Here is a 72,089-nt window from a genome sequence, read left to right as displayed (position 1 = left end):
TTGTAAGGATCCGCAGATGCCTGGTGTGATGTTATAGGTCAACTGGAAAAGCTATGCATTAATCCGGGACGCACACAGCGTATGGCCAATAGTTGCATTAGAGAGTGTACATGGACACTGGGACTTCCCATGTAGGTGTGAAAATACAAAAAACTAATTATTTAAGAAATCAGACTAATTTAGTGCATGTAAACGTAGTGATTGACTGATCAAACATAACCCCAAGGTTTCTGGGGCTGTTTTTAACAGATGTACCTATAGCACCAAGCGAGTTCTTGATCAGGGGGATCTTTATACCGGGAGCAATGGTCAAAGTTTTTGTTTTGTTAGAATTTATTTAAAGGAAATTCGAAGACAACTAGTTTTAGATGCAGGATACACATTCCAAAAACTTGTGTTTGTAACGACGTGGTCGCATGGTTATGCACGGCTCGTTCTCCCAAGATGCAGCAGGAAACTCCGGAGGCAATGTGCAGGTGAGACAATAATTTATTTGCATAAATCATGCAGGAAATGCAAAAAACAAAACTAGCCTGCCGATAGCACGAGAGGCAAAGCTAAGGAAGAGGCTAGTCCAGAAGCTAGCATACAAACAGGAATCAAGAATCAAAAATATAGACGTCGTTAACTGTTGCATTGTGCAAACAAGGAAGCCAGACTGATTGTGGCGAGAAACGGGAATAAGTAGCTCTCTGATTAGTGCCCAGGAGCAGATGAGCGTCCCGAACACTAATCAGAGGCAGGTGAACCTAATCTGCAGTCATGGCAACTAAAACACAAACCCAGGGGTGCTGAAAACAGAACAAAACATGATCCGGGCAACGGATCATAACAGTGTTGACATTATTAATTATAGACCAGCAAAAGTACATAGTGAATTGCAATAAACAAATTAGGTTGAACAGTTCTTACTTAAAAAGCAACACAACAATTCCATTGCAATTTAATTTCAATAAACACCCAGAAAAGCTGCAGTAGTCTTCCAACGCCTCCGGAACATCTGGTCATCAAAATCAGTACGTCCACAAAGCTGCGCCTCTATATGTCAGTGGTCATCCCTACAGTGACCTATGCCTGTGAGACGTGGATGAAGACATCAAGCATCACTAACAAGCTGGATGTCTTACATCGATGGTGCCTCAGATACATCTTGAGGATCTCATGGAGAGACCGCATCACCAATGAAGAGGTGATGAGAAGGGCAGGGGTAGCACCATTGTCTGACATAGTCTCTGACATGAGAAGGAGAATGGCTGGACACGTACTCCGACTGCCAAGAGAGAGAGCGGCAAGTGTGGCAATGGACTGGGTGCCAGAAGGGGGAAAGAGGAAGAGAGGGCGGCCAAAGAAGACGTGGAGACAAACAGCCAAGGAAGACCTGAGAGAGATGGGAGTCAGCTGGCATGGAGCAAGAAGGGTCGCCAGTGACCGGAACAAATGGAGGGGACTCGTCGCCCAATGTTTCAACAGGAATGGGAGGAACTAAGTCTAAGTAAGTAAACACCCAGAGAACAAGCTAGAAGGAAAGATTTCAGTGGAAGGGGCTTACAGTCAAGCACCTGGGGGTAAGGAACACTGGCGGAGCCCAGCCTAAAAAATTGGTTCTAGGGACATGGAATCTCTCTGGTAGGGAACCAGCTTTTTTAAATCAGGGGGCTGGACCTTGTCCTATTCGAGTTGCTCCAGGGGAAAAGTGGCAAGCTAGCGTGGGCTTATTATTTTCCCCCCAGCTCTGTACACATGTTTAAGTCCTCCCTAGTGGATAAGAAGGAAATTTCGCCTTCGGGTAGAAGTGGTTTTAAATATGGGCCACATGGGAAATTGCCCATGACGGCATTCTCTAGAGGGTGCCGCATGGAATTAGGGGGGAAAAACGAGTTCATACGGTAACGCCTGCCTATCTAAATGTTTATGTTCAGAATTCCGATGTTTGTGAATGCAACTTGTCGTGAGTATGATTGGTGGAGAATGAGGAAGTGATATGCTGCTGGTGTGGAGAGCGACAGAAACACGTGGTTGCAGAGTGTGGTGTTGGAATCTGAACAATTTTCAAAAAGTGCCTCGGTTGGGATGCTCCAATAAGTATTTGTGCTCAGCGCCCGGTGCATACCTCCCTGATAAGGTTTTCTGGGCAAGTCCAAGGGGTATACCTGGGACACGCAGGAGGGATTATGTCTCGGAGCAGTCCTGGGGACGCCTCTGTGTTCCCCATGGAACTGGAAAAAGTGGCCATAAACCCCCCTTTTTTTTTTCAAGTGGTTACTGGTTGCAGGAGCTCTGCATTCTTGATGTTTCCCTCTTGTCTTCATGTGTTTTTCTGCCTTTTGGTTCGGGCTCTTGGGACTACGCAACAAGGCTTGGCACTATTGTGACTTCTGCTGGGCTTTGTTTGGTTTTTTGTTGGCAATACACTGTACAATTTCAGAAATGTTGTTTTGAAATTCAAACAATGGTACAGTACAGGTTCTCGCCTGGAAAAAAGGGTGGAGTGCCATCTCCGGGTTGGGGAAGGGATCGTGCCCCATGTGGAAGAGTTCAAGTACCTCGGAGTCTTGTTCACGAGGGGGGAAAGAGTGAATCGTGAGATCGACAGGCAGATCGGTGCGGCGTCTTCAGTAATGCGGATACTGTATCAATCCGTTGTGGTGAAGAAGGAGTTGAGCCGGAAGGCAAAGCTTTCAATTTACCGATCGATCTACGTTCCCACCCTCACCTATGGTCATGAGCTTTGGGTTATGATCGAAATTACAAGATCACGGGTACAAGCGGCCGAAATGAGTTTCCTCCGCTCTCCCTTAGAGATAGGGTGAGAAGTTCTGTCATCCGGGACGAGCTCAAAGTAAAGCCGCTGCTCCTCCACATCGAGAGGAGCCAGTTGAGGTGGTTCGGGCATCTGGTCAGGATGTTACCCGAACGCCTCCCTAGGGAGGTGTTTAGAGCACGTCCGACCGGTAGGAGGCCACGGGGAAGACCCAGGACACGTTGGGAAGACTATGTCTCCCGGCTGGCCTGGGAACGCCTCGGGATCCCCTGGGAGGAGCTGGACGAAGTGGCTGGGGAGAGGGAAGTCTGGGCTGCTCTGCTTAAGTGGATGGATGGTACAGTACAATTGTTAAAAGCTATTGATTTAAAGGGTTTATGTTACGCAAAACCCACTTTTCTTTTCCATTGGCAACTGTTTTTGTTGGAATCCCCATAAGTGCGGAAAAAAAATATTTCATACCATGGAGATGTTCAGGAGACATTTATAAAACAACTTGGCTTTTTTACAAACCAGCCATTTGAGATTTGCCCCTGCTTTGGACATTTAGCCATATATGACGTCAGCGGCAAACAAAAATATGCCAGCTGTTATTAGGTGTATTAACCAGTACTGGTCACTGCACAAACTTCCAGCCTTATCTGAAAAAATAGGAAGTGCCTGTTTAACTTTTGTGTGTCGTAGCGTAGCGTGATAGCCGTACATGGAGTACAGAGCCAGGCTCAAACACCCTCCACGGTCTGAGGGCAATATATACAGAAGGATTTACTCAAAACAACATTTAATCGCAGAGACAGTTCCTACAATTAATGGCAAAGGTGGATACAATGAAGCGGTGAGGCCAATAACAGGAGATATATTACAATTTGTAATGATACGTTAGCATGTAGCAACAAATTCCGGGCCCCAATACACAAGACTCTTGAAGGGGCCTCCACCCCAGGGGCGTCACTAGCTTTTAAGGACAGGGGGGGCTTAGCCCCCAGGAGTTGCACAGGATGCGAGCGAACGTAGCGCACAAGCACAAAACTTCACAAACGGCTAACAAAGACTTAAAAATTAATCATTGTTATTATTATCATTTCAGTGGGTTTATTTTCAATGTGTGTTCAGTACAACAACAAACATGGGTTTGCACAGTGACATTTTGTTTACAGCATCAACAAGAAACAATGACTTTGCATGATCCTTCAAGATACACTGAAACACAATGAAAGTCATGGCATTAGCCTCTGTTATTCATTCACAACATAGAGGCTAACGCCACCACTTTCGCTCACAATACAATAATTGTTTGTTCCCAAATATTTTGAATTTGCACAGATTACATTTTGAGCACATATGTGACTAAAATGGTTGTAAATTCAAGCCCTGGAAATATTATTTAATTACTTGAATTAAAGGTAATATCTGGATCGGGATAATTTGGCCTGTATATAATATATTTATATATATATATATTATGGCAAGCCGTTAAGGAAATTAAATATATATGGAAGTCTGAATAGAATTGACAAACTTTTATATATACTGTAAATAAGAAAGACTTAGTCCGTCTGCTGATCTGAAAAAGAGCCAAAGCTGTCAAAGAGCTAAGGGACCATCTTCAAAGTGCAATGCTGAAACAAATAATGCAAACAATAAAATGCAACTTCCAGGGCTTGAGATTAACGTAGTCCCGTCGTCCCGGGGATGGTAAAAAAAAATGCACCGAACGAAATTAAATGCTCCCCGGGACGATGGCTTTTAACCATTTTTTTCTTTTTCTTTTTATGTATTTATTCATTTTACATTTTATATTAAATGTCTTGGTTTTTCCACCCTCTGAAAATCCTATGAAATGTTTAACAAGCCATCCTATAATAATACAACAGCTATTAATGTAACAATACAATAAAACAAATATATTTAATTATGTTTTTTTCATTATTTTAACAATAGGCTAATGTATATTACTTTATATAGATTCTACAAGAAACACAAAACTTAAAAAATAAATGATTTACAATTGCAGACACAAGGTTCTTGTTCTGCAGTGCTGTGTGTTAATGTGCTTCGTACACCTGCAGGACCGCAAGCAAGGTCGCAGAGAAAATGCAGACTGGATTTTGAGTGATGTGGGCATTTTCTATATGAACAAGTCCAAGGACCGCAAGCAAGGTCGCAGAAAAAATGCGGACTGGATTTTGAGTGATGTGGGCATTTTCTATATGAACAAGTGCTCACACGCACTAAAGGGGATCTCTACCTTACACTATGAAGTGAGGTGAAACTGAGTGAATAATGACAGGTTATATGATTATTTATTTAAACTCATATTCGGGCCACTTTATAATGAATATGTCGGCATGTATTTGTAAAAAAAAAAAATATAGAGATTTTTTTTTTTTTTTTTTAACACCAAATTATTTAGGGGGGCTTAAGAACATTTTAAGGGGGCTTGAGCCCCCCTAAAATAGGCCTAACAACGCCAATGCTCCACCCTAAACCCAACATCACCGTCCAATACACGCGCACTTAGTATTTACATGCACTAAAAAATATATATATATATTGCATGAATTTGGTTGGAACCTGCTTTTTAAAACACATTAAAAACACTTGAGTTTGGTTTTTGACTTTTTGAAGATAAGATTAATATATCTGGAACATATCTATAGATAAAAAAAACCCTACATCATTTGGTATTGTTTAAAAAGAAAACATTTTCTTTCTTTTTTTTTAACAAAAAGCTCACTAAATCAATATCAAGAGGCTAAAATATGAATTTAAGTTATCATATAATCTTTACTTATCTCTGAATTTTAAGTCAAGTTTTCCTTTACTTCAGAGTGTAAAAGAAATATTTACTGAGGAACATTATCAGTGGCTCATCATAATAAAACAGCTCATTCCATAGTTCATCTCCTGGGGGTTAATCCGCCCCCTGTTTTTAAAAATTGCTGATGCCTCTGTTTCTAACTTAAATCTAGGGTCCTTGAACGCACCACAGTTATGTGAAATGAGATGCAAGAGTGAAACTTGCACATAACTTTCTCCTTTGCTGCCAAGGACAGATGTATTGTATTCTGTTTATCTTTTGCCTATCACCTTATCCTCAATCCAAATTGATAATGCTGTGTGTGAATACTTAACGGTGAGCTCTGATGATGTTTTGAGTGAAGTGTTTAGGCTATCCAGGTGGAATGAAGTAAAGAGAGTAAGTAAAGAGAGAGGATGGCCAACTCGGTTTCCAAGTTGGTAGTTCACGTGAGGGGCTTTTGACCAATCATTTAGGACAGGGGTGTCCAAACTTTTTCCACTGAGGGCCGCAGACTGAAAAATCAAAGCATGCGGGGGCCATTTTGATATTTTTTCCTTTTTTAAAACCAACACAATATATATATATATATATTTTAACCTTTATGGCTTTTCTCAAGTTTGGTCCCCGGTACCCGGGAGGGTTTCAGTCATAAAAATGTAATTTTTTAAAATTTTTTATTCAACGCTTAAATCTCGAGATCATCTTCCGGTCTGTCTGTCGTTATAAAGTTTCTAAAAATGTTGTTTTTATGTTTAAGCCCTTTATGTCAAAACCCTTATTTATATGGCAAACACACAAACTATGCAACATTTTCCCCCAAAACATTTCAAAGTGGAATATTTGATGTGAAGTAATTGGAGCCTTAGATAGGTCAATAATTCATAACAATAAAAAAAGAAAAAGAGTAAGTGTTGAAAATAAGCCAAATTTATACTTCTATTTTCTACTTTTAACGCTTAAGTCTGTAGATCTGTTGATTGTAAGATTTTATTATTTTTTTCATATTTTTTTGTTTGTTTGTTTGATGCCCTTTTTGTGAAAGAAAACTTTGTTTCGCACAAAATATGCAATATTTCCCCCAAAAAATGTTTCAAAGTGGAATTGTTCATGTGAAGTAATTGGAGCCTTCAATAGGTCAATAACAGTCCGCATGGCAGCTTTGTGTTATTAGTGTCAACATTGCAACTTTTTACTTGTTACATTTCAACTGTTTACTCTTTTCTTACAATTGTTTATGTTTTTATTTTTGATTATTGTATTTTCTGAATGTGCCGGGGGCCGTTAACAAATTAGCTGGGGGCCACAAATGGCCCTCGGGCCGCACTTTGGACACCACTGATGTAGGAAATCCTCTGGCCCTACGCTCTATGATTGGTCAAAAGCCCCTCATGTTACTATAGGGAGCCATGTTTGCTACCAATTATGAAACAGAGTTGGCCATCATTCTCTATACACGGCTCTTGAATGAACCATTTTGCATTTTTGATAGTGGGGGTAGGTAGTCTTTGACCAGGGGTGCCAAACGTACGGCCCACGGGCCAAATCAGGCACTTGTTTGCGCCCACCTTTTTTTTTTTATTTTATTTTTTTTTTTTAACCTGCTTGAGTATTACAAGTAACTATTCAAGCAGGAAATATAAACATCCCATCCGTCGGCATCCCAGTGGGAGTAGACATTGTAAAGTAAGTGATTGTTTTATTATGTTCGTATTTTGTGTTTCTTGTTTAGCACTTGACAACTAAACATATTTTATCTACACTTTTGATTTTAATTTGAATATTATAGTTTTTATGATGATTTTATTTTATGTTTTAGATTTGAATGATTTAATATTTTTGTTTTAATTTTGCCTTATTTTAATTTTCTGTAAAGCACTTTGAATTACCTTGTGTACAAATTGTGCTCTATAAATTTACTTGCTGGATCTGCTTATCACTCAGCTTCTAAAACTCTTAGTTCACCCCTCTTGAAATTCAGGCTCAAAAATATAAGGTTGTGGATCATCATTTGTACCAAAGTAGTTGTCGTTGCCTCTCAAAAAGTAGTTGTTGTTGTTGAAGGAAATGGCGGACATTGTGATGAAAGGATGAAATGACCAAAATACGTATAACATTATTAATTTGTCTGTTACTACTTTACACCGTGGTGTGCCGTCAGGGGCAGCAAGGCTTTCTCTGCTGGCCTAACATAACCAGAAACCATGATCTTAATTAAAGATACAATTATTTATTTATTTACTTTCCCTCAATATCTAAAAATATTCATATTCTCTTCATGTCATATTATGCTCCTTCCAGTTATGTGGTTTTTAGTTTAGAGTTTGTATCCAATCAGAATTCAGCTAGCTTATGTTGCCATGCTGTACGAAATCTGCCCGGGGCCTTCAGAATCAACAATGCGGGCGTCCGTGCACTGTAAGTGAACGGGCACATACAGTTGATAGATAATGGCGATAGCCAATCAGATCACGGGTTATTGTCAGTAAGGCCTTCTAGATGGTCTCACGCTGAACGTGACATTTACGCGTCTTGTGATTGGATACTCATCGGGACCATTAGCAGATTAATTTGAGAACATATACAGTTGATAGACAGTTGCGATAGATAAATAAATTAATCAATCCAACAAAACAATACACAGCAATACCATAACAATGCAATCCAATTCCAAAACCAAACCCGACCCAGCAACACTCAGAACTGCAATAAACAGAGCAATTGAGAGGAGACACAAACACGACACAGAACAAACCAAAAGTAGTGAAACAAGAATGATTATCAACAACAGTATCAATATTAGTTACAATTTCAACATAGCAGTGATTAAAAATCCCTCATTGACATTATCATTTGACATTTATAAAAAAGAAAAAAAAAAAAGAACAATAGTGTCATAGTGGCTTACACTTGCATCGCATCTCATAAGCTTGACAACACACTGTGTCCAATATTTTCACAAAGATAAAATAAGTCATATTGTTGGTTCATTTAATAGTTAAAACACATTTACATTATTGCAATCAGCTGATAAAACATTGTCCTTTACAATTATAAAAGCTTTTTACAAAAATCTACTACTCTGCTTGCATGTCAGCAGACTGGGGTAGATCCTGCTGAAATCCTATGTATTGAATGAATAGAGAATCCTTTTGAATCGGGAAAAAAATCGTTTTTGAATCGAGAGTCGTGTTGAATTGAAAAAAAAATCGATTTTGAATCAAATCGTGACCCCAAGAATCTATATTGAATCGAATCTTGGGACACCCAAAGATTCACAGCCCTACTATCTAGGTAGCCTGACGTTAATGAGACTGTGATTGGATACACACTTGTCATTCCAAAGTGAGTATCCACTCACAAGTTGCAATTTAGCAGGAAGCAGGAATTCTTGACTCACAAAGAAGGAGAACAAAACGTTGATTAGGTGGCAGATATATATTTGCAAAGCCATTTTCAAGAAGGATATTTAAAGAGAAACTCCATCTTGTGAGACGATTTTGGCAATGAAATGGGGAAATGCCCGCCATTTCCACTCGAATCAACCGACTACAAGGGGTACCACTGGCTTATACGGCGTCCAATGGGTGCTACAAATTGTGAGTAATTTTTTTTTTTTTTTTTTTTTCACGTTGAATATGAATTTTCCAATTTTTATTTCGACAGTACCACATAAGATATGTTTTAATTGCTGATGCGAGTTTATTGATTTTTAAATGCGCCACAAAATAACCTGTTTTGTACACTGTTGATGTAATTCAATGACCAGTAGGGCGTAAATGTGTTCCTCTATAGTATTTCTCCAGCAATGGTCCTGTGGTGGCATCAATTATGGTATTTTGAGAGGTAATCATTGAAGTCGGACATCACTGAAGGCCTAGGTGGGAAACGCACGGCCCGCCACTGGCTTTACATATATGCTTACAGCAGTGGTGTCCAAAGTGCGGCCCGGGGGCCATTTGCGGCCCGCAGGTAATTTTTTAACGGCCCCGCGGCACATTCTAAAAATACGATTTAAAAAAAATAAAAAACATAAAAAGTGGTATAAAAGAGCAAACAGGTGAAATGTAACAATAACATGTTGCAATGTTTACTCTAATAACACAAAGCTGCCATGCAGGCTGTTTCTTTCTTTAAAAAATAATAATGAATCAAAATCAATGTCATTATGAATTATTGACCTATTCAAAGCTCCAATTACGTCACATTAAATATTCCACTTTGGAATATTTTTGGGGGAAAATATTTTGTGTCTGCCATATAAAAAAATAAGCTGTTTTGTTTAAAGAAGGGCCTAAAACGAACAAACAAAAAACATAAACAACAACAAAAGTTATAATTGACGGAAAGATCTGAAGTTGATCTTGAGACTATTGTGTTAAAAGTTTTTTAAAAAGTATGGTTTATTTTTTAATACTTTACTGAGCAGGACCCTTTTGGATCAACAATAATTTTAGTGGGACTTTTTTTTTTTTAAGTGTCTATTTAAGTCGCTCAAAAATAATAATGAATTAATGTTGTTATGAGTTATGCTATGAACTCCAATTATTATATAATCTCAAATATTCCACTTTATAAATGTTATTGGGGGAAAATATTGCATACTTTGTGTTTTTTCCATAAAAAAACTGGGTTTTCTTTGACAAAAAGAGCATACAACTTAAATCTTGATAAAAACTTTATATTGACAGATAGACCTAATGTTGATCTGGAGATTCAGACCTTGAATAATAATAATACTAAATAATGACACCTTTTTTCTTTTTTTTTTTACCTAAATCCTTTTGGGTCCCCAGGATCAAGCCTGAGTGGAGGCCTAAATGTATATATTTTTATACATATATTGTATTGTTTTTTTAAATAAAAAATATCAAAATGGCCCCAACTTGCTTTGATATTTCAGTGTGCGGCCCTCAGTGGAAAAAGTTTGGACACCCCTGACTTACAGCGTCTATATAACACTTAATGGAGGTTTTTGGATGCTTTTTAGAGTGCTTTACAGGTGGAATAGAGCGAATACATTATCTCCATTGTTAGCTGACTTTTGGTAGTGTTTATTTACGATTTATAATGCATTAAAAAATAAAAGAAAAACATATGTGTTCTTGTCTCACAAAAGGATTGTGAATGACAGACAAAATGCCAGCTTGTGGTTGTTGCTGTTCCTCTTACGTCCTGTAGGTGTCACGAGTGTGTTCAACATTGTTGTCCTCTACTTCAAACAAATGAAGAAGTCACATTTATAGCGCCATCTGTTGAACTCAGGCATAAAAGTAATATACTCCTCATGCCTCTTAAACTGTAAGTGTTTTGTTATTATGTCTAATCTTCTCGCCATTTTCTTTCACCATGAATTGTAATTGAAAAAACTTTACATTCTGTCGAACAAACGTTCGACTGTCTGTTAAGGGGAGAGAAATAGCGCTCTCTCCTGGCCGTATGATGCTAGTGCATCGTGTAGTCGAAGCCCGTCAGGAGAGCAAATCAAAGCCTTGAGGGTTTTTTTTTAAAATAGCGTCTGCTTATTTTACTTGTAGAGTTTTATTTTATTTTGATGCCGTCACAGTGAAGACTGAGTCAAAGTAGGACGAGCCAGTCAACTGCTGCGCTCTCCTCTAAAAGAACATGGCGGGTCTGTAACATCTTGTAAAATCCTCACTTCATAAAAAGGGAGAAGAAGGACGTGAGCGGATTAAGACAGTGTGATGGTATGTGTGACAAATCATGTTTAAATATAAACATTGCCAACCACGTCTGCTAATTGGAACTGTGAATTGTTAATGTGTGACAACTTTCTAAAAAAGGATGTTTTTGCATTGATTGATTGATTGAAATTTGTATTAGTAGATTGCACAGTGAAGTACATATTCCGTACAATTGACCACTAAATGGTAACACCCCAATAAGTTTTTCAACTTGTTTAAGTCGGGGTCCACGTAACTGCATTCCGCATATGTAATCATAATGTATATATCAGGTCACTTTGGAGTTGTCTGTTCTGTTTGTGTTTAGCAGGTGGATTGATTGATTGATTGAGACTGTTATTAGTAGGTTGCACAGTGAAGTACATATTCCGTACAATTGACCACAATGGTAACACCTGAATAAGTTTTTCAACTTGTTTAAGTCGGGGTCCACTTAAATTGATTCATGATACAGATATATACTATCATATATCAATCAATCAATCAATCAATGTTTATTTATATAGCCCTAAATCACAAGTGTCTCAAAGGGCTGTACAAGCCACAACGACATCCTCGGTACAGAGCCCACATACGGGCAAGGAAAAACTCACCCCAGTGGGACGTCGGTGAATGACTATGAGAAACCTTGGAGAGGACCGCATATGTGGGTAACCCCCCCCCCTCTAGGGGAGACCGAAAGCAACGGATGTCGAGTGGGTCTGACATAACATTGTGAAAGTCCAGTCCACAGTGGATCCAACACATCAGCGGGAGTCCAGTCCACAGCGGGGCCAACAGGAAACCATCCCGAGCGGAGACGGGTCAGCAGCGCAGAGATGTCCCCAACCGATGCACAGGCTAGTGGTCCACCCGGGGTCCCGGCTCTGGACAGCCAGCACTATATATACTAATATATACTATCATCATAATACAATCATCACACAAGATAATCATCAGGGTATATACATTGAATTATTTACAATCCAGGGTGTGGGTGGGGGGTTAGGTTTGGCTGTTATCATCAGTCATCAACAATTGGGAACAGAGAAATGGACATTGAAACAGTGTAGGTCTGACTTGGTAGGATATGTACAGCAAGTAGTGGACAGAGAGAGAGAGAGAGAGAGAGAGAGAGAGAGAGAGAGAGATCAGAAGGCAAAAGAAAAAGTATCTACATTTGATTGTTTACATTTGATTATTAACAATCAGGGGAGGGTGTTAGTTTAGGGTTGAAGTTGCCTGGAGGTGTACTTTTATTGCGGTTTTGAAGGAGGATAGAGATGCCCTTTCTTTTATACCTGTTGGGAGAGCATTCCACATTGATGTGGCATAGAAAGAGAATGAGTTAAGACCTTTGTTAAGTTAAGGCCTCCTGAAACTCACTACTACCGACCACGCAGTCTGATAGTTTATATATCAATGATGAAATCTTAACATTGCAACACATGCCAATACGGCCGGGTTAACTTATAAAGTGCAATTTTAAATTTCCCGCGAAACTTCCGGTTCAAAACGTCTATGTATGATGACGTATGCGCGTGACGTCAATGGTTGAAACGGAAGTATTCGGACACATTGTATCCAATACAAAAAGCTCTGTTTTCATCGCAAAATTCCACAGTATTCTGGACATCTGTGTTGGTGAATCTTTTGCAACTTGTTTAATGAACAATGAAGACTGCAAAGAAGAAAGCTGTAGGTGGGATCGGTGTATTAGCGGCTGGCTGCAGCCACACAACCAGGAGGACTTTGACTTGGATAGCAGAAGCGCTATCCGACGCTAGCCGCCGAACGCATCGGTGATCGGGTGAAGTCCTTCGTCGCTCCGTTGATCGCTGGAACGCAGGTGAGCACGGGTGTTGATGAGCAGATGAGGGCTGGCTGGCGTAGGTGGATAGCTAATGTTTTTAGCTAAGCTCTGTGAGGTCCTGTAGCTAAGTTAGCTTCAATGGCGTCATTAGCAACAGCATTGTTAAGCTTCGCCAGGCTGGAAAGCATTAACCGTGTATTTACATGTCCACGGTTTAATAGTATTGTTGATTTTCTGTCTATCCTTCCAGTCAGGGGTTTATTTCTTTTGTTTCTATCTGCAGTTAAGGCCGATGCTATCATGTTAGCTCTGTAGCTAAAGTGCTTTGCCGATGTATTGTCGTGGAGATAAAAGTCACTGTGAATGTCCATTTCGCGTTCTCGACTCTCATTTTCAAGAGGATATAGTATCCGAGGTGGTTTAAAATACAAATCCGTGATCCACAATAGAAAAAGGAGAGAGTGTGGAATCCAATGAGCCAGCTTGTACCTAAGTTACGGTCAGAGCGAAAAAAGATACGTCCTGCACTGCACTCTCGTCCTTCACTCTCACGTTCCTCATCCACAAATCTTTCATCCTCGCTCAAATTAATGGGGTAATCGTCGCTTTCTCGGTCCGAATTGCTCTCGCTGCTGGTGTAAACAATGGGGAAATGTGAGGAGCCCTTCCTCCTGTGACGTCACGCTACTTCCGGTACAGGCAAGGCTTTTTTATCAGTGACCAAAACTTTATCGTCGATGTTCTCTACTAAATCCTTTCAGCAAAAATATGGCATTATCGCAAAATGATTAAGTATGACACATAGAATGGATCTGCTATCCCCGTTTAAATTAAAAAAAAAATCATTTCAGTAGGCCTTTAAGGAAGTAGTTTGACATGTACTTTGGTATCAGGGAGGTGTAGTGGATTTTATAGACTAGGCTCAGTGCAAGTTGTTTTACTCTGTCCTCCACCCTGAGCCAGCCCCCTTTGGAGAAGTGGGTAGGAGTGAGGTGGTATCTGGGGTGGAGGTCTATAAGTAATCTGACTAGCTTGTTCTGGGATGTTTGGAGTTTAGATTTGAGGGTTTTGGAGGTGCTAGGGTACCAGGAGGTGAAAACGTGTGATCATGCATGAGAAGAGGTACATAGTGAAATGAAATGGGCTTATTTCGGTCATATAAGCAACCATTTTGTGTGATCAATTCAACAGCACAGATTATACATATTAACAATCATACACATACAAAAAGAAAAATAATGACCGAAAAAGGAATAGGCTGAAGCCAAGGTTTAGAGTCGTGGTCAAAAGTTTACATACACTTGTAAAGAACATAATGTCATGGCTGTCTTGAGTTTCCAATCATTTCTACAACTCTTATTTTTTGGTGATGGAGTGATTGGAGCACATATTGTTGGTCACAAAAAACATTCATGAAGTTTGGTTCTTTTATGAATTTATTATGGGTCTACTGAAAATGTGACCAAATCTGTTGGGTCAAAAGTATACATACAGCAATGTTAATATTTGCTTACATGTCCCTTGGCAAGTTTCACTGCAATAAGGCGCTTTTGGTAGCCATCCACAAGCTTCTGGTGGAATTTTTGACCACTCCTCTTGACAAAATTGGTGCAGTTCAGCTAAATGTGTTGGTTTTCTGACATGGACTTGTTTCTTCAGCATTGTCCACACCTTTAAGTCAGGACTTTGGGAAGGCCACTCTAAAACCTTAATTTTAGCCTGACTTAGCCATTCCTTTACCACTTTTGACATGTGTTTGGGGTCATTGTCCTGTTGGAACACCCAAAACCTAACCTCAGGGCTGATGATTTTAGGATGTCCTGAAGAATTTGGAGGTAATCCTCCCTTTTAAGTGTCCCATTTACTCTCTGTAAAGCACCAGTTCCATTGGCAGCAAAACAGGCCCAGAGCATAATACTACCACCACCATGCTTGACGGTAGGGATGGTGTTCATGGGATTTAAGGCCTCACCTTTTCTCCAAACATATTGCTGGGTAATGTGGCCAAACAGCTCAATTTTTGTTTCATCTGACATCACATGGACAAAGATAAGACCTCCTGGAGGAAAGTTCTGTGGTCAGATGAAACAAAAATGTAGCTGTTTGTTGGCCACAATACCCAGCAATATGTTTGATTTATATATATATTTGCCTATCCTATACATTTACTGAAAATTAGATTGCCTGAAACATCAACGTTCAAAAAATCAATGGGATGAAAGTAATTGTTGCTATATTTTATAATTTTCCATTATTTCACCTTTCAAGGCTTTCTTAAACCTTAACAAAGAACTCCATGTCTTCAACTCATCACTGAGCTTGTTCCACCATTTAACTCCAAAAACTGAAATACATTTGTATTTTATGTTCGTTCTTACTTTACATATTTCAAAAATCAATATCCCCTGTAAATTATAGTTTTCTCCTCTTAATTTAAATAACCTAAGAATACAAGCTGGAAGGCTGTCGTCCTTTACTTGAATCACAATGTCCGTTGTTTTAAAAAAACACAATATCTGAAAATGTTAACACATTAGAACTTATGAATAATGGATTGGTAGGTCCATAGTAGCACGCTTTGTGTATTATTCTAATTACCCTTTTTTGAAGTTTAATTATTGGGTCTACGTTTGTTTTATAAACATTTCCCCTAACTTCAACACAATATGTTAGATATGGAAAAATAGATAATAATATAACATTTCTTATTCAGCATGTGTCTTACTTTATAAAGAATAGCAATGGATTTGGATAGTTTTCCTTTTATATATTCAATCTCAACTTAGAATTTTCTTTATTTAGTGAGTACTTTGTCAAAAAAGCAGCAAATCTTGAGACATTTTTGTGGCCTAATTGGAATATTCTGGAGACTGTCATTAAATCATGTTTTGCTCCTCTCAACAAGTGGGTGCTAAACCATCTAAATCTGCCTATCGATCTGACTTTTTTGTAACTAAAAGGTTAACTTGTAATAATTTCTAAACATATTTGCTTTACAAGTTTTTTTACTTATTGTCTCTTCCACGTTATTCCTCCCTCCTATAGTGTCTAGTCCAATTTCATACACAGGTGTCATGGCCAATTATGCGAATGGTGTGCTCACCGTCATTTAAGACCATCACCTATTTTTCGAATAGTGCACACAGGACGACTGTAGTAATTATGAGCAATGTTGTAGTGTTTGAACGTTGACGCATCTTCATTACCTCGTTATTTATCTTGTATGACCCCGAAAGGGACAAGCGGTAGAAAATGGATGGATGGATGTCTTTGATTGAAGACCCCACCAGGGAAGAATGGGAACTGCAGCTATGCAATTTGTGTTGGTAAGTTTGATTTTTCATGTTTTGATATATCCACCTTTTTTCCTATCTTAAAATTAGGAAGTAACCATGTTTGTGAAAGCTGATCCCATACTTACCGGTAGTATGCCTAACAGCATCTTTTTGCTAAGCAATTAAAAACAAAACAACACTTTTAGGAGTGTCCAACACTTTAATACAGAAATGTACATAGGGCACAATATTAGTTTGATGTCCCTAAAAAACAGCCTACTGAACACAACAAATGGAAAACATTATTACAGTTAAAACATCTATACATCAGCAAATGTACATAAATATAAAACACATATATACACTCTTTTAATATATTATTATATAAAGATTTGTTTGCTTTGTCATCTTTTCAACTGTAAGCCTGAAGAGGGAGTGTTTCACAGATGAGCCTTTATTGTACAGTGGATAGGTAGTTTTTTTTTACAAACAGTTGTTGGAGCTTGTGTATTTAGCATGAGCAGTGACAGTTGAAACGGACAAGAAGTTAACATTTGAATACACAAAACGTGCTGGAGGTGGCACCGCTAAGTGCTGTTGGTATGACTAGTGAAACTTTTGATATCAACAATACCATTTTGACATTTCCTCTTGTGTGAAATCCTTCAAATTGTAAGAGGATAAACATTGCCAAATTAGTTTTTGTCACTCTTTCCTCAAGCTGGAGGTGCCTCCACCGGTCTTTTTGAAGATTTTGAGTTACTGTACAACAATGGCCTTTTTCTTTTTTACAAAAGCAGCAAAATGATGAACAGGAGTGTGAGAACAGAAGATGGGCCGTCCTTTGATGCTGTATGTGATGCCCCTCTGTTGTAAACACGCGGTATCCTCGGGGAGTTTTGCTTTAGTTTACTGGGTGGCAGTGCCTTAAGATCCTCCAGGGCGCCATAAGCCGCCATGGAGAAGTCGGGATCTCCTGTGGTGAGCAAATCAAACACGCAGGACTGGAAGTAAACATCCTCCACCTGCAGAGTCTCTCGACATTTAGCCGTGGCTCCCTCCACCGTGTAGACCTGGTGAGGTGGTCGCAGCGAACCCGCTTGGTGCTGCTGCTGCTGCTGGCGGCCCAGCGTGTGCTCCTTGATGAGCTCGTTGCGCGGGCAGCCGTGCAGGCAGAGCTGCAGGCCGCTACCGCCGTCTTCTGAGAAGTCCAGGGTGTCTTCGGGCATGCGGATGGCGAAGGTCAGGTAGCTGCCCACGCGGCGCACGATGATGGAAGTACCAATGTAGCGCGCTTGGATCTTCACCTGGCGGCCCACTCCGGAGCCGCCACGCTCATTGATGGTCAGGCTGCCGCTCTCGCCGCCACTTCGAGTGCCGTCCTGGAAGGCCAGAGGCAGGTCATCTGTGGTTGCCTGGTAAACTTTCTGGTCTGTGCAGCCGTGGTATGACTTGAAGATTACAGTGATCTGAAAACAAAACAAAAAACTTGAAGCTTTTGCAAAAATATCTAAATCATGCTGATGCATGGCCAGTGTCGATTATGACCACAAGGTGGCAGCAGAGAACCACACATGTAGAGCACTGTGCACAGTGAAGTCATCTTTGAACAAATTAGCCCTCACTTGAAAAAAACAACCTCCAGTATGTCTTAAAACGCACTACACTTTTGCAGTGACACCAATTTATATTCCAGCTGATCTCCGAAAACTAAACAAATCTGGAAAAAGCGGCCACCGTGGCTCTGTTTACACTCTTGCAGGGATACTGTAAGTTGATGGATGATTCCCTGCCCCCAGTGTGGCAAGTTGAAAACAACTATGAGGGCGCGATGTGGGTATGCGTGTGCTGGCAGAGATACGACTATGCAGGTTCATCGAAGGCTCTAAAAAGCCACAAGATCACTTACTTTATTTCATGGGCTTGTTTCCCTGCAATGTTTTACCTTGCATTACCCTGACTTTTAGATGGCAAATACAAGAAAACAACCAAAACATGGCACAAAGAGTAAGTTTATCAATTGGGGTGGGACATTTTCATGGAGGCTGGTGGAACTTTATATTCTATTAGAGGAATTTGGTAAGAAGTATATTTTAATTTATGTTTACAGGCTGCGTTTTGTGAGCCAATTAGCCCCTAGTGCAGGGTTTATTTTGGTTTAAAACCTCAAATGGGATGTGGGTCCATTATTGTTGAGTCAAATGGTTACCATTACTTTAAATAATACATACAGTGTATGTATGGTGTTATACCAATACGCTATATTTAATAAGTTTGTGTTTTAGGGAGTAACTAACTCAAAATGAGTCATGAAAAAGTTGATTTCAGCATGAAAGACACTGTTTTGTTTTAATCAAGAAACAAACTCCTCCTTACCCAATTATTATTTTATTTTCCACGTCATCCCATATTTACACAATAAAGTGTAGGGCTAATTACTTGACCAGAAGGGTGAAAAAACATTCCAGATTGCAGCAGTGGTGGAGGAGGAGAATGTTTGACTGAGCGTTAATCACTACCATATGACCACCCATGTGTTAAAGGTAGAGCACTCAAGCATGTCAGTGATTCCACACCAGCAAAGAACTCCCTCCCTCCTTGCTTTTTTTCCCCTCGTAGATCTGAGACCGCCCCGAGACGTTAGGAATGCCGGGAGACTCGAGAGGCACCGTGGAATGACGATTAACTTCATATGTTTTGGCACTTTTGGCTTTGCTTAGTGCTCCACAATAAAGGTTCCATGCAGGCAACAAAAGGATGGAGATTCCCTTACCTTGCTGGTTGCAGTGGCGCTGGAGCCAAGGACCACCGGCACATTGGTCACCTGCACTGACAGGAAGCGGTTGTCAATCAGTGGCCACGCCCCTTCCACTTTACATGTCTGAAACTCGTCACGGAAAGTCCGTAGGTGCGGGTCTCCAAATAATCCACAATGGGCGTATTTCTTCTGCTGGCCACCCGAACCAGCAGCCAGCACCCGGTTCTCATAGTTGCACAGCTCCGATACGGCCGGCCGAGGCGTGCTGGGAACCTTTGCGGAGGACGTGGGCCCGTCGCTGGAGCAGTTGTGCAGAGAAAATAACTCCTTAATGCGGAAGACGGCCGAATGGTAGACCAGGTCGCCCCGGCAGCTTCGGGCCTGCCGACGGGTGCACAGGGCGTAGGCTCGCAGCGCGATGCAGTAGTCCACGTCGGTCACAACGTCTTCCTGTAGGCTGCTGGAGGTCGAGGTAGACGCCACATACTCCGCATTGCAGCGCTGGATGCGACACTGCTGACAGTGAGCTGGAAAACAAAACAAAACCATGAGCATCATTCGGCATTTGTTCACCAATATAGAAAGATCTAGAATGGCACTAAGTAAAATATCGGATAGTACACTAACTGTTGCAAATGTTGTCACTGAATGATCTTCACAAATGGATACTGCAACATTGGTCGGAGCAGTAGTTTTTATGGAATCCTGCTAACTAACAAACAGTCCACAGTAAAAATATAATTTTCTTGGCATCGGTCTACCTTTGGTTGGGACCCAAAATTGACCCCAGATCTGCTTTATTGGAATGCCACTTGCTGGACCAAAACTCTGGCTATTTTTTTAAATTAATGGCTATTATATTCTTTATTTAACATGTTGAGTGATTAGCACGTTCGAACCAACAATCTAAATTTGGTAGAAGCGGGTCGTCTTGCAGAATACAGTATATAGGGATCTATAAAAAGTTGGTCAGTGCCACCTTCTTCCCAAGTTAGTCAGATCTTATCCTTCTGTCACTAACAAACACCAGGGACTCAGTCCCTCAAATATAGTTGGCATACAACAGCAGAGATAAGATGCAAATTTTAAGATCATGTTGATCAATGCACCAATCAAGGAAGAACCATTGAGCTGCTAAGGAATATGATCTAAGAGACGGCGAGGCTCAAATGGTAGAGCGGCGGTGCCAGCAACTTGAGGGTTCCAGGTTCCATCCTGGTCTTGACCATTGTGTCCTTGGCAAGACACTTCACTCACCTTTCTTGGTGTATGAATGTGCATGCACGTTTGGTGGTGGTCAGAGGGGCAATAGGTGCAAATTGGCAGCCATGCTTTCATACAGCTGTAGCTACAAATGTAGCTTACCACAATCAACGTGTGAATGTGGAGTGAATGAATGATGGGTGATGAGTGTCTAAAAAAAGCACTATATAAATCTAATTTAATATTATTATCTCCTATATCTGAAACCAGTGTTTTTCAACCCTTTTTGAGCCAAGGCACATTTTTTGCATTGAAAAAATCTAGAGGCACACCACCAGCAGAAATCATTAAAAAAGGAAACTCAGTTGACAGTAAAAAGTCGTCGCAATTGTTGGGTATGACTTTAAAGCATAGCCAAGCATGCATCAATATAGCTCTTGTCTCAAAGTAGGTGTACTGTCACCACTTGTCACATCACACCGTGCCTTATTTGGACTTTTTTGCTGTTTTCCTGTGTTTAGTGTATTAATTATTGTCTTGCGCTCCTATTTTGGTGGCTTTTTCTATTTTTTTGGTATTTTCCTGTAGCAGTTTTAATGTCTTCCTTTGAGCGATATTTCCCGCATCTACTTTATTTTAGCGATCAAGAATATTTCAGTTGTTTTCATCCTTTTTTGTGGGGACATTGTTGATTGTCATGTCATGTTCGGATGTACATTGTGGACGTCGTCTTTGCGCCATAGTAAGTCTTTGCTGTCGTCCAGCATTCTGTTTTTGTTTACTTTGTAGCCAGTTCGGTTTTAGTTTCGTTCTGCATAGCCTTCCCTAAGCTTCAATGCCTTTTCTTAGGGGCACTCACCTTTTTGTTTATTTTTGGTTTAAGCATTAGACACCTTTTTACCTGTTTCCAACATCTACAGAGCAATTAGCTACCACCTACTGATATGGAAGAGTATAACACGGTTACTCTGCCGAGCTCTAGACAGCACCAACACTCAACAACAACACATAATTTGCAGACTATAATTACTGGTTTACAAAAAATGTTTTTAACCCAAATAGGTGAAATTAGATAATCTCCCACGGCACACCAGACTGTATCTCACGACACACTAGCGGCACAGTGGTTGAAAAACAATGTCTTAAACCAATAGTCACTGCTATTGAAAACATGAAAAAGTATCAATTTTGCCTTTGAAAAATGTCTTAAAAACATGGAGTCGTCTTATACTGGGTCAAATTGGTCAATGGTCTAAAAAAACAAACATTACATAGCAGTGAAAACGGTTGACCACGGCAATACTCCACTGTTTGTAGTCCTTATTTATGATGGGTACCATATTTACAGCATATTTCATGCACAGCTTAAACAACTTTTGATTGGCTTGGGTGTTATTTTTACTGTCATCATCAATTGCTGTACTATTTTGAGGATGCCAGGGTCGCGTTGAAAGGGTACCGATTAGGAAAATACCTCATTTCAGATTTCGAGCTTTTTTTTACTTCATACACTGCATTGACCCATATTCGAACTGTTATGTAGTGTTAATCCATTCATGTACAATTTAACTACTTATTCATTTATACAAGAGACACTATGGTGCATTCACAACTCTCGCCATGGGAATATTTTTCACCACCACCTCTTCCCTTTCAGAGGTGTGACTTTGCGAGGGGAGGCTAGAGGGGGGAATGACAGATGATTAATGCGCATCACCATGGCGGCACTTCAACACTAGCCCTGATAAGACAGAGATGCAGTGTAAAGAGGTCAAGCCGGTGGCATTCAACATCCCTCCTCGGAATTCCAACTCGGCCTAGGCAGCTTTGCTTTTTTGGGGGGGGTGTCATCACCCTCCGACAAACACACATGAGAAGCCACCAACAGGACAACAAGTATCAGCATCGATTCGATGGAGATTAGAGTTGCTTTAAAAGTGCACCACTCGCCTACCATCCAAATAGCAACAAATATGCTAATGTGTTTTTTTTATTTTTTTTTTACTGTTATTCATCATAATTTCCACTGTCAAAGTATTAAAAGTACGGGTAACACGTCATATTACGCACTATTTAAAAATAAGTTTTATATAGCATCTTAGAACAATGTATAAGATAGAAAACAACAGCTATTTTCTAGTATTTCAGCCTGAGGAACATAATAGGTCTATTGTGAACCCAATAACATTGTTTTTCTAATACGAACTAGTTCATACAAGCTGGTTGGATGCCGAGCATGAACACAACTCTAGTATAGAAATATAACATAAAAAGGTGGAGTAAATAAGTATATTCCTCCCACCTTAACACGCCGTTGTGGTTAGCTAACGCAGTGTTTTTCAACCTTTTTTGAGTCAAGGCACATTTTTTTCATTTAAAAAAATCCAGGACACACCACCAGCAGAACATGTTAAAAATAAAACTCAATAGGCTATATTGCCAATATAAAGTTGTTCTCATCAAATACCTAACGCAATTGTTGAATATGACTTCAAACCATAACCATCCATGCATCAATAATTCTCTTGTCTCAATGTAGGCTCACAAAGCAATGATCTACCTGCTGCCACCTACTGATATGGAAGAGTATTACATGGTTACTCTGCTGATTTCGAGACAGCACAGACACTCTAAAACGGCACATTATTTTCAGATCATAATCCTTGGTTTGCAAAATATATTTTTTGGACCAATTAGGTGCAGTTGCATCATTTTGCATGGCACACCAAACAATATTTGAAAAACACTGATCAAACCAACACATTTTACACATAAAATAGGCTATTTTCAAGTAGAAGGACGTCATGCCTGCGTACAATACCCCAACAAATGGCAATCATATGGTTATTGTCAGTACTATCAGAAAACAAAGACTAAAACCAACTACAACCAACTCTGGCAATGGTTATACTGGTGAAAATAAGTACAGCATGCTTAGCAGCCTAATGTACGCCCAAAACTAAAGAGAAGACATTTTACCAAGGTATGCCTATAGGCCATACTTGCCAACCCTCCCGATTTTTCCCGGGAGACTCACGAATTTCAGTGCCCCTCTCGAAAATCTCCCGGGGCAACCATTCTCCCAAATTTTTCCCGATTTCCACCCGGACAACAATATTGGGGGTTGTACTTATTTTCACCAGTACTGTCTTTGGCATCCTCTACAACCTGTCGTCCGCTTCTCCTCCATTCAAACAGCGTGCCGGCCCAGGCACATAATATATGCGGCTTTTACACACACATAGGTGAATGCAAGGCATACTTGATCAACAGTCATACAGGTCACACTGAGCGTAGCCGTATAAACAACTTTAACACTGTTACAAATATGCGCCACACTGTGATCCCACACCAAACAAGAATGACAAACACATTTTGGGAGAACATCCGCACCGTAACACAACATAAACACAACAGACAAATACCAAGAACCCCTTGCAGCACTAACTCTTCCGGGACGCTACAATGTACACCCCCCCCCCCCCCCCCCCCCTCTCCCGAATTCGGAGGTCTCAATGTTGGCAAGTATGCTATAGGCTACTGTTTCAAACGTTTTATTGGTTTGAAAACAATATTTTTTGGACCAATTAGGTAGAATTGCGTCATTTTCCACAGCACACCGAACAATATCTCACGGCGCACTAGTGAAAAACACTGCTCTAACAAACACATTTTACACCTAAAGTAAGCTATTTTCAAGTAGAAGTACGTCATGCCTGCCTACAACATCACAACAAATGGCAATCATATGGTTATTGTTAGTACTATCAGAAAACAAAGACTAAAACCAACTACAACCAAATCTCGCAATGGTTATACTGGTGAAAATAAGTAGAGCATGATTAGAAGCCTAATGTACGCCCAAAACTAAAGAGAAGACATGTTACCAAGGTATGCCTTGTTTTAAACGTTTTATTGGTTTGTAAACAATATCTGACGGTGTGCCACTAAGCTAGCGGTTCGCCTTCTGGACAGCCCCCTCCTCTTCCAGCCCCCATTAATGGCAACTACTAATGTTATTAACTCGGAAATATCGACAACACTCGACGACAGGGTGGGTGTACACGTCGTCGGCGTGACTATAGTGAACAAAACAAACATTTTAGCGTTCGTTCACGTACCGTAAAAACCTAGAAAGCGTGTTGTTTTTCTTCTCACTGGACATCGCGGAGGCACGCTAGCTAGCAGCTAACATCAAGTGGGCTTGAAACTTCTACGGTGGCGATTTTTTTACTTTAAAAATGGAAATTTGGTGGGTAAAATATTGTAAAGTTGTGTGAATATCATTAAAAGTGTCGTGGTAATGTGGTTGTCCAGTAAAGGGAAGGCAGAGAGGGGTACTTTGTCCCTGCGGTGGGCTCACTCACACTTCTTAACAACTTTTTTTTCTTTCTAAAAACAATAAAGTCGATAGAATTTGAAACTTTGTAACTTTTTCCTTTGCACTTTCAGTCCCAGGGGGAGTGCATCCGAGCTCCACGCCGGGACTGGAAGTGCGGCGGCTCGGCACGGCTCACTTACCTGGTGGATAGAGCAGAGAAATCACAAGCATCGTCAGCGTCACACAGTCCCAAAGCTGCCGCTTAGCCGTGATCTGAGGTCCGCTTCTCCCCATGCCAATCCATTCACTTAGAATGGAGATCCTCGACTGCTTCTCATCGACGATGCGGCTGCTAGGAAGGGAAATCAAGACAAAAAAAAATATGTTGCCTTCCTCCACCAAACGCTTGTCATTCAAAAGGGGGCCCCTTCTTCAGGGCGGTTCTAACTCCCAATGAGGGAGGGGTTTGGAGCTAGACCCGGGGGCCCCCGAAGTGTTGGCTGGCCAATAGAGAACCTTTTTTTTCTTTCTTCCCCTAACAAACCACTTGATATTTACAAGTAGTGGCCCTTACTACAAACGTACCTTTTGGTGTTGTCGCATTGAAACTGATTGGACTCCATTCTCAGGCTATGGCATTATTACTTAGGAATATAAGTGGATCATCAAAAAAATCTGTCAACTCTTTTCTGTCATATTTGAAAGAAATTCATCACTAAATTACAAATGTAATCCTGAAACAGTAGCTGTATTTCTTCCGTTTTTGTATTATTGAAATATGTTTCAAACATTTTTTTTTTTACATTGTAACCTTGCGACTTTTTATGTTGTATTATTACTAGAGATGTCCGATGATATCGGACTGCCGATATTATCGGCTTATAAATGCTTTAAAATGTAATATCGGAAATCATTGGTATCGGTTTCAGAATTATCGGTATTCGTTTTAAAAAAGTAAAATTTATGACTTTCTAAAACGCGTGTGTACACGGACGTAGGGAGAAATACAGAGCGCCAATAAACCTTAAAGGCACTGCCTGTATGGCCTTTCACACACACAAGTGAATGCAAGGCATACTTGGTCAACAGCCATACAGGTCACACTGAGGGTGGCCGTATAAACAACTTTAACACTGTTACAAATATGCGCCACACTGTGAACCCACACCGAACAAGAATGACAAACACATTTCGGGAGAACATCCGCACCGTAACACAACATAAACACAACAGAACAAATACCCAGAACCCCTTGCAGCACTAACTCTTCCGGGACACTACAATATACACCCCCCGCAGCCCTTCTACACCCCCCCCCCAACCCCGCCCACCTCAACCTCCTCATGCTCTCAGAGCATGTCCCAAATTCCAAGCTGCTGTTTTGAGGCATGTTAAAAAAAAATAATGCACTTTGACTTCAATAATAAATATGGCAGTGCCATGTTGGCATTTTTTTTCCATAACTTGAGTTGATTTATTTTGGAAAACCTTGTTACATTGTTTAATTAATTAATAATTGTTACTAAAAACGGCCTTCTTTCATCTCCGTAATATCGCTAAAATTCGTTCCATTTTGTCCACAAGCGATGCTGAGATCATTATCCATGCGTTCGTTACATCTCGTCTCGATTACTGTAACGTTTTATTTTCGGGCCTCCCTATGTCTAGCATTAAAAGATTACAGATGGTACAAAATGCGGCTGCTAGACTTTTGACAAAAACAAGAAAGTTTGATCATATTACGTCTATACTGGCTCACCTGCACTGGCTTCCTGTGCACCTAAGATGCGACTTTAAGGTTTTACTACTTACGTATAAAATACTACACGGTCAAGCTCCTGCCTATCTTGCCGATTGTATTGTACCATATGTCCCGGCAAGAAATCTGCGTTCAAAGAACTCCGGCTTATTAGTGATTCCCAGAGCCCAAAAAAAGTCTGCGGGCTATAGAGCGTTTTCTATTCGGGCTCCAATACTATGGAATGCCCTCCCGGTAAAAGTTAGAGATGCTACCTCAGTAGAAGCATTTAAGTCTCATCTTAAAACTCATTTGTATACTCTAGCCTTCAAATAGACTCCATTTTTAGACCAGTTGATCTGCTGTTTCTTTTCTTTTCTTTTCTACTCTGCTCCCAACCCGGGGTGGACCGCTAGCCTGTGCATCGGATGGGGACATCTCTACGCTGCTGACCCGTCTCCGCTCGGGATGGTTCCTGCTGGCCCCACTATGGACTGGACTTTCGCTGATGTGTTGGACTTTCACAATATTATGTCAGACCCACTCGACATCCATTGCTTTCGGTCTCCCCTAGAGGGGGGGGGTTACCCACATATGCGGTCCTCTCCAAGGTTTCTCATAGTCATTCACATTGACGTCCCACTGGGGTGAGTTTTCCTTGCCCGTATGTGGGCTCTGTACCGAGGATGTCGTTGTGGCTTGTACAGCCCTCTGAGACACTTGTGATTTAAGGCTATATAAATAAACATTGATTGATTGATTGATTGATTGATTGATTAATGCATCCAGTGGGGCATCACAACAAAATTAGGCATAATAATTTGTTAACTTCACGACTGTATATATCGGTATCGGTTGACTTCGTAATCGGTAATTAAGAGTTGGACAATATCGGAATATCGGATATCGGCAAAAAAGCCATTATCGGACATCTCTAATTATTACAATTTTATTTTCGTAACGGCATGTCTTTTCTCTTGAATTTTTTACAACTTTTATCTGGTAACAACGTTTTTATCATGCAATAGGAAGGTAATGACCTGCTCAGTGGCCTAGTGGTTAGAGTGTCCGCCCTGAGATCGGTAGGTCGTGAGTTCATACCAAAGACTATAACAATGGGACCCATTACCTCCCTGCTTGGCACTCGGCATCAAGGGTTGGAATTTGGGGTTAAATCACAAAAAAATATTCCCGGGCGCGGCCACCGATGCTGCTCACTGCTCCCCTCCCAGGGGGTGAGGGTGATGGGTCAAATGCAGAGGATAATCTCACCACACCGTGTGTGTGTGTGTGTGTGTGTGTGTGTGTGTGTGTGTGTGTGTGTGTGTGACAATCATTGGTACTTTAACTTTTTTTTAACATACGTCCCCATTTGTCGCAGTTTATCTGACACATGAAACGTGACAAATTGGGGGGGTGCACTATCCACTTTAATCGCCAAATGGCAGTACAGTTGAAATATTTCAAAATGTGTTTTGTGGCAATTCCAACTCCTTGACTACAAAGAGTGTCACTTTCCATAATTTTCAGCAGACTGCATTACAAAATGGGGCCATATGAATCCCTCCCCTACTGTATGTATACGTTATTCTCGTAACATAGCAACATTTTTTCCCCCACATTCTAATACAACCTAACTTTTTTCTTACAATATGCCCACCTTCAGAGGTGTCAAAGTGGAAGGGAAAGTGGGGATATTGTCCTGGGGACCCAAGCACAAAGAGTTTTTCTATCATGTTTATATGTAAGTTATACAAAACTATGTCATAGTTGTTAGGATACAATAAATATAACCCTTTTAATGAACAATAATAAGGTTGCTTGAATCAAATTAAGAATGTCTAAGACTATAACCACACGGGTAAAATGCAAAATGGTTTGTTCCACCTGGATAGCAACAAACCTAGCTTTGAACACCTCTCAATGCAGACATCATAATGTGACAGAAGGAAGATACTCTACATTCTAGAAGCTACCTGTGGCTGCATTGGAGAAAGTTATGTGCAAGTTTTACTTTTGCATCTTATTGCCATAACAGTGGTGTGTTCGAGTACCGTCAATTACATTTTAGACATTTTAAAATACAATTATTTATGTTCATATTCTGGCCAATTTACATTGAATTTGTTGGTTTTGTAAAAAAAAAAAATACAACCCAAAAAAAGACCAAAAAACACAAAATGTTTTGTAAATAAACAAACCCAAGGTTATCAGGTTTTAGTATGTTGTATGTTAATCCCATGTTTTAAAGCCAATAACTTACCGTATTTTCCGCACCATAAGGCGCCCCGTGTTGTAAGCCGCACGTTCAATGAACGGCATATTTCAAAACTTTGTTTACCTATTAGCCGCCCCGTGCTATTAGCCGCACCTACGCTACGCTAAAGGGAATGTCAACAAAACATTCAGGTCAGTCAAACTTTAATAATATATTACAAACCAGCGTTCTAACAACTCTGTTCACTCCCAAAATGTAATGTGCAAATGTGCAATCACAAAAAAGTAACACTCAAAATAGTGCCGAGCAATAGCAACATCAATAACTCAACGTTGCTCGAACGTTAGTGTCACACAACACACAAAATAAACATTTAAAGCTCACTTTCTGAAGTTATTACTCATCCACAAATCCATCGAATTCTTCTTCTTCGGTGTGCTTCACTTGTTTTTTGACACCATCTGTGAAGTGGACGCGCATGCAGTCATAGATCAACAGGGACGGAGCTGCGTGAAAAAAGTCTTCGCTCATTTTTTCTTCATCCATCCATCCCTTCGAGTTAGCTTTTATGATGACGCCGGCTGGAAAGTTCTCTTTTGGCAAGGTCTTCCTTTTGAATATCAACATGGGTGGAAGTTTCTGGCCGTTAGCATGGCAAGCTAGAACCACAGTAGGACGACTTCTCATTCCCTGTGGTGTGAATATTCTCCGTACGTGCTCCCGTTGTATCCACAGTGCGGTTCACAGGAATATCAAAAGTCAGTGGAACCTTGTACGCATGTCTCTTAGTAGGAGACATTTTGTGGTCTTTACAGAAACACACAAATGAAATGAAACGTTATATCCGCGCGCTTCTTCTTCTACGGGGGCGGGTGCGGTTGCTTACAGTAGAAGAAGAAGCGCTTCCTCTTCTATGGGGCGGTTGCTTACCGTAGAAGAAGAAGCGCTTCCTCTTCTATGGGGCGGTTGCTTACCGTAGAAGAAGAAGCGCTTCCTCTTCTACGGGGAAAAAAGATGGCGGCTGTTTACCGTAGTTGCGAGACCTAAACTTTATGAAAATAAATATTAATATTAATCCATATATAAGGCGCACCGGGTTATTAGCCGCACTGTCAGCTTTTGAGAAAAATTGTGGTTTTTAGGTGCGGCTTATGGTGCGGAAAATACGGTATTTGAGATTTTAAGCGGGTATCTCCATATATGGTAAAGTTTTGCGTGAGTTGCCGTGAGTTTCCATGCACTAAATTAGTCTGATTTCTCAAATAGTTCCGTTTTTTTTTTTTAAAGTCCCAGTATCCATGCACACTCTCTGGTCTACTGTGCCTCCCTTACACTGGTAGGCGCTTATTTCCTTTTATCCATCCATTTCCTACCGCTTGTCCCTTTCGTCTGCGGCTCCTTACAAATCAACAGTTTAGCTCTGCTGTACCTGATGTCTGCTGTGGTATTGGCACAGATGACAAATATTATGTCTCTAATGACTATGCTGATGTTAAATAGCAGACAGCATCAACAAATGATCTTAGATTGCGCTATGAACATGAAGCTACTGCCAAGAAGGTCTCGGACCAGATGCAGGTCTGAAGCAAAGAATAACCGACAGGAGAGAGTTGTTTCGAAGGAATTTTTGGACGAAGAATCATGGAAACAAAACTTTAAAATGTCTCGGGAGTTCATAAGGCTCCGTTTTAAATCAGAAGGAAAACACTGTTGTTGCCAGATGAGGGTTACTATTGGTCTGGACTATCTTGCCAGTTGTGTGGAATACAGAGTTATTGTTAATCAGTTTGGAGTGCAAGAATGCAGCGTGAAGAAGTTTGTGTACACTTTATTTTTTTATATACCGACCTTATTCTCTTCCATCTCATTCGTATTTGGTTCGGGAGTGTGAATTAAGCCAGCAATTTTCTCGTCTTTTAATTTGTGAAGCAAATAAACAGTCTCCTCTCTTAATTACAATTGTTGCTTAAGTTTTTATTGAATTGTATCTGCTTCTGGGTTATATATCCTGTTGAGACTGGTGCATACGCAATACAAAGGGTCCTCTCCTGTGGCACACACCCACTGAAGAGGTCTGGTTTTCAATCGCATAATCCAGGTGTGTTAGTCCAATTTTTCAAAAAAGCAATGTCGTACATCCAAATGCATTCTCTGGTATTGCTATTTCTATTACAAAGTAGCTTATAGTTCTAACTTATATCTGTCAGTAGGTTTGTTATGGAAGTGCAAAAAAATGGGGGAAAAAAATTGGCTGATGAAGAGAAGACACAGTCAAAGTGGTTTGTGTGCCATGTTGTTCCAGACCACAGCAAACGTTACACGGCTTGCAAAGATTGTATAAAAAATCCCTTAGAAGAAGACAGCCTGCCATTTTTTGGACACACACTGGCCATTCTAAGCCAGTAATTTCCAGGAGTTATCTCACCTTCTAAAAAGTGTTACTAATGTTTTCCAATGTTGTAAAAATGTGTAGAATAAATATTACATTTCAACTATTCTGTTAACGAAGATTTGTGTCAGCCGACACATTGTCATTTCGATAGTAGGCTAATATAGCTAATATAGACACTTATATCATGTGTTGACTTCATTATATCACTCCAGACATATTGTTTTTATTTATTTTTTGGTCTAATATGGCTCTTTCAACATTGTGGGTTGGTCCAGCAGAACAAAACCAATAACAATTAAGCTTGAATACTTCAGAATTTAAGTCTCAAGCATGTGGGACATCTGTCCCCTTTGACACCCCACCACCACTCCCTAACACCCACCCTTCTGAGGACAAATGTTGATGTGTTTTCAGCATCAGGCAGGAGGTTATCACCTGTTGTTTTCTCACTCCTAAAAGTGCTTCAGTGACACGGTTGCGGGTGCAAACTAACCCATGGTATCTATATTGGACTTTATCTGCTGTCTTCCATATAAAAAACAACCTTTTATAGTCCTTGACATATGAACTGCTCAATAGCTGACATGGAAAGTGATAAGGTGGAGATACAGGCCTTTATCTAAATTGTTTGTTAGTTTTATTATGTGTTGAAATACAGTTGCTATCTGGTATTGGGGTCGAAGATGATTTTCTCACGAAGGATATGTCTACACTAAACGAATAATCATTTAGCTTAAGCCCCGTTTTAGCCACAACAAAACCAGCGTTTGAGGTCCCCCTCCTCGGACAATTTTTACACGGGTAAGTGCGCCGTCTATTTCTTGAATCTCCGGCTCTTAGCTTTGTATGGACTCTTTGATCGTTTACAAACTGAGTTTGGACAGGAAGTAATGCCAGAAGTGACGTCAGAAAGATGGAGGCGAGTAATCCAGACATGCTCGTGTGGAAATCACACATGAATACCTTAAGAGAACCAAACGCGCGATTGCAGCTATTTTGGATACAACACATCTCAGACGGCAACATAAACGGTTGAGCGACGGTTTTGGATAAGGCGTGGAAGAACGGCGGCCTGGTGGTATATGTTTGTCATCGAGTGCGTTGTGCCAGCTGGACGGCAAGAGAACTTTCGAATGTCCAGGTCAGCTGTGATTCTACTTGGTGAAAAACTTTGTCCATTTGTTGAAGGGGAGACAACGACAGACTACGAATAACAGCGAATAAATTTGGACTAGTTATTGTCCGCGATGTATGTCGAGCGATTACTCAACGTCTAGTTTTGTACTCTATAACTCTTGTGAATGTCATGATCCGTGGCCCGGATCATGTTTTGTTATGTTCTGTTAGTTTTGGACTCCATAGTTCCTGTTTTTTGTGCACCCTTGTTTGTTTTAGTTACCATTATTACTTATTATTTCCACCTGCCTCTGATTAGTGTTTGCCCGCTCACCTGCTGCCCGAGCACTAATCAGAGGCATTATTTAAGCCTGCCTTTGCCGGTCAGTCGGCCTGGCATCATTGTTCGCATCATGCCTGGTCCACGTAAGATTTGTTTGGTTCATGCCACAGTCAACGTAAGTTTTCCTTGTCCATAGTTTATGCTAAGTGTTAGTTTAGCTCCTAGTGCGATCAGCGCGTTGTGCCTTTTCCGTTTGTTGTACCTCTTTGAGTTTGGATGATTAAATCATGTTTTTACCTGCACGCCTTGTCCAGAGTAGTCCGTCTGTCTTCCTGGGAGAACGACCCCGCAGTAAGCTGCACAAACCACGTCGTGACAGTGAAGTAATGAAGTGGTTGCGGGCCATCAAGTACGACCGCCAATTTCAGCCTAGAAGCCCAGTGTCCTGAACAGATATCTATGATTGATGTAAAATGTTCTTTATCACATTGTTTACTTTCACACGTCCATTAGAGATATGATTCATGTATGATGGCTCATGTGTGATTCACTACAATATGGCTAGTCTAACAGCTGCTGATGGTGAGGCAAGCAAGGTTTACTGTTAAAAGAAATGTGGCAATAGTCTACATTGAAACACAGGGTAAGGATACGTTTCCAGGTCAGAGGTGACTATGACGCGCGCATTTTATTCGCGCATGCGTACTAGGTCACGATGCGCCGGCGGACGGAGGGGGGGGGGGGGGTCTTAAACGACCATTGTGTGTGTGTGGACATGGATAAGGTTAGGTACCCTGGATAACCTTCTACACTAAGGCTAAGGTTATCCAGGGTAAATCCCACCTAACCTTATCCTTGTCCACACACACACACAATGGTCCTTTAAGACCCCCCTCCCCCCTCCATCCGCCGGCGCAACGCGACCTAGTATGCATGTGCGGCAAATGCACTCTTCATTGTCACCTCCAGTGTTGCTTTGTGTGCAAGTTCTTAAATGTAACTTATCTGAACAATATCCAGTGTTGTGGTATTTCAATTAACTGGAATCCAGTGTGCTGTGGGGCCCTATTGTAGTGAAACACACCTGAGCCATCATAATTAATCAAATCTTTATTGGACACATTAAAGTAAACAACGTGACAAAGAAGATTTTACAACAATCAATCTAGGGATCTAGATATGTGGTCAGGACACTCGTCAGTCTTTTGCCTTCACCTTCATTGTCCATTCATTTTTGGTGACTTTATATACTCTGGACCTAGACGTTGAGTCCGCGACATACATGGCGGTCAATAACTGATACAGTCTGCTTTGCCAGTCCAAAAGCATTCACCAGTTTCCGTAGTCTTCCCTCGAAGGCCAGGTAATACAAAGCACACGCTACTTTTTTTTATCACATCCACAGGAACCCGCATTCTCGTTGACTCTCCTTCGACAAATGGACAAAGTTTTTCGGTAAGTAGAATCACAGCCGACCTGGACATTCCAAAATTGTCTTGCCGTCTCAGAAAAGTTGTATCCGAAATAGCGGCAATCGCTTTTCTCTTAATGTGAGATTTCCACAAGCGTCTATACATGTAGAGGAAGGAGAAACACGGGCATGTCTGGATGACTCGCCTCCATATTTACAGTGGTTAGCTCCGCGTTACGAAACCGCTTTATTATGAAGCTGGCTGTGGCGCGTTCTTTCTGACGTCACTTCCTGTGTGAGGAGCAGTCTTTCTGGAGTCACTTCCTATCCGAACTTAGTTTGTAAACGTTCACTGAGTCCATACAAAGCTAAGAGCCGGAGATTCAAGAAATACATGGCGTACTTACCCGTGTAAAAAAATGTCCGAGGAGGGAGACCTTAAACCAGTGGTTCTTAACCTTGTTGGAGGTACCGAACCCCACCAGTTTCATATGCGCATTCACCGAACCCTTCTTTAGTGAAAAATTAAATGTTGTTTTTTTTTTCAAATTCAAGACAAAGTTATATGTTTTTGGTAACACTTTAGTATGGGGAACTTAATTTAAAGTTTTTTGGACACTATAGGGGAACATATTGTAAGTAACAAAGACTTAATTTAGAGTTTTTTGGACACTAGGGGAACATATTCTAAGTAACAAAGACTTAATTTAGATTTTTTGGACAGTAGAGGAACATATTGTAAGTAACAAAGACTTAATTTAGAGTTTTTTGGACACTAGGGGAACATATTCTAAGTAACAAAGACTTAATTTAGAGTTATTTGGTTAGGGTTAGAGGGTTGGGGTTATAATAAGGCCATGCCGTTTAAAGCATTAATAAGTACTTAATAATGACTAGTTAAGAGCCAATATGTTACTAATTTGCATGTTAATAAGCAACTAATTAATGGTGAATATGTTCCCCATACTAAAGTGTTACCATGTTTTATTACTGGTGCACAAACTGAACCGTGCATGAACATCACCTTGTTCAAAGAACAAAACCAACACAGTGCATAAACTCACAACAAATTACACAAATCAGTGTGACTTCTGCTGTTGCCGTATCCGTAATACGCCGATAGCGAGAACTTTTTATTTACATGATGAGTCGGGTGTGTCTTGACCTTCGCCGAACCCCTGAGCCCGACTCACCGAACCCCTAGGGTTCGATCGAACCCAGGTTAAGAACCACTGCCTTAAACAATGGTTTAGAGTGGCTGAAACGAGGCTTAGGCTAAATAATTATTCATTTAAGGGGTTATCCGACTTAGTGTAGACAGGGTCTAAGCAACTTAAGTTCTTTTAATGATATTTTTTCGGCGAGCAACTTGCATGTTACTACCTTTTCCCTTTTGTGGCCAAGTTTCCAACTCGCTCACTCCTTCAACGACACTCTGTCTTTAATTTGCACAGCTGCCACGAGGGCCGGACCATCTGCGAGGCACACAGCGACTCAAGCCTTAAGCCCCCTCACCTGGGACATTCTGCGGGCTATGCGAGCCGTGCAAAGCCAGAATGTTGACATAAAAAGTTGCCGTTGCGAAAACCCAACAGTTGCATCATTTTGTTTCTTCAATTGGATTAAAAAGTTAATGTGTTGTTATGGTGCAGCTGGAACATTAGGGCCTCACTCATGACTTTATGAGAGAGAAGAGAAGTGAACCCAGACAGTTACTGGATCACTGCTTCTTCTGTACACACGCCGGCTCCTCCGGCCACACAATTGTGTGATTCAGGTGGCCTGTCAGTCCCGTGAAAGGTCTTGACGGGTCCATGTTGATGTGGGGCTGATATATATAGTGAAGGGGGTAAACGAAGACAGCTCAACCCAAGTGGAACCTTTGGATTGTTCTGAGCTGTAAGGAGGGCCCCTGTCACACTGGAAGCACTGTGCCAACTTTATCCCCCTTGAGAGCGCTACCTTACTCTGTTTGTTCAGCTAATTTCGAGGGGGGGGGGGGGGTTTGCTGTATGGGGATGTTTTAAATCCCGCCGAAACAACATGCACTAACGAGCTGTTTGTTGTGAAGACTTTTTAAAAATTAGAACACATAAATAATGCGGCAATTTGGTCGCTTGTTTACATAAGGACAGCATTTTTGTGAGTAAAAGTAGGCATTTTTGCAGTTCTGTGTAAATGCAGATTTTTGTAACAGCGTTTTAAAGATGCAAAATAGGGGTTGGCGATACAGTATTAAGCCTTTTAATAACAATATATTGTAAATCACAATATATTATTTAGTATTTACAGTACAGGCCAAAAGTTTGTACACACCTTCTCATTTCAATGCGTTCTCTGTATTTTTATGACTATTTACATTAGTGTTGTCCCGATACCAATATTTTGGTACCGGTACCGTTACCAAAATTATTTTGATACTTTTTGGTACTTTTCTAAATAAAAGAGGACCACAAAAAATTGCATTATTGACTTTATTTTAACAAAAAATCTTACGGTACATTAAACATTTTTCTTATTGCAAGTTTGTCCTTAAATAAAATAGTGAACATACAGGACAACTTGTCTTTTAGTAGTAAGTAAGCAAACAAAGACTCCTAATTTAGCTGCTGACATATGCAGTAACATATTGTGCCATTTATCATTCTATTATTTTGTCAAAGTTATTAAGGACAAGTGGTGGAAAATGAATTATTAATCTACTTGTTCATTTACTGTTAATATCTGCTTATTTTGTCTTTTAACATGTTCTATCTACACTTCTGTTAAAATGTAATAATCAGTTATTCTTCTGTTGTTTGATACTTTACATTCGTTTTGGATGATACCACAAATTTGGGTATCAATCCGATACCAAGTCGTTACAGGATCATGCATTGGTCATATTCAAAGTCCTCATGTGTCCAGGGACATATTTCCTGAGTTTATAAACATAAAATACATTTAAAAAAAACAAAAGATGTTTTGATGCCAAAAATTATCGACATAATCGTAGTAGTATTGACTAGATACGCTCCTGTACTTGGTATCATTACAGTGGATGTCAGGTGTAGATCCACCACTGGCGTTTGTTTACATTTTGACGCTGGTGAATTGAAACATGTTTAGCTATATTTAGCTATTCCTCGTCCTGCAGGGATGATACTTGTAAGAAACGTACTTTATTTGTCGCCATGGAGGCGAGGATTAGTGATTTAGAAGTAGCTAAAACACTGACGACTGGTGCTGGTCTTTAGCCGCTAGCTAGATTGCCATGTTTTAAAGCACCTTTTCCTGAGGGCGTTTCAGTGTTATAACTTCACCTTTATCGGTAGGTTTTAAGCCAAAATGCGTCCGTTCTGCCTTTTCTGTCTACACACTGTGTCTGCTTGTTAGTACTCCGTGATTGTGCGCTGCCGAACATGCTCGTTTGCTCGTAAACCAGCAATGACACGAAGTGACGACGACTCAAATGATTCATTGGTATCACGGTACTATACTAATACCGGTATACCGTACAACCCTAATTTATATTGTAGATTTTCAATGTAGGCATCAAAACTATAACACCTGTGAAGTGAAAACCCTTTCAGGTGACTACCTCTTGAAGCTCATCTAGAGAATGCCAAGAGTGTGCAAAGCAGTAATCACAGCAAAGGGTGGCTATTATGAAGACACTAGAATATAAAACATGTTTTCAGTTATTTCACCTTTTTTTTTGTTAAGAACATAACTCCACATGTGTTCATTCATAGTTTTGATGCCTTCAGTGACAATCTACAATGTAAATAGTCATGAAAATAAAGAAAACACATTGAATGAGAAGATGTGTCTAAACTTTTGGTCTGTACTGTTAATTGTAATAGAACAAAACCAAAACAGGTTAAGGTTACAACGCCTCTACCTTTTGCTGCTGACAAATGCAGTAATGTATTGTGTCATTTACTGGTTTTGGACTTTTGTACGCTCAGTCCAAAACCAGCTATTTCTTATAATTCTCTCTCTCGACTCTCTAATCTACTGGCTAACCAAGTGATATGGTTTGGAAGTAAAATCCCTTTTTTTTTTTTTTTTTACAAATATTGATTTACGATTTTTTTCCCCTGCATTTTAAAGAAACCAATGAATACAAATGACCGAGATACTTCAAAACATGTTTCACTTTTATTTGATCAAAAACGAGTACCTTGAAATTACACTTCCTCATAGCAACATTTTTATTTGTATAATTTTGTTGTACACTGTACTTTTTATTGACTAATTTTCTTTTGTAAATTGCACATTGCATGCAAATAAACTCCAATAAATCAATAAATGACCAACAATCAATACATAGTAATAATTCATAATCCATCAGAATAATAAACTGCAATCTTGAATAAATTACTCCTGTAAATTAGAATGTAGTATTGTACATTGTATGCAAATATATAATCAAGTAACACACCAGTGCCTCCATGGAAATGCCCCCCTCTACCTCAAATAACTACTCACCCCCAAATCCTCCACACGACACCTCCGCTCCGGACAGGCTAACCTCCTCCAATCTCCGAAGACAAAGCTACGAACAATGGGAAACCGGGCTTTCTGCTCCGCCGCTCCCAGTCTGGGGAACGCTCTCCCTGACCACCTGAGGGTACCACAGACTGTGGATGCTTTTAAAAAAGGCTTAAAAACCCTTCTTTTTAAAAAAGCCTTTTTTTAGATGTATGCATACTAGTTCTAGCTATTTGGCTGTTGTAGTTTTTATTTTTATTTATTTTTATTATCTTTTTATTTAAAAAAAAAAAAAGTAATACACTGTAGCACTTTGAGGTTGTTTCCTCAATGTAAAGTGCTTTTTACAAATAAAATATATTATTATTATTATTTATTATTATTATTGAGGGGACTCTAATTTGAGTGAGCGAAATATCGCTTATATCGTACAACCCTAATGCACATAAACTAAAACTCATTCTTGTGTAAACAATGCATTTAAACACTGTCATTTGCATACCTGCACACTACTTTTCGTGCTGAAGAAATACTATTCACCTCCAAATCGCGTTTCTTATTTATGCCGATTCAAATTTTCAAAAAGCAATAGAAAAAAAAATATATATATTTTAGGCCTTCTCCACACTTTCTCGCTGCATGCGCTCATAAAAAGCCAGCAGCCAATTAGAGCTTTTGGAACCTGTAACCTGTTTTGAAAAGGTTTAATTATCATTTTTATACTAAATAACACGTTGCGAGATTCGATTTGAATCGAGAATCGATTCTGGGTCGAATCATCACACCAATGATTGGATTCGGATCGAATAAGGACTAAAATTCACATCCTAACTGTTTACGTATTTCACCAGGAAGGCAAGTGCTCTCAAAAAGGAGACTTTACAACGGAAGAGGGTTTTCAAGCTCTGGCTTCTCCTTGTCACTTTCCCTAGCCAATGACTGGGCTGCACCAAAATAATGTACAAAGAAAGGGATGTTTGCCAATTATCACTTAGACTTAGACACACTTTATTGATCCACAAGGGAAATTGTTCCAGACAGTAGCTCAGTTACAAAGGCTGGAAAGGATAATGCACACAAGGGCACAAAAAGAGGGCGAAAACAAATGGTATAAAGTAGACAAAAAATGTACCATAGTAGCAATATAAAATATAACATATGTAATATTTACATATTATATATACAGTAGGGTTGTACGGTATACCGGTATTAGTATAGTACCGTGATACTAATTAATCATTTTCGGTACTATACGGCCTCTGGAAAGTACCGTGTCCCAACCCCCTGCACTCCGTCGTCATCACGTCGTGTCATTGCTGGTTTACGAGCAGAGGAGCATGTTCGGCAGTGCACAATCACTGAGTACTTAAATCAGACACAGTGTGTAGACAGAAAAGGGAGAACAGACACATTTTGGCTTAAAAACTAACGATAAAGGTGAAGTTATAACACTGAAACTCCCTCAGGAAGAGGTGTTTTAAGACATGGCTAGCTAACTAGCGGCTAAAGTCCATCCGCACTTGGCAGTGTTTTAGCTACTTCTAAATCACTAATCCTTGTCTCCATGGCGACAAATAAAGTAAGTTTCTTACAAGTATCATCCCTGCAGGACGAGGAATAGCTAAACATGCTTCACTACACACCGTAGCTCACCGGAGTCACAATGCAAACAAACGCCATTGGTGGATCTACACCTGACATCCACTGTAATGATACCAAGTACAGGGCCGATACTACTATGATTACGTCAATATTTTTTTTAGCATCACAACATCTTCTTTCGTTTTTTAAAAATGTATATTATGTTTATGAACTCAGGAAATATGTCCCTGGACATTTGAGGACTTTGAATATGACCAATGTACGATCCTGTAACGACTTGGTATCGGATTGATACCTACATTTGTGGTATCATCCAAAACTAATGTAAAATATCCAAACAACAGAAGAATAAGTGATTAATCAATTTTAACAGAAGTGTAGATAGAACATGTTAAAAGAGAAAGTAAGCAGATATTAACAGTAAATTAACAAGTACATTAATAATTAATTTTCTACCACTTGTCCTTAATAATTTTGACAAAATAATAGAATGGAAAATGACACAATATGTTACTGCATATGTCAGCAGCTAAATTAGGAGCCTTTGTTGGTTGCTTACTTACTAATAAAAGACAAGTTGTCTTTTATGTTCACTATTTTATTTCAGGACACACTTGCAATAAGAAACATATGTTTAATGTACCCCAAAATATGTTGTTAAAATAAAGCCAATAATGTAATTTGTTGTGGTCCGCTTTATTTAGAAAAAGTATCTAAATGATTTTAGTACCGGTACCAAAATATTGGTATCGGGACAACACTAATATACAGTATATAATATACACTGATATATTATATTTTATATAATATACACTACCGTTCAAAAGTTTGGGGTCACATTGAAATGTCCTTATTTTTGAAGGAAAAGCACTGTACTTTTCAATGAAGATAAATTTAAACTAGTCTTAACTTTAAAGAAATACACTCTATACATTGCTAATGTGGTAAATGACTATTCTAGCTGCAAATGTCTGGTTTTTGGTGCAATATCTACATAGGTGTATAGAGGCCCATTTCCAGCAACTATCACTCCAGTGTTCTAATGGTACAATGTGTTTGCTCATTGGCTCAGAAGGCTAATTGATGATTAGAAAACCATTGTGCAATCCTGTTCACACATCTGAAAACAGTTTAGCTCGTTACAGAAGCTACAAAACTGACCTTCCTTTGAGCAGATTGAGTTTCTGGAGCATCACATTTGTGGGGTCAATTAAACACTCAAAATGGCCAGAAAAAGAGAACTTTCATCTGAAACTTGACAGTCTATTCTTGTTCTTAGAAATGAAGGCTATTCCACAAAATTGTTTGGGTGACCCCAAACTTTTGGAACGGTAGTGTGTATCATGTATAACAAATCCCAATATTTGATGTCACTGATGTCTCAATATTTTCATAGTTTACGTAGCTGTCACCATCCCACCTATGTAAAGAAACGCAGGTTCACCGATCAAACCGTAGATGATCGTAAACGCTGCGTCATTCCTCCCTTTGACAGTTTAGACGTGGCTACTTTAGTTTTATTGATGTGAATGCTCCTGCTCACCTGTTACACTCTTCATCCTTCCTACAATTTGACTGCATTTCCTAAAAGAACAAAACACAGTTGATTTCAGAATAATACAGCAGGGGGGGGGAGGGAAAAGAGCTTTGGTTACAATAGAGCTGATCTTTGTATCCCTGCTAAATGAATGCGAGACTGATGATCACTGGAGCAAACAGCTAATTGATCCAGGTGGACGGTAAGGATGACTTCAGCACATGAAAGGAAGTCCTGGACCGCCTGTCAGGCTTGATGTGAGGAGAAAGGCCTCTTTCTTTCTTTGCCATGTTTCTTCATGAGCATGGTGCATCAGCTTTCAAGCATTTTTTTTGGGAAGCTTAGCATGCAAAATAGTGCGCGGATCGCTCCTGGAGACGAGTAAAGTCTACCAGTGTGTTTCTGCTGCAGAGAGGAGCTTTGAAAGGCCAAGGAACTTTTAGCAAGTGGGAATGTGGAGTGAAGCGAGAAAGGAATGGGGGATGGGTGGAGGAATGATGGTGGTGGTGGTGGTGGGGGGGGGTTGAAGGATTGGGTTTCCTCTGACTGTGTGTCTGTGCGGCTCCACATGTTCCTCATTAAGGTCCTCACACTGTGGGACCAGCTCCACACCGGGATGCTTGTTTTTGTTATTAGGCCCAGTGTGCTGTGGTCTGGTGGACGGCCGGGGAAAAAAAGCACGAGCCTCGGGACTGTCGCCTCAGCTCTAACACAAGAACCGTGCTGATGTAACTAAGTACAGTACAATATCTGCACCGCCGTCCTTTCCTCACACATATGCTTTTCTCCACCCAAACTCATCTATTTATTAGCATTCCTCTGCTTCTTCTTCTCCAGATTTTGCCGCGCTCTACCTTCCACATTTTTCATCCGATTCAAACCGTTCCAACTTCAAACTGTTCAGCCTATTCGGGAATCACGGGCTTTCCCTTGTCAAATTCCAAAAATTCCCAGATTTTTCCCATTCAAAATTATTTGGCCATTTTTCAAACTTCCACTATTTCCACATTTTTCAACCGATTCAAACTATTCCACCTTCAACATATTCCACTCATTCTGGAAATACAAACTATCATATTTCCAAGTTAAAAAAAATTCCAGGATTTCCCAGATTTTTCCCATTCAAAATTATTTGGCCATTTTTCAAACTTCCACTATTTCCACATTTTTCAACAGATTCAAACTATTCCACCTTCAACATATTCCACTCATTCTGGAAATCGAAACTATCATATTTCCAAGTTCAAAAAAATTCCAGGATTTCACCGATTTTTCCCATTCAAAATTATTTGGCCATTTTTCAAACTTCCACTATTTCCACATTTTTCAACCGATTCAAACTATTCCACCTTCAACATATTCCACTCATTCTGGAAATCCAAACTATCATATTTCCAAGTTCAAAAAAATTCCAGGATTTCCCAGATTTTTCCCATTCAAAATTATTTGGCCATTTTTCAAACTTCCACTATTTCCACATTTTTCAACCGATTCAAACTATTCCACCTTCAACATATTCCACTCATTCTGGAAATCCAAACTATCATATTTCCAAGTTCAAAAAAATTCCAGGATTTCCCAGATTTTTCCCATTCAAAATTATTTGGCCATTTTTCAAACTTCCACTATTTCCACATGTTTCAACAGATTCAAACTATTCCACCTTCAACATATTCCACTCATTCTGGAAATCCAAACTATCATATTTCCAAGTTCCAAAAAATTCCAGGATTTCCCAGATTTTTCCCATTCAAAATTATTTGGCCATTTTTCAAACGTCCACTATTTCCACATTTTTCAACCGATTCAAACTATTCCACCTTCAACATATTCCACTCATTCTGGAAATCCAAACTATCATATTTCCAAGTTCAAAAAAATTCCAGGATTTTCCCATTCAAAATTATTTGGCCATTTTTCAAACTTCCACTATTTCCACATTTTTCAACCGATTCAAACTATTCCACCTTCAACATATTCCACTCATTCTGGAAATCCAAACTATCATATTTCCAAGTTCAAAAAAATTCCAGGATTTCCCAGATTTTTCCCATTCAAAATTATTTGGCCATTTTTCAAACTTCCACTATTTCCACATTTTTCAACCGATTCAAACTATTCCACCTTCAACATATTCCACTCATTCTGGAAATCCAAACTATCATATTTCCAAGTTCAAAAAAATTCCAGGATTTCCCAGATTTTTCCCATTCAAAATTATTTGGCCATTTTTCAAACTTCCACTATTTCCACATTTTTCAACCGATTCAAACTATTCCACCTTCAACATATTCCACTCATTCTGGAAATCCAAACTATCATATTTCCAAGTTCAAAAAAATTCCAGGATTTCCCAGATTTTTCCCATTCAAAATTATTTGGCCATTTTTCAAACTTCCACTATTTCCACATGTTTCAACAGATTCAAACTATTCCACCTTCAACATATTCCACTCATTCTGGAAATCCAAACTATCATATTTCCAAGTTCCAAAAAATTCCAGGATTTCCCAGATTTTTCCCATTCAAAATTATTTGGCCATTTTTCAAACGTCCACTATTTCCACATTTTTCAACCGATTCAAACTATTCCACCTTCAACATATTCCACTCATTCTGGAAATCCAAACTATCATATTTCCAAGTTCAAAAAAATTCCAGGATTTTCCCATTCAAAATTATTTGGCCATTTTTCAAACTTCCACTATTTCCACATTTTTCAACCGATTCAAACTATTCCACCTTCAACATATTCCACTCATTCTGGAAATCCAAACTATCATATTTCCAAGTTCAAAAAAATTCCAGGATTTCCCAGATTTTTCCCATTCAAAATTATTTGGCCATTTTTCAAACTTCCACTATTTCCACATTTTTCAACCGATTCAAACTATTCCACCTTCAACATATTCCACTCATTCTGGAAATCCAAACTATCATATTTCCAAGTTCAAAAAAATTCCAGGATTTTCCCATTCAAAATTATTTGGCCATTTTTCAAACTTCCACTATTTCCACATTTTTCAACCGATTCAAACTATTCCACCTTCAACATATTCCACTCATTCTGGAAATCCAAACTATCATATTTCCAAGTTCAAAAAAATTCCAGGATTTCCCAGATTTTTCCCATTCAAAATTATTTGGCCATTTTTCAAACTTCCACTATTTCCACATTTTTCAACCGATTCAAACTATTCCACCTTCAACATATTCCACTCATTCTGGAAATCCAAACTATCATATTTCCAAGTTAAAAAAAAATTGCAGGATTTCCCAGATTTTTCCCATTCAAAATTATTTGGCCATTTTTCAAACTTCCACTATTTCCACATTTTTCAACTGATTCAAACTATTCCACCTTCAACATATTCCACTCATTCTGGAAATGCAAACTATCATATTTCCAAGTTCAAAAAAATTCCAGGATTTCCCAGATTTTTCCCATTCAAAATTATTTGGCCATTTTTCAAACTTCCACTATTTCCACATTTTTCAACCGATTCAAACTATTCCACCTTCAACATATTCCACTCATTCTGGAAATCCAAACTATCATATTTCCAAGTTAAAAAAAAATTCCAGGATTTCCCAGATTTTTCCCATTCAAAATTATTTGGCCATTTTTCAAACTTCCACTATTTCCACATTTTTCAACCGATTCAAACTATTCCACCTTCAACATATTCCACTCATTCTGGAAATGCAAACTATCATATTTCCAAGTTCAAAAAAATTCCAGGATTTCCCAGATTTTTCCCATTCAAAATTATTTGGCCATTTTTCAAACTTCCACTATTTCCACATTTTTCAACCGATTCAAACTATTCCACCTTCAACATATTCCACTCATTCTGGAAATCCAAACTATCATATTTCCAAGTTCAAAAAAATTCCAGGATTTCCCAGATTTTTCCCATTCAAAATTATTTGGCCATTTTTCAAACTTCCACTATTTCCACATTTTTCAACCGATTCAAACTATTCCACCTTCAACATATTCCACTCATTCTGGAAATCCAAACTATCATATTTCCAAGTTCAAAAAAATTCCAGAATTTCCCAGATTTTCCTTTTTTTCAAACCCTTTTTTGACCTTTTTTTCTGGTGACTACTCCTTACACATTTTTCAACCCACTTCAGCTGTTCCACCGTCAAAACATTCCTCTTAATCGGGACAAAAAACAAAGTTGTTTTTTGAACTGGAAAAATGTCCCGGTTTTCCCGAAATTTCTGGAATTCTTTAATACCCTTTCTCAATTAAAAATGTTACTACTTCAACATTTCTCGACCGATTTGATAAATTCCAACACCAACCATTTCAACTTATTCAGAACATTCAAGTCTTTTACATTTTCCAAAAAATTCCCGCTTTTCCCGAAATTCCCATATAAATTATTTCTACTTTCTAATTCCTCTACTTCTTCTTCTCCAGATTTTGGCGCGCTCTACCTTCCACATTTTTCATCCGATTCAAACCGTTCCAACTTCAAACTGTTCAGCCTATTCAGGAATCGCGGGCTTTCCCTGGACAAATTCCCAAAATTCCCAGAATTCCAGGTTTTCCGGAACATTTTAACCATTCAAAAATAATTGGTAATTTTTCAAACTTCCACCATTTCCACATTTTTCAACCAATTCACACCATACCACCTTCAACATTTTCCACGATCCTGGAAATTTAAGATTCCCCTTTTCCAATTTAAAAAAAAATCCAGGATTTTCCAAAGCCCTATTTCCACCCTTTTTTCTGGCGACTTCTCCTTCCACATTTTTAAACGCATTTCAACCGTTGCACCATCAAAACATTCCTCTTAATTAGGACCTGAACTGAAAAAAATCCTGGTTTTCCTGCAATTCCAGGAATTCCGTAATACCATTTCTCATTTCAACATGTTACTACTTCAACATTTTTCCACCGATTTGAAAAATGTCAACACCAACTCATTTTGACCATTCAAGTTTTTCACCATTTTCAAAAAAATTCCTGCTTTTCCCGAAATTCCCAAATTTTTGGGAAATTCCCATTGAAATGAATGGGACATTCTTCAAACTTCCACAATTCCCACATTCTTCAACCCGTTCAAACCATTCCACCTTTAAAACATTCCACCATTCTGGAAATTCAAACTATGCACTCTACCTTCTACATTTTTCATCCGATTCAAACCGTTCCAACTTCAAACTGTTCAGCCTATTCGGGAATCGCGGGCTTTCCCTGGAAAAATTCAAAAAATTCCCAGATTTCCCAGAATTCCAGGTTTACCGGGACATTTTTCCCATTCAAAATGAATTGGCCATTTTTCAAACTTTCACCACTTCCACATTTTTCAACCGATTCAAACCATTCCACCTTGAACATATTCCACCATTCTGGAAATTCAAACTTCCTCTTTTCCAAATTCCAGGATTTTCCAAAATTCCTGCTTTTCCAAAGCCCTATTTCCACCCTTTTTTCTGGCAACTACTCCTTCCACATTTTTCAACGCATTTCAACCGCTCCACCATCAAAACATTCCTCTTAATCAGGACCAACAACGAAGTTCTTTTTTTAACTGAAAAAAATCCCGGTTTTTCTGCAATCCCAGGAATTCCGTAATACCATTTCTCATTTCAACATGTTGCTACTTCAACATTTCTCCACCGATTTTGAAAAAATTCAACACCAACCATTTCAACTCATTTCGACCATTCAAGTTTTTCACCATTTTCAAAAAAATGTGCGCTTTTCCCGAAATTAACAATTTTTCCCGAAATTCCCATTGAAATCAATGGTACATTCTTCAAAGTTCCACAATTCCCACATGTTTCACTTGATTCAAACCGTTCCAACTTCCGTTCCTGTTCAGGAATTGTGTGCTCTACTTCAACAATTCTAAAAATAATTCCCGGATTTCCCCAAATTCCTTTTTTTTTTGCATTTTCCCCTTCAAAATGAATTGTCCATTTTTCAAACTTCCACAATTCCAACATTCTTCAACCGATTCAAACCATTCCCCCTTCAACACATTCAACTCATCCTAGACATTCAAACTACCATTTTTCCACGTTCAACAAATTTCCAGAAATTCACGTTTTTTGGTAACCTATTTCCACCCTTCCTAAATTAAACTAATCCTTTCACATTTTCAACCTATTTCAACCGTTCCACCGTCAAAACACTCCTCATATTCAGGACAAAAACCAAGTTGGTTAAGGAACTAGAAAAATTCCCGGTTTTCCCGAAATTCCAGGAATTTCTCAATTAAAAACTGTTACTACTTCAACATTTCTTGACCGATTTAAACAATTCCAACACCAACCAATTCAGCTCATTCAGGACATTCATGTTCCTAATCATTTTTTTAAAAATCCAGCTTTTCCCAAAATTTCCAAATTTCCAGGAAGTTCCCATTGAAATGAATGGGACATTTTTCCAAGTTGCACAATTACCAAATTTTTCAACCTGTTCAAACCATTCCAACATCAACACATTCCACACAGGACATTCATGCTCCTAATCATTAAACAAAAATGCCACTTTTCCCCAAATTCCCTAATTTCCAGGAAGTGCCCATTCTTCAAAGTTCCACAACTCCCACATTTTTCATCTGATTGTAACTGTTCCAACTTCAAAATATGCAGCCTGTTTGGGAATTGTGTGCTCTCCTTCAACAATTCTAAAACAAATTCCAGGATTTCAGTTCAACTTTAGCATTGGAGCATTCACACGCAATTCCTTCAGGAATTGCCTCATCTAGTCAATTGGTGTCAAAGTCAAGGCCTTGACTTTGACTTTGAATGATCTATGGCCCCCGGGATGATATTTGATTAGTATTAAAACCGGCCCGCAGGCCACAGCCAGCTGCTGCTGTTTTGCACGCACCAATACTCCATCAGTGTTGGCGCTAGGACTTTTCAAAATGGGGTCCCAGGGACCCCATCAAGTCATAAAAGTGGGGTCCCACAGTAAATTTTTGGGGTCCCACTTTTTGGTAACTGTTTTGAAAACAAATGATAAATGTATGCATTATCCTGTTATATCTCACATTCTACATTGTGTTTTGGAAAAAGGTTGTCATAAAGGTTACTTAGTTCATTAAAAAAATAATACTATTAACTAGATCCACTATGGACTGGACTCTCACAATATTATGCTAGATCCACTCTACGCCCATTGCACTGGTCGCCCATCTGCGGTCCCCTCCAAGGTTTCTCATTGTCATCCTATTGGGTTGAGTTTTTTCTTGCCTTGATGTCGTTGTGGCTTGTGCAGCCCTTTGAGACACTCATGATTTAAGGGTACATACCGTATTTTTCGGACTATAAGTCGCAGTTTTTTTTCATAGTTTGGCCGGTGGTGCGACTTATACTCAAGAGCGACCAATGTGTGAAATTATTAACACATTACCGTAAAATATCAAATAATATTATTTAGCTCATTCACGTAAGAGACTAGACGTATAAGATTTCATGGGATTTAGCGATTAGGAGTGACAGATTGTTTGGTAAACGTATAGCATGTTCTATATGTTATAGTTATTTGAATGACTCTTACCATAATATGTTACGTTAACATACCAGGCACGTTCTCAGTTGGTTATTTATGTGTCATATAACGTACACTTATTCAGCCTGTTGTTCACTATTCTTTATTTATTTTGAATTGCCTTTCAAATGTCTATTCTTGGTGTTGGGTTTTATCAAATAAATTTCCCCAAAAAATGCGACTTATACTCCAGTGCGACTTATATATGTTTTTTTCCTTCTTTATTATGCTTTTTCGGCCGGTGCAACTTATACTCCGGAGCGACTTATAGTCCGAAAAATACGGTAAGTAAACTTTGATGAATAAACTTTGAATACAAAATAAAACACATTTTTATGCATACATAAATGTATTGAGTTATAAAAATTCATTCAATTTCTTCTTTCCTTCATGGATCTAAACTTTACCGCTGCCGGTAATTATTTTCTATATTTTTATCGTAATATTTTCAGAATGTGTTTGTTCTATTTTTGGACAAAGTAAGACAAAGAAAACAATCTGAAGTTGTCTTTATTTTTTAGTTTTAAAGCCATGATTTTAATAGTCCGGCCCTGCGTGTGCACAGATTTTCCTCCAAGCGGCCCCTGAGCTAAAATGAGTTTGACACCCCTGTAACTATTCTTGTTTATAATTTGTTTACGGCAACAAGATTTCTACCCAATTGCACATCGCTGACCCGTCTGCTCTAATCTGGCTGGGTTAAATCCTTCAACAATATTGTTTACCGGGATGTTTGCAAAGTGATTAAAGTGGATACTGTGGCAAAACATTGTTGATATGTCATGCTTCCGACGCTCGGCGACATTTCACACTCATCCAGAGCTGTCAACTTAGAGATGGGAATCAGTAGCGAGCACACGCCCCCGTGCAGCGTCGGCTATAACAGGCATGCACTTACTGAATTGTAAACAGGAAGTAGGCTCTTTTTGTTTTTTCTGTGAAAGCGCTCTGCAATTGAACGGCCTATAAAACAGCTGAGTGAGGTGGCGGATTTAGAAAGTGTGTGTTTGTCTCGCCTGGTGGAGGAGATCTGTTATCTGCAGAAGAGATAAGGACAACTGTGGTGTGAATGCATAGGGGCCCGCCACGATAGCATCTCCACCCAAGGATCCCACTTATAGCACCCTGAATGATAGCTGACAGCACACTCACGGGCGGGAGGGAGGGGAGTGTTGCTGGAGTGTTTTTATAGGGACCCCTAAGCCTTTTTCAGTAAACGGGATGTAAAAAGTCTCCATTCATTTAATTCCATATTCAAACATATATTTGTGACCACATATCGATTATTTTGCCTATTATAACACCTTTTTTTTATTTTTTCCGCAGTGCCACTGTTGACACAGCGTCAAGCCCCCGTGCCCGTGAATAGACAGTCAACTGACAAGGTAACCCTAGCTCCGGGGTCGCGGGGTCACGCCGGCCCGATGAGGGACGATGGGTAAAATAAAATGGAGGGCAACACACAGAGGGACTTGTGACGTTCTCAGTCAAAGGGGAGGGAGCGGGGGGGAAGAAAAGAGAGCGAGGGCCCATGCGACCTTTGACCGTCGGGGCCGCCTTTGTGTTTGTGCGCGTTTGTTTTGATTGGTTGGGTTGAGCTCCCCCTCCATCTTTGAATCACTGTTGTTGTTGTTTTTATTTAAATGTTTATCACAACGCAACCGTCTTTTCAAAAGTTTCCTGGTTGAAATCAAGTTGAGAAAATACAGTGGGACGTCGGGGGTCAATGTTTTAGGTAAGGCTTAACTAACACATGTCAACATAAGTTAACCCTTATGTAATACCACGGTAACACTTTAGTATTGGGAACATATTCTAAGTAATAAAGACTTAATTTTAGGGATGTCCGATAACGGCTTTTTGCCGATATTCCGATATTGTCCAACACTTTAATTACCGATACCGATATCAACCGATATCAACCGATACCAACCGATACCGATATATACAGTCGTGGAATTAACACATTATTATGCCTAATTTGGACAACCAGGTATGGTGAAGATAAGGTCCTTTTTAAAAAAAAATGAATAAAATAAGATAAATAAATTAAAAACATTTTCTTGAATAAAAAATAAAGTAAAACAATATAAAAACAGTTACATAGAAACTAGTAATTAATGAAAATGAGTAAAATTAACTGTTAAAGGTTAGTACTATAAGTGGACCAGCAGCACGCACAATCATGTGTGCTTACGGACTGTATCCCTTGCAGACTGTATTGATATATATTGATATTTAATGTAGGACCAGAATATTAATAACAGAAAGAAACAACCCTTTTGTGTGAATGAGTGTAAATGGGGTAGGAAGGTTTTTTGGGTTGGTGCACTAATTGTAAGTGAATCTTGTGTTTTTTATGTTGATTTAATTTAAAAAAAAAATAAATTCAAAATTAAAAAATGTAAAATAAATGGTACCGATAATAAAAAAAACGATACCGATAATTTCCGATATTACATTTTAAAGCGTTTATCGGCCGATAATATCGAACATCTCTACTTAATTTAGAGGTATTTGTTTAGGGTTAGGGCATACTTGCCAACCTTGAGACCTCCGAATTCGGGAGATGGGGGGGTTGAGGTGGGCGGGGTTTGGTGGTAGCGAGGGGGTGTATATTGTAGAGTCCCGGAAGAGTTAGTGCTGCAAGGGGTTCTGGGTATTTGTTCTGTTGTGTTTATGTTGTGTTACGGTGCGGATGTTCTCCCGAAATGTGTTTGTCAATCTTGTTTGGTGTGGGTCCACAGTGTGGTGCATATTTGTAACAGTGTTAAAGTTGTTTATACGGTCACCCTCAGTGTGACCTGTATGGCTGTTGATCAAGTTTGCATTGCATTCACTTATGTGTGTGTAAAAGCCGCATATATCATGCGATTGGGCTGGCACGCTGTTTGTATGGAGGAAAAGCGGACGTGACGACAGGTTGTAGAGGACGCTAAAGGCAGTGCCTTTAAGGCACGCCCCCAATATTGTTGTCCGGGTGGAAATCGGGACAAATTCGGGAGAATGGTTGCCCCGGGAGATTTTCGGGAGGGGCACTGAAATTCGTGAGTCTCCCGGGAGGGTTGGCAAGTATGGGTTAGGGTTAGTGTTAGGGTTGTTGTATAATAAGGACATGCAGAATAAGGCAATAATAAGTACTTAATAATGATTAATTAAGAGCCAATATGTTACTAATTTGCATGTTAATAAGCAACTAATGAATGGTGAATATGTTCCCCATACTAAAGTGTTACCAATAACACTATACAGCGCCTCCAGAATTTTGAAGGCTTTTTTTGTGATTATCGCGGCCTAAAATGTCTATTTATTTATTTATTTTTTAAAAAATTTTTTTTTTACAGACTGACAATTTTTGTATTACATTACTGTTTCTTTTGTTAATATCAGAGTCCGTTCTGCAAAAAAGCGAATATAGAAGCGCACAGCTTATGGACAAATTTGCGGCAGCTTTTTTAGAAAGTTACGACATTTGCGATATTTTGAGGCCTTTTTTTGCCCCAATAATATTGAATACACGTTTTTATTTTATGAGTTTGATTGTGTTTCTTGTAAGCTAAACCCATAAGCAAAGGGAGGCCAACAACGATTGGAAAAAAATCAATCAATCAATCAAAGTGTATTTATATAGCCCTTAATCACAAGTGTCTCAAATGGCTGCACAAGCCACAACGACATCCTAATACTCATATTTTCAATGCGCCGACAATCCATCAAGCTGTGCGGCTTCATAGCTTACCAAAGTCGTACTAAAACATTTTGATAGATTTTTGAGCGCCGTGTGTAATGTTCTATATTTTCAATGGAACATTAAAAATGTTGCTGTTGTTTACTTGAGACATATTGCCATCAAATTGCAGCCTACACGTATCTCTTATGTTTGACTGCCATCTACTGGTCACACTTATCTTTACACCATGTACCAAATAAAATAGCTTCGATGTGGATAAGCTCAACCAAACGTATTCCTTACATTATTATAAGGCGCACTGTCGAGTTTTGAGAAAAAAAAGGATTTTAAGTGTGCCTTATAGTCCGGAAAATACGGTACTTTATTATTACAAGTTGCTGTTCCTGCGTCATAAACACGAGAAATAAACATACGTTTTGATTAGACAATTGATGTGCGCGTTTGAGTCTGCTCAGAGTCAAATTCCCGAAAATGACGCTGACTAGACAAAATCTGCCGGGAAATTGGTTGCATTGGACAAAGTTGTGAGGCCGCAAATAATTCACTCTGCTTGGTTGAATTTGCGTGAATTGCCGTAATGGCAAATTCTTGGAGGGACTGAATAAAGATGTTAACTATAGTGGAATACCACTACACAATATTAGATGATGCTCAAGCAAAGCACTGATGTGGCGTCAACTTCATGCACCGCATATTTTTAACATCAGTACAAAAATGAAGTTAATCAATGTATGATAACTAGGGCTGTCAAACGATTAAAATATTTAAGTGTGATTAATCACAGATTGTTCATAGTTAACTCAAAATAATTTGTGATTATTCGCAGATAAATATAATTTTTCGTCATTAATAAGTGTACCCTAGACAGATAATTTTTAGGTTTTTATTACCATGACTGGACAATTTGTTTGCTTGGATTAAATGTTTTTAAACATTGTGCTCTTTTAAACAGCTCAACACAAAAATGACATAAACACAATTTTAAAGAAAATGAAAAAAAAAAAAAAACCTGCAGTGCGTTAATGTCCTGCCAGACTTTGTATTTTGTAGTAGTAAAGAATTTGTGTTACTACTGTTGGAGCACTTGCATTCAGAGGAGAGGAGCTACACCCTGTTTGGATACCGCGACCCCAAAAAGGATAAGCGGTCTCTGATAAAAGTGACTTTAAACTTCCTCTGTACCGTCTTTTAGTGTAAGAATCTACATTTTATGGTATTATTGTGCTCAATTGTAATGTAAACACGGCGATAAAGCTTGTCCTCTCTACAAGCAGGTATAGCGCGCCAGCAGGCGTTCGCTCCAATGATGTCGTCTTACCGGGATTGAATATAAAATGGTCTTGTCTTACCGGGAGAACATCTTGCCATGGCTTTGGATTTGGGATTTCCATAATGTCCTTTTTCTATGTACATTTCTGGTTGCTATTTTTGAGCTTGTAGCTCCTCTGGACGCCAGTACATTTCCTACGCTACAGAGTGGACCAAGGGTAAAAAATGAGGAAGGACGCATGCAAAAATTATTGCTGTTAAAGGAAGTTATACTTAACGGGTTATTATCATATTGACTTTAACAGCCCTAATAATAACACAATGCACCTGTTATTGACAAACATGTAGCTCATACAGGAGCAGGGAGACTACCTGCATTATGTGTTTTAAAAGGGACTTACAAACCCCAAAACCAGTGAAGTTGGCACGTTGTGTAAATCGTAAATAAAAACAAAATACAATGATTTGCAAATCCTTTTCAACCTATATTCAATTGAATAGACTGCATAGACAAGATACTTAACGTTCGAACTGGAAAACGTTGTTATTTTTTGCAAATATTAGCTCATTCGGGAATTTGATGCCTGCAACATGTTTCAAAACAGCTGGCACAAGTAGTAAACAAAGACTGATAAAGTTGAGGAATGCTCATCAAACACTTATTTGGAACATCCCACAGGTGAACAGGCTAATTGGGAACAGGTGGGTGCCACGATTGGGTGTAAAAGCAGCTTCCATGAAATCCTCAGTCATTCCCAAACAAGGATGGGGCGAGGGTCGCCACTTTGAACAAATGCGTGAGCAAATTGTCGAACAGTTTAAGAACAGCATTTCTCAACGAGCTATTGCAAGGAATTTAGGGATTTCACCATCTACGGTCCGTAATATCATCAAAAAGGTTAAAAGAATCTGGAGAAATCGCTGCACGTAAGCGATGATATTACCCTTAGGCACATGGGCTCAGTAACACTTCAGAAAACCACTGTCAGTAACTAGTTTGTCGCTACATCTGTAAGTGTAAGTTAAAACTCTACTATGCACAGCGAAAGCCATTTATCAACAACACCCACAAACGCTGCCGGCTTCGCTGGGTCCGAGCTCATCTAAGATGGACTGATGCAAAGTGGAATAGTGTTCTGTGGTCTGACGAGTTCACATTTAAAAATTGTTTTTGGAAACTGTGGACGTCGTGTCCTCCGGAACAAAAACGAAAAGAACCATCCGGATTGTTACAGGCGCAAAGTTTAAAAGCCAGCATCTGTGATGGTATGGGGGTGTATTAGTGCCCAAGGCATGGGTAACTTACACAGCTTGTCTTTGCAGTTCTATTCAATTGAATATGAATTGAAAAGGATTTGCAAATCATTGTATTCTGTTTTTATTTACGAATTACACAACGTGCCAACTTCACTGGTTTTGGGTTTTCTATAATGCAAAACCCACTGTTCTTACTTGTTTGTACTTGTTTTTGTTTATTGGGATCTGCATAAGTCTGGAACATTTTTAAATCAAACCATGTTGGCATGGCGGAGATATTTATAAAACAATCTTACCTTCCTTTATACTTCCTCCAATTTGCCCAATTTGTTACTTTATTCCCAAGTGTAATGTCAGCGGATATCTTCATATATGGTAGAAATTGACCCAAAGATCTTTGCGCCAGTCCGCCACTGTAGTCCGACCTAGTCAATAAGCTCTTTCCTTTTCTCAATTCTCTTCTCAGACTGGCTCGTACATGCACATGCATCCTCCGCTGTTGCCATTTCTAATACAAAGTAGCATATAGTTCAAACCTATATCTGTCAGTGCACTTTATATGGAAGTGCTAACAATGATAGCATGGCTGGCAGGGAGAAGTCTCAGTCAAAGTGGAGGCACGTAAATAATGTAAACAAATGTCATGGGTGGATCTACACCTGACATCCACTGTAATGATACCAAGTACAGGAGCGTATCGAGTCCATACTACTATGATTACATCGATATTTTTTAGCATCACAACATTTTATTTCGTTTTTTATTTTTATTGATATAATGTTTATAAACTTTGGATTGATACCTACATTTGTGGTATCATCCAAAACTAATGTAAAGTATCAAACAACAGAAGAATAAGTGATTATTACATTTTAACAGAAGTGCAGATAGAACATAGAGAAAGTAAGCAGATATTAACAGTAAATGAACAAGTAGATTAATAATTCATTTTCTACAACTTGTCCTTAGTAATTTTGACAAAATAATAGGATGGAAAATGACACAATATGTTACTGCATATGTCAGCAGACTAAATTAGAAGCCTTTGTTTGCTTACTTACTAACAAAAGACAAGTTGTCTTGTATGTTCACTTGCAATAAGAAACATATGTTTAATGTACCGTAATATTTTTTGTTTAAATAAAGCCAATAATGCATTTGTTTGTGGTCCCTTTTATTTAAAAAAGTATCGAAATACATTTTGTTACCGGTATCGGTACCAAAATAGAATAGAGTTTTATTTGTCATTATTACAGTGAACAGGTTCAAAGAACAACGAAATTGGAGCAGATCCCCTAAGTTATTGGTATCGGGACAACACTTGTGCATATACAGTTTATTCCCTTCTTTAAACCCTTTTAACATCATGTTCATGTTTTCTAAACAAACATGTGGACATGTTACTCCTTCTGTGTTATCAATATGCTATTTTAAGATGGGAGTGCTTTGGTGAAAGTAATTACTTTTCCGTGTCAATGTGTATAATACTTAATATTGACTGATCCGTTGTGTTTTTCCTTTGGATTTAAATTTCCCTTGAAGAGAACTATTGTGCTGTTCAGTGTCTTCTCTATTGACAGCCTGTCACGACCGGACCAACTGCCCATTTGCACATGATCGAAGGACAAACTTGAGGATTTTGAGTCATTCTGCGAGGCAAATGTGTTGTTGTCGTTGAAATATTTGACTAATTATCATTATCATTTAATCCATGCAATGTTACCTCCTGCATGACTTTGTATGTTAAATGTGGAGACATGTGGCAAGTGTGTGCACACCTTACAGAGAGGGCCATTGCTGGGAAATGGCGAATGCACTCTAATTGTCTTAGTACATAGTCTCGCAGTGTTTTGCCTTCTGCAATTTTTCCAACATTTAGACCCAAAAAAGTAAAAGCCAAGTAGTGCATTTCTAAATGGAAGTTTTCATTGGGCCCATTTTTGCACGATATAAATATTTTTTACCTGAAAAATATGCTTCCAGTATCTTAGAGCATAGCTTCTAAAATCTCCATTAGCATCTTTGAGGATGGAATGTGGAGAAAACAAATGCAAACTTACCTTGGCTGTGTGTGCTTTTGGCGTATAGGCTGCGATATAAATGGAGGGACGTCGCTATAGCCTTCGTTCCTCGACAACATCAGCTGGCCAACTAAGTACTCGGGCAGCCACGGGGACAGATAGCTATTGGAATCGAGGCACATGACAGCAGCTGTCGGCTTCAAGAATCGGCACTTTGATTAGGGCAGCGTGGTAGTGAGAGATGAGGCCTAATTCCAACATGTCTGGGTAGGGCGCTTCTCACCAAATGGAAAAAAGATTGAAGCACATTAATCAGATCGAGGCACGGTACTTGCAACATCAACACACACACACGCCACATGGCCGCTACATTTATGTACCTAGGGGGTTTATAAGTTATTGGAAGGCTTGGAAGCATATGTCACATTTGGAAAGCTTCCTCTATTCTCTAAAATTCCATCGGACTGGTAGCTGGCTGGCCCCAGTGTAAGCCGAGCATGTGTGCAATGTGAATGAGCGTTCTGTCTGTTGTTGATCCTCTTCTAGACCCCCCTGACCCCATCTACCATTTGTCTCAACACATTTGTAGCATCCAAAAATGTTACATACAAAAATGGTAGTCAAAGATGCTCTATATATGATCTGAGAGTTCTTCTTTTTTTAAGAACCTACTGCTTGTCAAATATATTGCATATGACGTCATGTATAGTTGCTTCCATATTTTGAATTGAACTCAAAGGCCTGTGTGATATTATTCATGGGCCCGTTTGGCCCACGGCCCGACAGTTGAATATCAACTTCAACGGTTAAGCCCCTTCTACACTAAGGCTATGTCTACACTAAGCCGAATAACCCCTCAAACGAATAATTCTTTAGCCTAAGCCCCGTTTCAGCCACACTAATCTATCGTTTAAGGTCCCTCCTCGGACAATTTTTTACACGGGTAAGTGCGCCATGTATTTCTTGAATCTCCGACTCTTAGCTTTGTATGGACTCATTGATAGTTTACAAACTGAGTTCGGAGAGGAAGTGACGCCAGAAAGATAGCGCCCCACACAGGAAGTGATGTCAGAAAGAACGCACCACAGCCAGCTTCATAATAAAGTTTCGTAACTTGGAGCTAACCACTGGAAATATGGAGGCGAGTCATCCAAACATGCCCGTGTTTCTCATTCTTCTACATGTACAGACGTTTGTGGAAATCACACATGAATACTTTAAGAGAAAGCGATTGCAACTCTTTCGGATACAACACTTCTCAGACGGCAAGAGAACATTCCAATGTTCGCGTCAGCTGTGATTCTACTTAACAAAAAACTACGTCCATTTGTCGAAGGAGAGACAACAAGAATGCGGGCTCCCGTGGATGTGATAAAAAAGGTAGCGTGTGCTTTGTATTACCTGGCCGTCGAGTGAAGACTACGGAAATCGGCGAACACATTTGGACTGGCTAAGCAGACTGGATCAGTTATTGTCCGCCACGTATGTCGCGGACTCAACGTCTAGGTCCAGAGTATATGAAGTCACCAAAAACGAATGGACAATGAAGGTGGAGGCAAAAGAGTGAGGAGTGTCCTGACCAGATATCTAGATCCCGAGATTGATTGTTGTAAAATGTTCTCATTGTATACTTTCACGTGTCCAATAAAGATTTGATTAATTTATGATGGCTCAGGTGTGATTCACTACAATAGGGCCCCACTGCAAACTGGATTCCAGTTAATTGAAATACCACAACACTGGATATTGTTCAGATAAGTAAAATTTAAGAACTTGCACACAAAGCAACACTGGAGGTGACTTATCCGTGTCGTCACACACACAATGGTCGTTTAAGACCCCCTACCCCCCTCCGGTCGCCGGTGCAATGCGACCTAGTACGCATGCGCGACAAAAATGCGTGCGTCATAGTCACCTCTGACCTGGAAACGTATCCTTACCCTGTGTTTCAATGTAGACTATTGCCACATTTCTTTTAACAGTAAACCTTGCTTGCCTTACCATCAGCAGCTGTTAGACTAGCCATATTGTAGTGAATCACACATGAGCCATCATACATGAATCATATCTCTAATGGACGTGTGAAAGTAAACAATGTGGTAAAGAACATTTTACAACAATCATAGATATCTGTTCAGGACACTGTGCTTGTAGGCTGAAATTGGTGGTCGTACTTGACGGCCGCAACCACTTCATGGCTTCACAATAGTTATAGAGTACAAAACTAGACGTTGTGTAATGGCTGTGGCGCGTTCTTTCTGACGTCCCTTCCTGTGTGGGGTGCGGTCTTTCTGGCGTCACTTCCTCTCCAAACTCAGTTCCTAAACGATCAATGAGTCCATACAAAGCTAAGAGCCGGAGATTCAAGAAATAGACAGCGCACTTACCCGTATAAAAAACTGTCCGAGGGATGGACTTTAAACGCTGATTTAGTGTGGCTGAAACAAGACTTCGGCTAAATAATCGCTATCCGGCTTAGCGTAGACATAGCCTTAGTGTTTAGCTGGTTGAAACACAACTAAACTACAGTCTCGGCATGCTGGTTGCTTGAAACAAGGTGATTTATAGCTGCAGAGAAGTCAGACATAGGTCCTCGGGGCTAAGTCGGGGGGTGAGAGCACACCAACACTGCTTGATTCAAGTCTGAAAAATACTGCACTGCACCGTCTTTCACAATCTTCCAGACCCCCTGCTTCTTCCAACTGCTATAAATTCCACTCCAAAATTCCAAGCTGAGAGTGGGGAAAAAAGACATTGTATTGTTTTACTTTATGTATGAGTGCATGTTACTGTTTCACCGTCTGCCAGACAGCATAGAAAATGTGTCATTGCAAGAAACAGCCAAAATTCATTTTTTCATGTAACGTGTAAAACTGCGTATGATTCATCCCAGCATTGTTCTTTTCCACTGCACTCTCCAAGTGTGTTCTGTCCAAACACTTTGGGCAAGCAGCTGTTCTCACAGACAGCTGCAGGGCCCATTCGACGCAATTAAAAAATCAAGCCAATGTTGTGTTTCAGTTGATCCATTGCTATTTCTACATGTAATCCCCCTCTCCCATGCCTCGCCTGTCTTTTAGCGACACACCAACGCGTGTAGGAATTTCCGAAAGGCATGCACGGCGTCTGCTGATGGGGAGTGGACATTGAGATTCATTTCTTTGCTGGAGATAAAAGGGCCCAAATTGCGGCGACATGGCACCGTTGGATTTGAGGCATTACTGAGGCCAGAGCTGAGAGGAGCCATGTAATCTCTAGAGATTTACTGGGGCCGCAGATTTTTTCCATATCTTCTTCTTGGAGGCATGCGGCCGCACAAAGTCTGGCTGGCGTCGCCGTGGCATTCGGTGGAGGGTTAAATCGAGCGGTGTGCCACGAGCGCCATTCTTGTAGGGCCCACGCACGAGTCGTCGCGGGTGAGCACGCAGGGTTAGTGGTGCTTCCTCCCAATCACACACCCGCACACGCATACCCATGCAAGCAGTTGTTGCCTTATTTTACAGCAACACAGCAGGTGCAGGAAGGGTGTCATACAGTTCAGCCGAGTAAGGGGGTGGCCTGATCTGTAGTTTATGTTAAAGTTAAAGTACCACTGATAGTCACACACACACCAGGTGTGGTGAAATTATCCTCTGCATTTAACCCATCGCCTTGTTCACCCCCTGGGAGGTGAGGAGAGCAGTGAGCAGCAACGGTTGCCGCGCTATGGAATCATTTTCTGTGTGGAGTTTGCATGTTCTCCCCTCCGGGTACTCCGGCTTCCTCCCACCTCCAAAGACATGCACCTGGGGATAGGTGGATTGGCAACACTAAATTGGCCCTAGTGTGTGAATGTGAGTGTGAATGTTTGTCTATCTGTGTTGGCCCTGTGATGAGGTGGCGACTTGTCCAGAATCCTACCGCCCGATTGCAGCTGAGATAGGCTCCAGCACCTCCCGCGTCCCCGAAAGGGACAAGCGGTAGAAAATGGATGGATGGATGGAACACGCTGTCCTATGCACCAAACATGCACTATGGGAGACATGGCCAGTGAGTAATGGGTAATGGAAGAACTGGGATGTTCTCAGTTTCCAGGAATTGTTTAGAGTTCCTTGCAACATGGGGCCGTGCTGTAACATGAGGGAATGGCCGTGGATGAATGGCACAACAATGGGCCCCAGGGTCCCCTCGGATAACCAAACATGCTCAATGGTAGACATGGCCAGTGTGTATGCCGGTAATGGAAGAACTGGGATGTTCTCAGTTTCCAGGAATTGTTTAGAGTTCCTTGCAACATGGGGCCGTGCTGTAACATGAGGGAATGGTCGTGGATGAATGGCACAACAATGGACCCCAGTGTCCCCTCGTGCTAACTCTGAACTTTCAAAACCCCATCAATAAAATGCACCGATGCCAATCGACCCACAACGTTGACATCAGTAAAAGGCTCACGCACATGACACTATGCAGCATACGCATTTTGTGCCAATGATTATGACAGAAAACTTCAGTCAGGTCGATAATTTGATAAAGATGACTGACATGCAGACGAGCTTGCCTGTAATCATTTCTGACAGGGCAGAAATGATATGGTTATACAACCTGGATGGTCTCATCCTGGAGGTGAAGATGCTGGGTGTGTTAAAGTTAAAGTTAAAGTACCAATGATTGTCACACACACTAGGTGTGGTGAAATTTGTCCTCTGCATTTGACCCATCCCCTTGTTCACTCCCTGGGAGGTGAGGGGAGCAGTGGGAAGCGGCGGTGCCGCGCCCAGGAATCATTTTTGGTGATTTAACCCCCAATTCCAACCCTTGATACTGAGTGCCAAGCAGGGAAGTAATGGGTCCCATATTAATAGTCTTTGGTATGACTCGGCCGGGGTTTGAACTCACAACCTACCGATCTCAGGGCGGACACTCTAACCACTAGGCCACTGAGTAGGTTGGAGGTCCTCGAAGCCCTGGGCTGGTGTGGGTACACTTGGATTGCAATTGTTACACCATTTGGGAATGAAAAATTCTCTGAAACGTCCTTGGTGATGGGTTATGGTAGAGAAATGAACGTTCAATTAACGAGCAACTGCTCTAATAGACATTCCTGCAGTCAGCATGCCTATCGCACACTCCTTCAACACTTGCGACATCTGTTTTTTTGATTGATTGAAACTTTTATTAGTAGATTGCACAGTGAAGTACATATTCCGTACAATTGACCACTTAATGGTAACACCCGAATAAGTTTTTCAACTTGTTTAAGTCGGGGTCCACTTAAATTGATTCCTGATACAGATATATACTATTTTCATAATACAGTCATCACACAAGATAATCATCAGAGTATATACAATGAATTATTTACATTATTTACAATCCGGGGTGTGGGATATGGAGGGGGGGTTTAGGATTGGTTGGTATCAACACTTCTGTCATCATCAGATAAATGGACATTGGAACAGTGTAGGACTGACTTGGTAGGATATGTACAGCAGGTAGTGGACACAGAGAGAGAGATCAGAAAGTATAAGAAAAAGTGTTTACATTTGATTATTTACATTTGATTATTTACAATCCGAAGAGGTATGATGTGGAAGGGAGGGTGTTAGTTTAGGGTTGAAGTTGCCTGGAGGTGTTGTTTTAGTGCGGTTTTGAAGGAGAATAGAGATGCCCTTTCTTTTACACCTGTTGGGAGTGCATTCCACATTGATGTACTATAGAATGAGAATGAGTTAAGACCTTTGTTAGATCGGAATCTGGGTTTAACGTGGTTAGTGGAGCTCCCCCTGGTGTTATGGTTATGGCGGTCATTTACGTTTACTGTAGCCTTTTACTGTGTGATAAAACAGCACATTTGCAAGTTGCCTTTAGTAGTGGCCTGCATAAAGCCCACCTGTGCAATAATCATGTTGTCTACTTGCTATCTTTATATGATACACCTGTGGTGTGGAAGAAAAATATTTGCTCACTAACACAGATTTAGACTGAGTTGTAAACAATATTCATACAAATAGGCCTTTCGGTTCATACATTATTCTTTGGCACTTGTAATTAATGGTACTTTTTTTTTTGTTGTTCTCTGACATATTTCATCTTCGTATGACAAAATCATCTTTATTAGTAGACTTAGTATTGTATTGTTTTTATATGCTATTAGGTTATATAGTATTTACTATAAACACTTCGGCAAGTGTGACTTTAATGACTGCAGAATGTTATCTAAAATTTGACTGTATAGGGTCAGCAACCCACCTTAGTTCTCTGGACCTCTTTCAGAGATGTGTGAAAATAGAAAAAGATGAAGAAAAAACTTTTTTTTTTAATTTTAATATATTTTCTGTCGGAGGACACACATGACACAAATTGTTAAAAATCCCACTGTTTATATTAAACATGCTTCACTGATGAGAGTATTTGGCAAGTACCGTTTTGTCCTACTAATTTCAGCGATCCTTGAACTCATTGTAGTTTGTTTAAATAAATGATAAATGGGTTATACTTGTATAGCGCTTTTCTACCTTCAAGGTACTCAAAGCGCTTTGACAGTATTTCCACATTCACCCATTCACACACACATTCACACACTGATGGCGGGAGCTGCCATGCAAGGCGCTAACCAGCAGCCATCAGGAGCAAGGGTGAAGTGTCTTGCCCAAGGACACAACGGACGTGCCTAGGATGGTAGAAGGTGGGGATTGAACCCCAGTAACCAGCAACCCTCCGATTGCTGGCACGGCCACTCTACCAACTTCGCCACGCCGCCCCTGTACAACTTTCTCCCACGCTGCCACAGTAAAACGTGCCACTCCTTCTTTGTCTCATTTTGTCCACCAAACATTTTATGCTGTGTGTGAATGCACAGAGGTGAGCTTTGTTGATGTTATTGATTTGCTGGAGTGCTTATCAGGCATATTTGGTCACTGCATGACTGCGAGCTAATCGATGCTAACATGCTATTTAGGTTAGCTGTATGTACATATTGCATCATTATGCCTCGTTTGTATGTATATTTGAGCTCATTTAATTTCCTTTACTTATGTCGTCTGTGTATTTAAAGGCCTACTGAAATGAATTTTTTTTATTTAAACGGGGATAGCAGATCTATTCTATGTGTCATACTTGATCATTTCGCGATATTGCCATATTTTTGCTGAAAGGATTTAGTATAGAACAACGACGATAAAGATTGCAACTTTTGGTATCTGATAAAAAAAGGCTTGCCCCTACCGGAAGTAGCGTGACGTAGTCAGTTGAACATATACGCAAAGTTCCCTATTGTTTACAATGATGGCCGCATGAAGTGAGAGAGATTCGGACCGAGAAAGCGACAATTTCCCCATTAATTTGAGCGAGGATGAAAGATTTGTGGATGAGTAAAGTGCAAGTGAAGGACTAGTGGGGAGTTGAAGCTATTCAGATAGGGAAGATGCTGTGAGAGCCGGGGGTGACCTGATATTCAGCTGGGAATGACTACAACAGTAAATAAACACAAGACATATATATACTCTATTAGCCACAACACAACCAGGCTTATATTTAATATGCCACAAATTAATCCTGCATAAAAACACCTGCGTGTTTGTTACGCTAGCTCCTAGCTCCTCTGCTAGCTCCTAGCTCCATAGAACACGCCAATACAATTCAAACACCTGATCAACACACACAATCACTCAGCCCAAAAGACCGTTCACCTAACCCAAGGTTCATAAAGCTTATATATTTTTAAAAAGTTACGTACATATGCAAAAAAAAGTTGCGCACATACGGTCAAGCGATCAAATGTTTAGAAGCCAAAGCTGCATACTCACAGTAGCACGTCTGCGTCTTTGTCATCCAAATCAAAGTAATCCTGGTAAGAGTCTGTGTTGTCCCAGTTCTCTACAGGCGTCTGTGTATCGAAGTCAAAAGTCCTCCTGGTTAGAGTCTCTGTTATCCAAGTTCTTCCATCTTGACTGCATCTTTCGGGAATGTAAACAAAGAAGCGCCGGCTGTGTACTGTTGTTGCTGACTACGTTCGAAAAATACGTCCATTTCGCACCGACAACTTTCTTCTTTGCTTGCTCAGCTTCCTTCTCCATAATGCAATGAACATGATTGCAACAGATTCACGAACACAGATGTCCAGAATACTGTGGAATTATGAAATGAAAACAGAGCTTTTTCGTATTGGCTTCAATGTGGAAGGCATACCCGTGTTCGCCGGTCTACGTCACGCGCATACGTCATCCTCAGAGGCGTTTCGAACCGGAAGTTTAGCGGCAAATTTAAAATGTCACTTTATAAGTTAACCCGGCCGTATTGGCATGTGTTATAATGTTAAGATTTCATCATTGATATATAAACTATCAGACTGCGTGGTCGGTAGTAGTGGGTTTCAGTAGGCCTTTAATTTATATTTGCATGTCTCATGACACATTATCTGTATGTAATATTGGCTGCATTTTCGATTGTTTGTGTGCCATGTTGTTCCAGACCACAGCAAACATTACCCAGCATGCAAAGATTGTAATAAATCCATTAGAAGAAGATAGCCTGCCGTTTCCTTAAACTTGGACACACACATCTATACCTTTGGCCATTTTGAGCCAGTAATTTCCAGAAGGCTAATATAGCTAAAATAGACACTTACATCATGTGTTGCCTTCATAATAACACTTACATAAGGCTTTTAATTTTTTGCAGCTCCAGACAGATTTTTTTTTGGTATTTTTGGTCCAATATGGCTCTTTCAACATTTTGGGTTGCCGACCCCTGGTATAGGCAATGAAGGTTTTCACTATGACTATTAAAGTTAACACATTCATGAATGGAATTGAAATCACGAATATATTTCAATACCTATGCATAAATGCCGAATAATCACGCAGTTAATTTTGAGCGCACATGCTCATTTACCTTAACCACAGACGTTACCTGTGATCAGGTCAATGCATGTGTCAATGCTAAGATGAGTGAGGAGAACACGAGCATCAAAATACAACCGGATGCTGCTTTAGATCAGTGTTTTTCAACCTTTTCTGAGCCAAGGCACATTTTTTCATTGAAAAAATCCTGAGGCACACCACCAGCAGAAAACATAAAAAAATGAAACTCAGCACCCGATATTGACAATAAAAAGTCGTTCTCGCAATTGTTGGATATGAATTCAGACCATAACCAACCATGCATCAATATAGCTCTTGTCTCAAAGTAGGTGTACTGTCACGACCTGTCACATCACGCCGTGACTTATTTTGAGTTGTTGGCGTTTTTTTGTGTGTAGTGTTTTAGTTCTTGTCTTGCGCTCCTATATTTGGTGGCTTTCCCTGTTTTGTTGGTGTTTTCCTGTAGCACTTTCATGTCTTCCTTTGAGCGTTATTCCCCGCACCTGCTTTGTTTTAGCAATCAAGACTATTTAAGTTGTGCGGACGCTATCCTTCTTTGTGGGGACATTGTTGATTGTCATGTCATGTGCGGATGTACTTTGTGGACGCCGTCTGCTCCACACGCTGTAAGTCTTTGCTGTCATCCAGCATTCTGTTTTTGTTTACTTTGCAGCCAGTTCAGTTTTAGTTTCGTTTTGCATAGCCTTCCCTAAGCTTCAATGGCTTTTCTTAACGGCACTTGCCTTTTGTTTATTTTTGGTTTAAGCATTAGATACCTTTTTACCTGCACGCTGCCTCCCGCTGTCGTCTGGATATTGTGATCACGACAAACATCTACAAAGCAATTAGCTACCTGCTGCCACCTACTGATATGGAAGAGTATTACATGGTTACTCTGCCGAGCTCTAGACAGTGCAGACAATCAACATCGGCACATTTGCGGATAATAATTACTGGTTTGCAAAAAAATATTTTTAACCCAATTAGGTGAAATGACATAATCTCCCACTGCACACCAGACTGCATTTTACGGCACGTTGGTTGAAAAAGACTGCTTTAGATAAAACTGTGACCAAGTTTTGAGCAAATAAATTACGTGCATTCAAGTAAAACATTTAAGAAATGTTGATCTACGACATTCTGACAATAAAACTGCATTTGTGTCCAAATACTGAGGTCTTTTTAAAAATTAATCTAAATTTTGCAAGCGAGTATTTACTGTGACATGTTAGTCCCAGAACAGATTAGTTTTTTGCTAAATTGATGCCAATCGTACACAAGAGGTTTCACTATAGTTAATTCCCGTCCTTTGAAGCACAAATTAAGCTATTGTACCCCAGAGTGTCAGTTTTTTGGACTCTAAGGGATTGTATCTTTTCTATGATGTTGACTCGCTGTGAGTAAATTAAGTGTATGAACAATCCAAAACGACAAGGAATTACAGAAAAAAATAAACAGTGGCATTTCTCTTCACACATAATGGTACTGCTTTACAATTACATAGCAGTTGCCTCTTTCGACAACTGACTCGTGCAAATCACATGCACCTCTGAGCATCTTCGGTGTAATCAGTGTGATGAGCTGACTCATTGTGAGAAGATTATTCCCTGCAGAAGTCTCCAAGTGAGGAATGGCCAAGTTGCTGTCAGGATCTTAAAAGCAAGAGTTAACAGTAATCTATAGCAGGGGTGTCAAACGTAAGGCCCGCCGACAGGTTTTATCTGGCCCGCGGGATGAGTTTGCCAAGTATAAAAATGAGCTGACATTTTTGGAATTAAATAAAATGCTGTTCTAAATGTGTCCACTAGATGTCGCAATAGCAATTCTTTGTATCTATGTAGATCAGGGGTGTCCAAAGTGCGGCCCGGGGGCCATTTGCGGCCCGCAGCTAATTGTTTACTGGCCCGCCACACATTCTGGAAATGCTATTGCAAAAATTAAAAAAAAACATTAAAAAAAGTGGAATGAGGTGAAATCTAACTAGAAAAAGTTGCTATGTTGACACAAAGCTGCCATGCAGGCTGTTTTTTCTTTTCTTTTGTCTATCTTTATTTCTCTTTTTTTGCCAATGCTAAAAAAACAAAAAACAAAAACTATGTTATAATGAATTATTGACCTATTCAAGGTTCCAATTATTTCAAATATTTCACTTTAAAATGTTTCATGTGGAAAATATTGCATATATTGTGTGGTTGCCATACAAAAACATAGTTTTCTTTGACAAAAGAGCATAACACAAACAAAATAATAGTTCAAACGTAAAATTGACAGAAATATCTGAAGTTGATCTCGTAACTTAGTGTTGAAAGTAAAAAAAAAACGAATACAAATGTATCACTTTATGAGTTGGGCACCTTTTGTATCCTAAATATATTTAATGGGATTTTATTTATCTTTTCACTGTGATTACTCAAAAATAACAATGAATTAATATCAATGGTGTCTTGCATTATTGATGTTTTTAAGGCTCTAATTACTTCACATCAAACATTGCTTTCTGAATGTTTTGGGCAGTGGGGGAAATACTGCATATTTCAGTTTTATTATAAACAGAAAAGGCATAAAACCTTTTTGGTTTTTTTATATTTTTTATCAACCTAAAGTTGATATACTGTAGAGATTTACTGTGAGCGTTTAATAAAAAAAATAAAAAAATAATTTGACTTGTTTTTAACATTTTAATGACTGAGACTCTTTATGGTCCCCGGGAGCCCTAAAGGTAAAAAAACAAACAAAATCCATATATTTTGTTATGATTTGAAAATTAAAACTATCAAAATGGCCCTCGCAGGCTTTAATTTTTCCGTGTGCGGCCCTCATTGGGAAAAGTTTGGACACCCCTGATGTAGATGATGCTACATATGTAATAAAAATAAACCACATGATGTTAGTACATTGGCCGAGGAAAATGAGCAAACTACATAAATAACACACCGTAATTTGATTTTGATATTTTTTTATCATGATACATTGAAAATTAACCATAATGAGTTGACTGATGAACATTATCACATCATTTTTTCAGAAAGTATAAATAACGACAAATAAAGGTAGAACCGCAACATGTAAGTGTAAAAAAATGATTTGTACATTTTCAGAATGTGCTTGTTCTATTTTTAAACGAAGAAAAACAATCTGAAGTTGTCTTTATTTTTAAGTTATCATGCCGTGATTTTACCAGTCCGGCCCACTTGGGAGTAGATTTTTCTCCATGTGGCCCCCGATCTAAAATGAGTTTGACGCCCCTGATCTATAGCAAAGACCAAATACATTCCATGTAATAGGAGACACCGTTGCAATAATTCCTCAAATAAATACAGTCAGTATAAAAAAGCTGTATCTATTAGCTACAATTGGTTGTGGAAGAACATTAAATTGTATGCTGTGACACGAGGAATAAAACCTGAAACGTGACATACTTTTTTCCCCCCCGACCTGTTTTATTGGACGCAATTGCCGCTGTGTGAACAGTTACGCCAATATCCTGTTTCTTTCTGTATTAAATGCCTGATCCACCGTTTCAGCCCAGCTTGGGCTTCTTGCAAGGGAGGGTATCGTTTCCCAAAATCAAGGATGACCTTGGAAGCCATGCTGTTAAGATGGGTTATTTGGTAATGCATACCTCTGACACAATTTACAGGTATCTTTTTTGGGGGTTTTTTCCCAAGATGGCGCCGCTTTAGTGGCTGCTGGTGGGAGGAGCTCTGTGCTCCTTGCTCTTGTATCATCCTTTTGTGTTCCGGATGTTTCCGTCTTTTTTTTTTTTTTTTGCCTTTTGGTTCGGGACCCTTTGGGACTGTGTGACAAGGGGTGGCACTTTCGTGACTTTTGCGGTGCTTTTTTTGTGAACTTCTGGATCTGCCTCCCGGGAGCCTTTTAGCCATGGAGACCAGCTGCTGGGTCTCTGCCACACCAGGGTCCGTTTGGAGGGACTGGAGGAGATGCGGATAAACGACAGGGCTGCGTAGCCGGGACGGACGGGCTTTACAGTGTCTTGGCTGAATGAGCAGGTATCGGACACCTCGTTCTCCTTAGACGCATCCTCGCTCATCCATGCGGACTGGACACTGGCCGAGAGATGGTGGGCGGCCGAGACTGGAGTCGGCTCTCTTGGTTGCTTTGTTGGGTCTGCTCCTGTCTCTGGCCATGCTCCCCCCCACCCCGCTCCAGCAGACGATGGCGTGGAACACCGCAGAGGCCACCACACTGTATATGTTTTTGTCCATCCATCCATCCAGAGTGCTGGAGTCTATCTCAGCTGCATTCAGGCGGAAGGTGGGGTACTCCCTGGACAAGTCGCCACCTCTTCATTTTAATTTTTTTGTAGCTGTATGTAGAAATGGATGGTTGCATCAGCTCTGCTCTTTTAATGTCCCTTGTGTTCTTTGATGTTTCCCTCTTACACACATGTTTATGTGTGCTATGGCTATGAGGTTTTTTTCTTCCTTGGCCTCAGTGAGGCCAGGGGCTCAGGTTTTGACCGAATATTTATTCCCCCCCCCCAGCGTTTACCTGTTTCTCACCTTTTTTGTAAGGGGCGCCGGAAGTTGGCAGACCCGTCAGCGATCCTGTTCTGTCTCCCTGTAATGTTTGTCTGCTCTTGAATGGGATTGTGCTGAAAATCTTAATTTCCCCTTTGGTGATTATTACAGTATTTTTGATTCTGATTCTGATTCTAAATATCATGTTTATTTCTGTATTAAATGCCTGATCCACCGTTTCAGCCCGGCTTGGGCTTCTTGCAGGGATCATGGATGACCTTGTAAGTAGAAATGTCCGATAATATCGGCTTGCCGATATCGGCCGATAAATGCTTTAAAATGTAATATCGGAAATTATCGGTATCGGTTTCAACCTCCCGATTTTCCCGGGAGACTCCCCAATTTCAGTGCCCCTCCCGAAAATCTCCCGGGGCAACCATTCTCCCGATTTCCACCCAGACAACATTATTGGGGACGTGCCTTAAAGGCACTGCCTTTTGCGTCCTCTACTAACTGTCGTAACGTCTTCTTTTCCTCCACACAAACAGGGTGACGGCCCAGTCACATATTATATGCGGCTTTTACACACACACACGCACGTGAATGCAAGGCATACTTGATCAACAGCCATACAGGTCACACTGAGGGTAGCCATATAAACAACTTTAACACTGTTACAAATATGCGCCACACTGTGAACCCACATCAAACAAGAATGACAAACACATTTCGGGAGAACATCCGCACCGTAACACAACATAAACACAACAGAACAAATACCCACACCCCTTGCAGCACTAACTCTTCCGGGACGCTACAATATACACCCCCGCTACAACCCCCCCAACATCCCCCCTGCCCCCATCTCCCAAATTCGGAGGTCTCAAGGTTGGCAAGTATGCTCTAGTATACTCTGGACTGAAGCTGTGTGCCTTCATTGTTTTTGTAGCTGTTGTTTTGAGCATGTTTAAATAAATAAAAAATAATGCACTTTGTGAAAGTCAAAGTATAGTATTTCCCAGAGCATGTCCCAAATTCCAAGCTGCTGTTTTGAGGCATGTTAAAAAATAATAATGCACTTTGTGACTTCAATAATAAATATGGCAGTGCCATGTTGGCACTTTTTTCCATAACTGGAATTAAAGTTGTTCTCTTATTTTGGAAAACCTTGTTTTTGATTGATTGATTGAAACTTGTATTAGTAGATTGCACAGTACAGTACATATTCCGTACAATTGACCACTAAATGGTAACACCCGAATAAGTTTTTCAACTTGTTTAAGTCGGGGTCCACGTTAATCAATTCATGGTAAAGTTACATTGTTTAATGCATCCAGCGGGGCATCACAACAAAATTAGGCATAATAATGTGTTAATTCCACGACTGTATATATCGGAATCGGTAATTAAGAGTTGGACAATATCGGAATATCGGATATCGACAAAAAAGCCATTATCGGACATCTCTACTTGTAAGCCATCTTTGCTGTTAAGATGGGTTATTTGGTAATGCATACCTCTGACACAATTTACTGGCATCTTTTTTTATACACAATTGCATCCAACTTTGGAAAATGTTTTATTTTCGTTCATTAGAAAATCCCATCTGCCATG

At 39.9% G+C, this 72,089-nt stretch overlaps 1 protein-coding gene across 2 annotated transcripts; it reads right to left on the bottom strand.

Annotated features, from left to right (window-relative positions):
• Positions 1 to 16,539: 16,539 nt before the first annotated feature.
• On the bottom strand, positions 16,540 to 57,305 carry rgmd (RGM domain family, member D). 2 transcript variants are annotated; one of them, XM_062038638.1, is made up of 5 exons: positions 57,194 to 57,259; positions 41,395 to 41,435; positions 24,816 to 24,967; positions 19,107 to 19,618; positions 16,540 to 17,802 (listed from the first exon to the last, which is right to left on the bottom strand). In XM_062038638.1, exons 2-5 carry the CDS (start codon positions 41,430 to 41,432, stop codon positions 17,122 to 17,124), a joined length of 1,383 nt encoding a protein of 460 aa, XP_061894622.1. In that variant the 5' UTR covers positions 41,433 to 41,435; positions 57,194 to 57,259; the 3' UTR covers positions 16,540 to 17,121. The 2 variants fall into 2 exon arrangements, with proteins under 2 accessions (XP_061894622.1, XP_061894621.1); XM_062038637.1 differs by lacking the exon at positions 41,395 to 41,435 and having other exon boundaries at positions 57,194 to 57,305.
• Positions 57,306 to 72,089: the final 14,784 nt, after the last annotated feature.

The sequence above is a fragment of the Entelurus aequoreus genome, linkage group LG27, assembly GCF_033978785.1.
Source record: "Entelurus aequoreus isolate RoL-2023_Sb linkage group LG27, RoL_Eaeq_v1.1, whole genome shotgun sequence".
In the NCBI taxonomy this organism is placed as follows: Eukaryota; Metazoa; Chordata; class Actinopteri; order Syngnathiformes; family Syngnathidae; genus Entelurus; species Entelurus aequoreus.
This window is presented reverse-complemented; position numbering and strand designations above follow the sequence as displayed.

Coding starts and splice junctions, on each gene's coding strand:
- rgmd (XM_062038637.1), bottom strand. CDS start 57,273: ATGTTGTCGAGGAACGAAGGCTATAGCGACGTCCCTCCATTTATATCG. Junction 24,968..57,193: donor CAAAAGCACACACAGCCAAG/GTAAGTTTGCAT, acceptor TTCCCTTCCTAG/CAGCCGCATCGTCGATGAGA. Junction 19,619..24,815: donor TTCTCTGCTCTATCCACCAG/GTAAGTGAGCCG, acceptor TTTGTTTTCCAG/CTCACTGTCAGCAGTGTCGC.